The sequence below is a fragment of the Crocodylus siamensis genome, chromosome 5 (assembly GCF_052110815.1).
Source record: "Crocodylus siamensis isolate JL-2025a chromosome 5, ASM5211081v1, whole genome shotgun sequence".
Taxonomy (NCBI): domain Eukaryota; kingdom Metazoa; phylum Chordata; order Crocodylia; family Crocodylidae; genus Crocodylus; species Crocodylus siamensis.
The window spans coordinates 204195803-204267891 of NC_143399.1; the positions used below are offsets into that span (position 1 = coordinate 204195803).

The window sequence follows — 72089 nt, forward strand, 5'->3', positions numbered from 1 at the left end:
TCACTACAAAACAAACTAGCACTTTGTTGCTACAAACAGGCTATAAACTCTAGACTCTGGGACACGTTCCAATTCGGAGGATTTACATTCAGCTATCACTAACCCCCTTTATTGTTATATTTACCTATGAAATCTTTTTTATCTTCACTGTCATCTGTAATTCAAAACTGAAACTGTTCTGACTGCGTCCAACAGCTGTTATATTCCAAGCAAAGCTAACGGGAGCAAAAGAGTGGGGAAAAAAACATTTGCAGAGTGCTTGCAACATTTGTTGTGGTTTTCAAGGATATCCTGGAGGATTTCATGGCAAGCCAGCTTCTCCGATGCCCAGCACTCTTCCCTGCCCAGGCAGGGGGTCATACTCGATGAACTGTTGAGGTCCCTTCCGATCCTATGGATCTTTGTAACCAGGAATTGCAGGTCTAATCACTGATGTCATTTGTTTCATTATTAATAATGGATATCCAGGGTTTTGGAAGCTCCAGAAGAGTCCAGGTTGAGTTCTTTGGTGTGGACGTGAAAAATGTATGAGAAGTCCAAATCCCAAGAAGCAGAGAAGGACTGAAGGAAGAGAGTAGACTTGGAAGTGACAGAACACAATTATGGGACATCTTACACTTCAGAGGTTTGCCGCCAGGATTGCAGCCATGTTCTTATCATCAGGGATCCTGGTTTTCTCTGATAAAGAGAAAAAATCTGCAATTTCCAGTTTAAAAAAAGGAACCCAAAAACCACGTTTTTCCATGATTAAAATGAACCACCACTATATATATATTTATACATATGGGTATGTGTGTGATTATGTGTATGTATATGTGTGTGTGTGTGTATGTATATACGTACATACATACATATATACACACACACATACACACACGTGTATGAATATTAGTGTGGAATCATGAGAAAATGTGGATTTTAGATTCCTTTTTTTTTGGCCAAAACTTGGGGAATTTTTTTAATCAGAGAAAACCAGGTTCCCTGCTTATCTCCCATGCCAGTGCTCCCTCTCACTTGCCATGCAGTCAAGCCTAAACTTCAGGTAGCATAGGCATCTGTGCGTGGACCACAGAGGTGCGCTCAGGCTCTCCAGAAACAGAGAACCAAAGAGAGGCACCGGGCCCATACCCCGAACCCCTCAAAGCCATCTACTCTGACTAATTCCTGGCAGAAAGTGGCTGGGGTTTAATTTCCTGGCATGGGCAAGCCAGGAAATCAGTATTTTAGACAAGGTCCTTACAGCAGGCTTGTACGGATGTCGCTTGTCTTGCTTGGCTGACCAAAGCCCAAACCATAGGGACGCTTGTCTTGGCACAACTGGTAGACTTGGTGTTATCCAGGGGTGGGGTTGTGTGGCTTGGGTCCGTGGCTGGGCTGCATCCACATTAGGAGTGGCTGGTGGGTATAGCAGAGTTAGACCGACAGAGCTGTCTCAGTGCAGACCCAGCCTGATCCCTTTATGGGGATGAACTGAAGTCATGGAGGCGAGCCCAGCTATGCTGGAAAACCCTTTCAAATGTAAAAGAGAGCAAAGCAAAGCTCTTGACGGTGAGTTGTACTCGGCCTGCAGCATGGGTTTGCACGAGAGGCATGGGCAATGTCTGTGTGTGGCGTGTGGCCAGTCAGGGAGGGAGCAGGGAATGCAGCAGCAAAGGCAGGGAGCAGAAAGCAGAGCAGCAGATCAGGCAGGAGGAAGGGGATTAGAGCGGCACTCCAGTTCTTAGCTTTTGTGGCTCATCTGCCCCCACTATACTAGGCTATACTTGGCCCCCACTATACTAGGCTGTGAAATAGTCTACCAAGGAAACACCCATGGCTTGAGTCACCTGGAAACACTAAGAAATGTGCTGTGGGGAGCAGCTGAGGGCCCGTGCGGCCCGGATGAGATCTGATATTGGGAGAATGTATCATGCTTTGAACAGTCAGTATGGGGGGTGGGATTGGCAGCCAAAATGCAAGAGCAAAGGGCTTGCATGGCATGACTGGAGCTAAACAGTCCTCACTGGAGCTGGACTGTTCTCGGTGAGGGCGGATGACAGGACAAGGAGCAATGGGCTCAAGCTGCAGCAAGGGAAGTTGAGGCTGGATATTAGGAAAAACTTTTCTGATTACTATGACATAGGTGCCTCTGGATTCAGCCAGGCCAGTGGTGACCACCGATGTGGAAAGTCCTTCATTTTGGTGGGAATCCATGTCTGTGTAAGCATGTCACCCTGGGGAGCAGATGCTCATCTACTTGTTACAGCCAATGGTCAGACATGCTGCTGCTGGGACTTAATGCCAGAGGTTCCTGGCTGGAGGGTCTTGCCCCTCTGCTCAGGGTCAGACTGACACCATAGTTGGGGTCAGGAAGAAATTTGACCCCTTGGTCCGGGGGTGGTGCTTCCTTCTGTATTGGGGGGCATGGTGGTCTTCCTTGGCTCTTTTGAACATGTTTTACCAGCAGCCGGACATTGGATGTTCTTTACCTGTGGCAGATTTAGGGTGTTATGTCGTATGGTTGACTGTAATTTTGCAAAGAGGTCACACAATGGACCTGTATCGGATGGCTTGGATGGAGATGATCCTGCCTTGGGTGGGGGGTTGGACTCAATGACCTCCGGGGGTCACTTCCCACCCAACTTTTACGGCATAAGTGTCCCTGGTGCTAGTTCTGGCTTTGCCTCTTAACTGAGACAGCCAGGCCAGTGGTGACCACTGATGTCCCTTGCTTTAGTGGGACTCTGCCATGAGAATAGCGTAACTATTGGGTGGGCGAGCGGGGCACAGGCTGTGGGTGCAAAGGGGCGGGGAAGACTAGAAGCACAACAGGAGTCTCATTATCCACTTCGCCTCCTCCCTCCCTCCATGGAAGATGCTGCTGCTGTGGGTGAAGCCAGCAGCCAGGGGGTTAATGCTGCCAGGTGGAGGCACCCTCTTTATGTCCCAGCAGCCACTTTTGTGGCCACTGAATTAACCCTGTGTCTGCCGGCCACACAAACGCTTCTCTCCGTAGTGGTGCCTACTCCCGGTTGGTGTGCGATGGGAACTCGCCCAGTTCCTCCTCTGACCGTGGGGCGTGCAGGCGTGGATCGGAGAGGGGCTGACTCGCAGGTGAATTGTGGCTGCCCAGCCCCTCTCCAAACCCCAGTTCAGGCCCCAGCAATCAGCAGCCACCTCAGAAAATGTTGTCCGTGCCCTCCATAGCTCAGCATCCCGCTGTGCGAATCGGGAAGAGTGGCCATGCTCCCAGGAGGCCTCTGCAAATGGTTGGTACCGTGCAACCTGTCACCCGCCTGACCTCCCGCTGAGCCAGCAGCAATTCACACATACTTGCATGTCCTCAACCCCGTGGACCGTTCCTCCTTATTTAATTTTCAGGGAATCAAAAGAGCTGTGTCTGCGTGCAGCCCTGGTGCGGTCGCCTCGCCTCCTCCGCCCTCCCCGCAAGCCACGCGCCTGCCCGCAAGGCATCAGGTGAATCGAGCACTGCACTGGCCCAGGGTGCTTTCAATGCGTTCCCGAAATAGTGCATGGCTGGGAACAGGCCCTGCTGTCTAGTGCGAGCTCAGGGACCACCCTGTGCTTTCGGTGTGGGTAAACTTTCTCCTTGCACTGTGGTTACAGCCAGAAAAGCGGCACTCTCTCTCACAGCAGCAGCACAGAAAGGTGGATTAAAAAGGCTTTTTTTTTCCACCTGGCCAGGGGCTCTGGATCCAAGCAGAGCGGTCTCAGGGCAAACTGGGCATTGTGGCTGTCTGGATAGGGGGATTTCTGTGGTTCTTCTCATGCTGTATCGGTGCTGATGCGGTGTGCTGCACTCTCCTTTTCTAGCTTACGCTGTGTCTCCACTAGCATTGCCCGTGCTGTATTACTAGCTCTGATTCAAGGCTGCTGGAAGGGGTTGAAGCAGCATCTGGTGCAACTTAAGACGGTTCTTTTTAAGGGATGTTAGCTCCCGTGCTCAGTGGGTCGGCTATACAGGGCTGCCAGAGGAGGTCCAATGCAGCGCCTGCAGTGCGTGCCTTCTGCTCCGGTCCCTTCCCAGCTATTTAAGACTCCTGGCTGCCACTGGAGAGATGTGCAGAGGCTGGAGCCAAAAGGAAGGGGAGTTATTGGGTAGGACTGGCATGGTCATAAGATGTCCATGGGAACCAGAGGCTGGGAGCGTGCTGGATTTGCTTCCCAGTGTCAACCTCCAGCACCACACTGCTGAAGAACATCATCAGCTCAAGCAGGGACTTCCCCATTCGCAGTGGACTCATCGGTATCCCAGAATGCACTCCAACTTACCACATCCTGGGATTCTCTCTTACGTGCACATATGCATGCATGTGCACATACATATGCATATATGCACACACACATGCACGTGCACATACATATGCACACAGGAATGCATGAATGCACACACAAATGCATGTGCACGTACACACACACACTCCATTCAGTCCTGGGTGGGCTGGGGGATGGTTGCACATTGCTGGAAGGATCCCGCTTTTACTTTTGCTCTTGGCTTCATTGTTGGGGGGTGACAAGTTTGACGTGCTTGGAGCTACACCCAGTGGATGTAGAGCCCATGGGGAGCAGGGAATAAGGGGTATGGTGCTATGATGATGTGACAACTACCAGATTTTCCCCTCCTGCTGCTGGTCTTTTGCACAGCCATACCAGCCTGCATAGCATGGTGGGACTCAGCCCCAAGAAGTCTTGGCCCACCAGAAGGAGATCTTCCTACCCACTGCCAGTTGCCCATCTTTGTCTTTGTCCTCCTGCCTGGGGTCTTCTGCATGCAACCAGAAGGACTGCCTATCTCCCCTTGAGCAGCATTACATGTAGCCAGCCATAGACTTAATAGTTATGAAGGGGCATAGTCCCTCCAGCCTAGGCTGCATGGAGGCTCCAGAGATGGTGAAATCAGGGACAACCCCAGTGGAGGAAGAAAAAGCGGAGGTTCATTCAGCAAAGACCTTGTGCCATCATCAGCAAATGCAACTCGCTGCTACCAAGCATCAGTGAGGTACATGCCTGAGCAGGATTTTCAATAAAAGCACTGGGTATTTATTTACCTGGTTTGCAAGAACCATGAAGAGGAGAAGCCTTGTGCTTCAGGGCAGAAGCCAACCCAGGAGATGAGAGCTAGCTGAGGACTTTCTTCATGGAGCTGTTGGACTACCCCGGGGGGCTGTGCCCTCCTTTGCTGCTCTCTGAGGTGTGGCACTGAGCTCAAGGCACACCTGATTTATTCTGCACTGGCAATTCCTGGTGTTCATTTGTGATCAGACCTTAATAGGTGGGGGACAGTGGACAAGAAGCAGTGCGCCCTTGGTGCCAAGAAGGCAACCGGCATCCTGGGTGCATCGGCAGGAGCGTCGCCAGCAGATCGAGGGCAGTGATTTTGCCCCTCTATTAGCACAGGTGAGGCCACATCTGGAGTCCTGTGTCCAGCTGTTGGCCCCCATGACAGAAAGGCTGTGGACACATTGGAGAGAGTCCAGTGGAGGGCAGTGGAGATGATTGGGGGCTGGGGGCAGGACTGGTGAGGAGAGGCTGAGGGAACTGGGCTGATTGAGTCTGCAGAAGAGAAGACCGAGGGGGATTGAATAGCAGCCGTCACCTCCCTGCAGGGGGGCTGCAAAGAGGATGGCGCTGGGCTGGTCTCAGTGGGGGCAGGTGACAGAACAAGGAGCAACGGGCTCAAGCTGCAGCAAGGGAAGTTGAGGTTGGATATTAGAAAAAATCTTTCTCACGAGGAGGGTGGTGAAGCCCTGGGACAGGCTCCCTGGAGAGACGGTGGAGTCTCCATCCTCGGAGGTCTTTAATACCTCGGGTAGACAAAGCCTTGGCTGGGATGAGGTATTTGGGGCTGGTCCTGCTTGGAGCAGGGGGTTGGACTAGATGTGACCTCCTGACATCCCTTCAACCCTCATTTTGTCCCACAGAAAAAGGGCTGAGGGAAACCTGAAGACCAGAAGAACTGTAATGTCCTGACCCAGGCCACCAAGGCCATCACCCCCGTGCAAACAACCTTCAGTGTGGAGCGGGCCAAGAAGCATTTGTAGCTCATCTGTTCCTGCTGCATCTCATCTTCAGTCGCTGCGTCTCCACAAAGCCCCGATACTGCACCTGCACAACTCGCCCCGAGTCCCGCAGGCTGCAGGAGACGAGTTAAAAGCAGAGCGTGCAATTGGGCTTCTGCACAGCTGGATTCCCGGCAGCATCTACATGCCATGCGGTGGCTTTCAAAAATAACCCTTGCTTGACTAAACAAACCCGTGGGCTGCTGACAGCTGCCGGTCTGTTTTAGCTTGGGCGACCTGAAAAACTTAATAAACACCTCAGACATGAAACGAAAACACAGGGAGCACAATGAGGGCAGGAAAAAAAGAGCCCGTTGACTGCCGTCTGAAACAGATCCGCGTGGAACCGAGCGGCCAGCCCGAGCATATTGCACATGAATGCACAGCCTCTCCTGTGTGATCGTCCAGAGGAGCAGGCAGAGGGGCTGTGGTGTCACCTGGGCATCCATCCCCTTGCACAGCCCGTCATGCCTGTGCTCTGCTCGGGGGCGGGCAGCATCCAAAGGATAATGCCACAGCGGAGCGCTCCAGGCCAAATAAAAAAGGACTAATTTTTTTTTTTGAAATTTTTGTTTCTGCATGCATTGGAGCTTGCCAACTCCTTCCATTGCAGTTGTTCATCGAGAGAGGGTTTCATAATGCTCGGGCTCAAAACAGCCAGAATGCACCCACGGGCCACACCGCCATGGCGCTCCAACAGCCGTCTTCTCTGTGAAATCTCAACCCTCGTGAGAACGAAGCGCACCGAGCTGCTCTTGTGTGCGAAAGCAGCTCTTGATACTCAACCGCCTTTTTTTTTTGCCTGTAAGACACCGCAAGGAGGCTGGTTTGCAATAAGGGCTGAGCATTTATTTTTAGACAATCTGGTGCCTTTTTGAAGTCCCCTGTTGGTTTCCCCGAAAACCCAAGGTGTCCAAAATCAGGCATGGCGTTTGCAAAATTCGGCGTTGCAAAGAAAGCATCAGACGTGTGAACCTAGTGCAGTCGAAGCGAGGATCAGTAACAGCCAGAAGGAACATGAGTTGCCTAATTCATCCCAGGGAGGTATTAACTGAGAGGCTATGATGATACTAAGACGGCAGCATTGCTAACGATGTCCTTCCTCATGTGAGGAAGAAGAAAGAGGTCACCCTCCTTTCCATGAGGCATTTGGATCATTTTAGTGATCCAAGTGGGGGGCACTGGGGAGAGAGAGGTGACTTGCTTTCTTCCCCTATTCAAGAACAAGTTCAACTCCAGGGTGGCAGAGGAGCTCTCGGAGAACGCGCGCCGTTGCGGGTTGAGCATCCGTACGATGCCCATAGTAAGCGGCGGGTCTCATGGGTAGGGCTTACCTTATATTTGGAGGAGTATGGGTACCTATTTCCCTCCATGTTAACCCTTTTCTGGGGCCTGCTAGGAGCCAGTTTGTTTAGAAGTGTTCAACACCCAGCTCCTCTCTTAACGCTTAAATAGATAGGAAGAGCCCAGCATGGCAGGCTTATGCCTAATGTTACACATCTGGCCAGATGGGGTTGAGTCAAGTGACCCGTGAGGCCCTTGGCTTTGTGGTTACATCCATGTCACACCAAGCACTAAGCATTTTGGACAATGTGGTCCCACCTGTAATCGCTGAGCTCATAAAAACCCAGCCCCATGCAGGTTCGGCCCAGGGGAGCTGCCTGAGCTGTGCGCCAAGTGTCCGTGCTGGGGACTGTGGGTTGCAGCTGGGGATTTAAGACACAAAAGAAGTTGGGAATCCACCTTTTTTTTTCCCTAGGCATCCCTGTCAAACCAGCTACAGAGGGGACCTCCTTCCACCTAAGACCAGTCTCCTCCGTCACGCCGAGAAACTTCCTGGCTGTCGCATTACTTGGAAATTGCACCGAGCGCCTCTTCAAGGTGCAGTTCCCCACATGGGCTGCTGCAGCAACTCACGGTGCCTGGCAGCTCTATACCGGACACGCCTGGGCCAGGGTGAGCAGAAGGCCGGTTGCATCCACTCGACAGAGCCCTGCCCCTGCTTGCTGCAACGGGGAGCGCAAGTGATGGGGTGGAGCGGTGCAGAGAAGCGACTGGCTCTGGGTGCTGCCGTGCCATCCCACGGGCTAGATCAGGGGCCAGTGCATGTTGTCTTATGCTGTCCTTCCACTTTCTGAACTGCAGTTTAGTGCTAACACTGTCCCCGCTTCCTGGGATGCCCAGTTCAGGAACCGGCTTGTCTCCCTGTGCCAGGGGTCCTGGGCAAGAGGGGAACTATTAACACTCAAAGTCCCAGTGTCCGGTATTATTTCCTAAGGGTCATGCGGAAGCAGCAGGACCAGCCACCCGAGGACAAAACACCTGAGGAAATTCTCCAGTGACCCCATCTGGTCACTGTGTGCAACATCACCGATAAATAGAGCATGCATCTGGGAACCGGGCAGGTCCTTTGGATAAATGTGATTTTTTTTTTATTAGACCGACTAAATAGTGGGGAAAAAATTCTCCTTTGCAGGCTTTCAGGCACAAACGCCCATCTTCAGGTATGGGCAAGGCACGCGGCTCCGACGGTGGGATGGGGCAGTGCAGATGGGAAAAGAGAGTTGTCCCTTCAGTGCTGTGTCAGAAACGTCTCCTCTGGCCAGGTGTTTCCATGAGCCGTCACCACCGTGGTATCTGCCGGGTGTTTGCACATCAGTCAGAAAGTGTTCGTAGCCCTGTCCTGGCTGTGAGACCCGGAGAGCCAAGGAAATGAAGAGGCTCCCCTGAAGTCCCACAGGCTGTTGGGAAATTGCACTTGGGGGACCGAGTCCCAGTCCAGCTTCTCCTTCTGGCTCATGTAATGTCATTTTCTCTCATCAGCATGCCGGCTCATTAATGACCCTGCTCGCTCTTCGTGTGACCAGGGGCAGATCCAGACGGGGTACAATGGTGTGGCTGCACCCCACTTTTGGGCTGGACTGCACCACAGGAGCCTCCAGGGGCTTTTTCAAGTCCCCAAAGCAGGTAAACCCCTTCCCCTTCCAGCTCAGAGGCACATTGCTCCTCTCCTCTTCCCCGACCTGCTGCTGCTGCTTTCCCACTGTCCCCAGGGCAGGGGAAGCACCAGAGCTGTTCCCATCCTCGGGGGGTTTGGGCTCACCTGGGGAGGGGGCAGGGGTGGTGAGGATGGGGGGGGGTCCCCTTCACCATGCCTGCTCCCAGGGATCAGACAGGGTAGGGGGACCTACACTGCTGCCACTAACCCAGACAGGGAAGTTTGGGCAGGGGAGGGGGGTATATGGGAAGGGGGATTTTCACCCACTTTAGGGACTTTAAGAAGCCCTCCTGCAGCATGGCATGCCCACACTGGTGGGGACAGAAGAGCCTGGTGGCAGGGGATGCAGCCACCCCACACCCTGCTTTGGGCAATCCTGGATCCACCCCGAACCACAGCAATCATAGAAAATTAGGGTGAATGCTACATCCAGTCTGAAACGGCTAGGGGTTTCTTCTGCCACGGTTCATAAGAGCCCTACAGCCTCCCACCCAGCTTCTAGGCCAAATGTGGGAACAAAATCATGCCCATAAAGGTGTGTATATATATATATATATATTTTTTTTTTTTTTTCCCCTCCCAAAGCAACGTTTTGCTGCTCAAATCAGTGGAGAAAAGGGGAAGGCAGTGAGGGGCATTAGCTAGAGCAGGGCTGTCCCATTTCTGAACATCACACAGGCCCCCCCATGTCCCCTGGGTCTTGAGAGCTAGGGGGTCCCCAGTCCCTCCAAGCTGTGCCGGGGATGGAGGTGGCGAGGGGAGGAAGGGGAAGCAGTGGGAGAGTGTGGGACCCTGGGGGCTGAGTTCATCCTTCACAGGCCTGTGGGTTGCCAGCTGGAAAGCCCTGGGCTGGGGCCTGCGCTCTCAGTGCAGCATTGCAGCCGAACGGGGCATATAACAACAAGGCTTCAATCCAGAAGCAGGGAAGAGCTTGTGCCTCTGTGCACAGCATTTTGTAAGACCACTCGTGTAGCAGTTCTTAAGGCTACACTACAGGAGGGATGTGGAAATGCTGGAGAGAGGGCAGAGGAGGGCCACAATCATGATTCAGAGGCAGAAAAAATGAGCTTTACAATGTAAGGCTTAAGGAGCTCCACCCATTCTGCTCAAGGGTGATGCTGGGGGCTGACTTGATCACCGTGCATGAGAATTTATGCATAGGAAAGATATCTTAATGGAGGCTGGGGGACCTTTCACTCTCACAGACAGAGGCATGACAAGATCCAACGCCTGGGAGATATAACTAGGCAAATTCAAATGTGAGGTGGTGATAGCACTGTGCTTCAAGATGATAGGACCTTGGGTGGAGTACTGCAGGCAGTTCTGGGCCTTGTATTTAAGTCATAGACCCATAGGAAAAGAGGGCTGGAAGGGACTTCCAGAGGTCATCTAATCCAACCCCGTGCCCATGTCAGGATCGACCATGTTTCAACCATCTTTGTCAAGCATTTGTCTTGCCCGTTCTTAAAAAAACACTTCCAAGGAATGAGATTCTGCAGTTTCTCTAGGTCCTCTGTCCCAGTGCTCAACCACCCCCATCATGAGAGCATTAGTCCTAATCTCCAAGCTAAATTTCCCTCCCTGCAATTGAAGACCATTGTTCCTTGTCTTGTCCCGTGCAGCTGTAAAGCGGGGGCGGGGGGGGCGCAACCTTTTTGGCAGGTGTAACAAAAATTAGCCATGCGCCCTCCCCACGTGGCACTTTGATCCCCTCTCAGTTCTGCTGCTTTGCTTTCTTCTTCCTGCCCTGTGTTCCCCACCTGGCTTTCTTCCCTGCTCCCTGCCGTGTGGCACGTGTGCTGCGAGTCGGCCGCCATTGCCATACAGAAGTCTGCTATCCTCTTCATAAGCACCCTTCGGGTATTTTCAGACTGCTGCCAAATCCACTCCCCATCTCTCCTCTTCTCCACACTAAATAATCCCAGTTCTTCCAAGGATTAGACTAACTGGAGGGGAGCCAGAAATGTGTGACAAAGATGATACCGGGTGTGAATAGCTATATACAAGGAATGGCTGAGGGTATTAGAAGAAAACCAAATGTCTGGATACAGAGTAGGACATGATTGGCTGGTCAGCAGCATGGCTGAGAAATATCAGAGTGTACGGGCACAGTATTGTCTCAAAATGAGCGAGCAATGGGATTCAAATGTCTGTAGAAAAGGAGATGAAGCGGGGAAGCTGTTACCTGGATTGCAGGTAAGTTTGCAAGCTGGCTACTGATAAGAGTAGCTAGGCAAGGCCTTAAATGCCTATATACCAATGCTCGTAGTATGGGGAAGAAGCAGGAGGAACTCGCCCTCAGAATAGCCAGTTCAGCCCCAGACATAACAGGGCTTACAGAAACGTGGTGGGCTTCATCCCACAACTGGGCAGTCAGCATTAGGGGCTATCGGCTTTACAGGCGGGACAGAGAAGGAAGGAAAGGCGGGGGTGGGCGCTCTGTGGCAAGGAGCAAGACACGTCCTCTGCCAGCAGAACGGGGTCAGAGGGGCACGCGGAAGTGCTCTGGGTCAAGACACAAGGAGGACGTGGGGAGAGGGATCTAACAGTGGGGGTCTACTACAGATCCCCCCACCAAGAGGAGGGACTGCGGCACTGACAAATGCACGGTCACATGGGTGGCAAACTGGCTCCAGGGGCACAGCCAGGTCACAAAAGCATTAGATGCAGGTGTCACCGTGGACGTCATCTTTCTGGACTTCAGCAAGGCCTCTGACACTGTCTCCCACCCCATCCTCATTAAAAAACTAGGCGACTGTGGCACTGATGCCTGCACAGTCAGATGGGCTGCAGATTGGCTGGAGGGTCGCACTCAGAGGGCGGTAGTGGACGGGTCATATTTGACCTGGGGGAAGTGGGCAGTGGAGTCCCCCAGGGCTCGGTCCTTGTTCAATCTCTTTATCAGCAATTTGGACGACGGGGTGAAAAGCACCCTGTTTAAATTTGCTGATGATACCAAAATTTGGGGTGAGGTGAGCACACTAGTAGTGAGGGAAAGACTGCAGCAAGACCTGGACAGGTTGCAGGGGTGGGCTAACAAAAACAGGATGCACTTCAGTACTGACAAGTGCAGGGTGCTGCACGTGGGCAGTAGTAACCAGCAGCACACTTATGAGATGGGAAATTCCCTTCTTAGGAGCACGGAGGCAGAAAGGGATCTTGGAGTCATTATTGACTCCAAGATGAACACAGGCCGACAATGCGAGGTCACGGTTGGCAGGGCTAACCGCACCTTGTCCTGCATCCACAGGTGCATCTCGAGCAGGTCCAAGGAGGGGATCCTCCCCCTCTATGTGGCACCGGTCAGGCCGCAGCTGGAGTACTGCATCTAGTTCTGGGCGGCGCACTTCAGGAGGGATGTGGATAAAATTGAAAGGGTCCAGAGGAGGCCACCTGTATGATCCGGGGACAACAGGGCAGACCCTACAATGAGAGACTGCGGGACCTGAACCTGTTCAGCCTTCACAAGAGAAGGCTGAGGGGGGACCTGGTGACCATCTATAAACTCACTAGGGGGGACCAGAAGGGTTTGGGAGAGACCTTGTTTCCCCAGCGCCCCCCGGCATAACAAGGAATAACGGCCACAAGTTGTTGGAGAGGTGGTTTAGATCAGACATCCACAAGAACGACTTCACGGTCAGGGTGGCTAGGAGCTGGAACCAACTTCCAAGGGAAGTGGTGCTGGCTCCTACCCTGGGGGCCTTTAAGAGGAGGCTTGATGACTACCTGGCTAGAGTCATTTGAGCCCAGTTTTTCTCCTGCCCAAGCAGGGGGTCGGACTTGAAGATCTACAATGTCCCTTCGACCTGACTTCTATGATTCAATGAAGAGATAGGTCTACAGTCCAAACTTTAATTGCTTGCATGCCAAAATAGAAAAGCAAACACTTATCCATAGTTTCATAGTTGGTTGGGTCAGAAGGGCCTGAGCAGATCATCAAGTCCGACCCCCTGCCATGGTCAGGAGAGAAAACTGAGCCCAGCTAGGTAATTGTCCAGCCTCCTCTTAAAGCCCCCCAGGGCAGGAGCCAGCACCACTTCCCTTGGAAGTTGGTTCCAGATCCTAGCCGCCCTGAACGTGAAGTAGCGCCTCCTGATGTCTAGTCTGAATCTGCTCTCAGTCAACTTATGCCGTTATTCCTTGTTACTCCCAGTGGTGCTCGGGGGAACAAGGACTCTCCCAGTGCCTGCTGGCCCCCCTTGGTCAGTTTGTAGTCAGCCATCAGATCCCCCTCAGCCTTCTCCTGTGGAGGCTGAACAGGTTCAGGTCCCATTGCCTCTCCTCGTAGGGCCTGCCCTGCTGCCCCCTGACCATGCGAGTGGCCTCCTCGGGACCCTCTCCATGCTGTCCACGTCCCTCCTGCAGTGCGGCGCCCAGAACTGGACGCAGTACTCCAGCTGCGGCCTGACCAGTGCCGCACAGAGGGGGAGGATCACCTCCTTGAACCTGCTCCAGATGCATCTGTGGATGCATGCCAAGGTGCGGTTGGCCTTCCTGACCGCGTCCCCACACTGACGGCCCATGTTCATCCTGGCATTAATGATGACTCCCAGATCCTTTTCCACCTCTGCCCTGATGAGCGGGGAGTTCCCCAGCCTGTAGGTATGGTGCTGGTTCTTCCTCCCCAGGTGCAGCACCTTGCACTTGTCGGTGTTGAATCCCATCCTGTTCTCATCCGCCCACCCCTGTAACCTGTCTAGGTCCAATTGCAGCCTATTCCTGCCTTCTAGCATGCCCACGTCCCCCCACATCTTAGTGTCATCAGCAAATTTGAGCAAGGTGCTTTTTACCCCCTCATCCAAGTCGCTGATGAAGATGTTGAACAGTGCGGGCCCGAGGACTGAGCCCTGGGGGGTCCCACAGCTCACATCCCTCCAGGTCGAAGAAGACCCGTCCACAACCACTGTCTGGGTGCGGCCCTCCAGCCAATTTGTGACCCATCTGACTGTGTAGGCATCGACACCACAGTCGCCTAATTTTTTCATGAGAACGGGGTAAGAGACAGTGTCGAAGGCCTTCCTAAAGTCCAGAAAGACTATGTCCACCATGATGCCTGGATCTAAGGATTTTGTAACCTGGTCATAGAAGGCCACCAGGTTGGTCTGACAGGACCTGCCTTGAATGAACCCGTGTTGGTTGCCCCAAAGCATTAGTCCATAAGTGCATAGTCTATCCAGCTTTCCATGACAGCATACACTCTGGCCTATACTGACTAGAGGGGGCAGGAGATTGGCAGCAGGTCCTGACTGTGCTGAGTTCTCCAAATTTCCCCCCAGACTATACCCTAGAATTAAGGATGACTTATTCTAATAAATGTCCTCTGGTTGCTTTTATTTAAATGTCCTTGCTTCACTGAAACTTTTGGAACTGGACTGAACAGTGCGGGATGCAAGGGGGCTGAACCAGGCACCAGACCCATATTTCATCTACAGACCTCCCAGCTAGTGGTCAGGCTCTCAACACACTTGCTGTACAATACGGTCTATGAGATTGATGATGAGACTGTCCTCTTGCCCATTCGTAATGAAGGGGCTGTACTGTACCTGCTCTGATAACTCGTGTTAACTGTGTCACCTTCCTCAGGAATACAGAGCCACAACACAGGGGACATGGTAGATTCATCATTGCTTGCTGTGTGTGGACCAAGATTTGGGATCTTTCTGAAAGATGAGCTGAAAGGACAGCTTCTGAGAGAAACTCCACAACCTGAGTATCAGAAAGTTAGACGTGTTAATCCAAGTTTCCCCTTGGAGACTTTGGGTCTACAAATCTATGGCCCAAGTGGCTTTGGTTCCATTCAGGGCTTTGTCACTGATATCTTTGGCAAGTCTCTTTACAGCCCTATATGTGTTTCCTCTCTGATATTGTCTCTTTAAACAAACTGTTTGTGACACAGCCTGTGTTGTATCATGGCTCTATAGCAGTTAGCACCCTGGGACTGGGACTTGGAGTGGGGCTGCTGCATACTCTTGCAATCAAAGGAATCCATTCATCATGTGTCTCCCACCTAATGCAAAGTTGGTGTTGATGATGTTCAAGGAGCACCATCACCAGATGCCTTATGCCAACTCCAGTTGACTGCTTACCAGTCCTCTCAGGCATCCCCCCTGTTCCTAACATCCAAAAACAAGCTGCTTCCCTGACCCTAGACCTCAAAGCGCAAGGTCTGGACCATTCTTTACACTTCAGCCTAGTAGCTGCAGGGCAGACAACCAACAGCAATGGGAACCCATTCTCCATGCAGGCCAATAAACTCATCAAATCTGCATATGGCATGTCATCCACAGCACGGACCTCCCATATCAGTGGGGCAGGCAATACGCTGCACAAGAACTGCGAATAAAGAAGTTCATCCATGACACCAGCTTCCACCACTCAGGGTGGCAACTGCCTCAAAAAGCCTTGGCTGCTCATAACCATCTCAGAATGGGTGTTGCATGGTTTAAGGCAAGCATGCACTCTTGGGGCCTCTCCACAACTGCTGGCTGTAGCTGTTGTGTTCAAGCTCAGATGGCCAACCACATCACCTACAAATGCCCTTATGGCCCTCCTTCAGGCACCCAAGTCCTATAGACATTGACCATTCTACCCATGGCTGGCCACCATGCTTCCAACATATGAGTGTGGAGCCACTTGCTTCATCATCAGGGAATCAAAGAGTCCAAATAACCTGCTAGAGACCATGATGAGCAGGTGTTCTACATGGATTTCACAGAGATCAACTGAGTGACTAGTTCAAGGTCTCACAGGGTGTCAATGCCAGGGCAGAGAATGGATCATGGGTTTCCCCATTCAACTCTAGCACTGGTCCATCCTTCTTCTGCATATGAGTAATAATATCTATTTGTATAGTAGCTTCAGAAGATGCCCCTTCCAGCCCATGTTCCTATACCAAGTTAGGATGCTCATGGTGTTTAGGGCAATACACCTTATAATCAGGGATCCTCGTTTTCTCTGATTGAAAAAAAAATCACCACTTTTTGGTTTTAAAAAATGTAACACAAAATGCCCATTTTTCCATGATTAAAATGAAACACCACCATATATATATGTGTGTATTAATTTTAATCATGGAAAAATGGGTATTTGGGTTTACATTTTTGAAACTGAAAATTGGGGGTTTTATTTTATCAAAGAAAACCAGGATCCCTACTTAAAATTGTGCAACAGGATTGAGTCTGTAGCTTTAGAAACAAGGACTTGTGTGGAGTAGTTTGGATAGGGATGATCATGCCTGGAGCAGAGGGTTGGACTGGATGACCTTCAGAGATCTCTTCAGGCACTACTTCTCTGTGGGTGAAGTTATACATTACACACAGACCAAAGCTGTGCAATGTTATACAATGTTAAAGTTGGAACATGCTGTAAGCAAATACGCATTCAGTTAATACCATCTCTTGCCTGCACATCTCTGACTTGCTAGTAGAGGCTGGGAAATATGGGCAGGGCCAGGAGCCAGGACACCTGAACTCTATCCCTGCTTGGGGGCGGAGGGGAAGAGCTAGGAAAAGTGCACTCTGGGATGCTGGAGGACTAAAAATTGCTCACTTTTTCTCCATGGAGCAGACTGAAGTTACCCTAACATGAGCTAGCTGGCACAACCCAGCATTAACCCTTGCTTAAAGTGGTGCAACTTTGAGACACGGAGAGGGCATTTAGCACAAGTTAACAAACTTTAACAAACAGATGCTCACATTTTAAGTGCTTCTACTATGGTATAGTAGAATATGTAACTTTACTCTATGGTTTTATGAAGATACCAGGCTGACTTGTCTACTACCCCAGAAATGGTTGGAAAATGGCCGATGTTGAACAGCCTTCAGAAACACTCAGCAGTCATTTAGGACAGGGTAGGAATCACAATCCTGAGTCTATTAGATGCTGCAGGAGGAATTTCAGTGGGCAGAATTCAACAATTGGAGGGGAAACAGGGCTAGAAGAAGGGATTTCTATGAAAATTGCCAAGGGAAGTTTTCTGCCTAGTGCAGAGGGCTGGACCCAATGATCTTCCGAGGTCCCTTCCAGCCTTCCAGCCTATGAATCTATGGAAATGGCACAACCATAGATCACAGGATCACTGTTTTTTGAGCATAACACAAAATAACCTCCCATTGCACTGTGCCTCCTACCTCCATTCTGGTACCTGAGTTTTGTGTGTTTTGGAGGGGAAAAAAAGACACTTGCCTTTCTTGGGTGGTGAAACAGTAACATATTTATTTGTTTGGTAGGAGAAATAAAGGAGAAGAGCTGCATCTGGCTTTGTGCTGGAAGTTGAGAGATGGTGAGGTCATTGAGGTGCTTACGTGGGAGTCCCCAGCTGACACAGCTGTTAATGAACCATTCAGCTGAGCAGTACATCATCTCCACACCATGCTCCGCAGAGGCTGTGTGAGAACACCTATTAACCAGCCCTGAGTAACTGAGTGATTGTGCTTTTGTCCCCTCACTGTATTTCCATTCCCGGTTGCTTATTTCTGTTAATAAAGTTAATGAGGTTTTATTTCCATTTTCCTCTTTCATCCACAACATGGAAGGCCACGTTCCAAAAGGATAATCCGTTTTATACATTAAACTAACAGTTTCTATAAATAATTCTCTGGAATGTGGCCTGGGACTGCTCTCTCCCTTAGGTCTGCAGGTCAAATCCATTGAATTGCTTCAAACGTCTGTTGAACGTCCTCTCTTCCTGCCAAGGAGATGTGCATTTATGGCTTAAAGGGCTGCAGTCCAAAAAGCCAAATGGGAAGAAGCAGTGGATCATCTATAGTCTGCTTGGATGTTTCACAAATCTAAACACAGAGCTGCTTCTCGCTGCATTGTCTGGGGTCCTGTGTGTAACTGAGTGTGCACATATGAGACTTAAACATCGCAGAGTAAACTCAGCAGAGTAAACGTGGACTGGACACCCAATGTGTCAGTCACTCCATAAAACATTCAACTTACCCTCTCAGGAAGTGAGGAGAGCCTATAAGTAGGTGTTCATTGCAAGGATATGCCAGTCGTAACCTCATTCTTCTAGCCCATTTCATCCCACTATAGCTATTTGCTCTATGAAAACTGATTCCCAGAGTACTCAAGAGAACAACCTTTCTCCCTTGCTGAAAACAGCACAATATGTGGCAATGGGTATAAATGGCAGCAATGAGATTTAGGTAAAACGTCAGGGAAAAGATTCCTGACAGGCAGAGCATCAGGGCTGTGGAACAAGTTGCTCAGTGAAGCTTTGAAGTTTCTTTGTCAGAAGTTCACAAGGAGAGCTTGGAAGGGTGTCCGTCTGGGATGGCTTAGGAACAGTGCTTCCTGCATTGATGCAGAGCATTAGACTAGACCAGGGGTGCTCAGCCTCTGTTTCATCAGCCAGCTCCAGCCCATGGTAACGTCATCTGGCCTGCAGAGCTCTCCATGGGCCTATAAACTTGACAGCAGTGTGGCAAGCCAGTAGGGGGCACTCCTGCACTGAGCCACCCACCTCACGGTGCCCGACCACATACTAAGCTCCCCAGGGGCACCTCACGTCCGGCCAACCCCCTTCCCAGAGCACATCCACAAGCCTGGGTGTATTGATGCCACCACCCAGGGGTTCTGGTCTGTCTTTGGCCCTGTGCTCCCTGGGGTACACAGACCTTGAAGACCTTAAGGGTGCTTGACCCACTGTGAGACCTTGGGGTGCTTCCTTTAGCCTGATGCACAAAAAGTAGCCTCCCAAAGGCATGCCCCTATCCCTCTCCCAGCCAGACCACCATGCTTGGTATAGTGGGGATCTTTATTGGTTACAGAGGGTAGGCTTGGGGAAGTATACAGGATAGAGAAGTATCACAGAATAACCTTAGAGCAAATACAATGGCTAGGTGGGTAGTCTTTTGTCATGCTTCTATGCTGCAGTATGCTATATTTCAAGGTAAGTTTCTGGTACATTACTCACAGGTATCATCCAGAGGCTGACTGAGCTTTCCTCTGGAGGCAAGCAGTTCATGATGTGTCCATGAGTTTCAAGAGAGATCCCCACCTCTCTGCCTGGTCCATTACTCACATGATCCCCAATATGGCTCTCTTTCCCCTTCCTCATGGGCTGATGCCCAGTGCTTCCTCAGGAAATCACCTTTCCAGGTGATGGAACTAGTCATGTGACCTGCAGTGGTGGGAACCTTGAGACAAAGGGAGCAGAGCCCGCCTCCCTCTGGCATGTCTCCAGCCCAGGTCACCTAACTGACCAACCAGTACTATGAAGAAACCCAGGACATACGAGGGTCACCTGGTTTGTCCCAAGTGGGAGGCAGAGAGAAAGGGATTCCTCCACAAGCAGTACCATTGCTCACTTGTTCCCAAATCTCTAGACCCACGGGGATCCCTGAGACTTGCACGCTGGATGGGGTGTCCAGTATCAGCATGCAAGGCTGGAAGTAGTTGGTGCCAGTCCCCTGAGACCGAATCCCAGCACACAGAGGTCATAAGAGGTTGGCACAAGGCACCCAGCACCCAATCCTAGCATGCAGGTCAGGGCGGAGGCAGAGCTAGGCTATGGCCCAATCTGGCCCATGGATGGGCTCAATGCCATTCATCTGACCTACACGGCCAAAAGTTGAACATGACTGGGCTAGACCACCTCTGCGATCCCTTCCAAGGCTATGACTGTGATTGTAATGGTCAGGAGCTGAGATACCCTTTCTGTAGAGAGCTGCCTTGGGAGAACTGCATGTCCTCTTCCCAATGCGGAGCACATTTACTGTAGGGTGAAACCTGGGGTGTCACTGCATAGGAATTATGTTAGGTATTTGTAACTGGAGACTTTCAGGCCTCCGTTTTGTGAAGCACCTTAATGTTAACATATGTTAGGGGACTGGGGCACATGACCTGTGAGGAGAAGCTGAGGGAACCGGGCCTAATTAATCTGGAAAGAGAAGACTGAGGTGGGATTTAATTGTAGCCTTCAAGTACGTGAAGGGAGGTCCAAAGAGGATGGAGCTGGACTGTTCCCAGTGGGGGCAGATGACAGGACAAGGAGCAATGGGCTCAAGTTGCAGCACAGGAAGTTGAAGTTGGAAATTAGGAAAAACTTTCTCACTAAGAGGGTGGTGAAGCACTGGAACAGGTTACCCAGAGAGGTGATGTAATCTTCATCCTTGGAGGTTTATTAAGGCCTGGCTAGACAAAGCCCTGGCTGGGATGATCTAGTTGGGGCTGGTCCTGCTTTGAGCAGGGATTTGAACTAAACGTGACCTCCTGAGGTCCCTCCCAGCCCTCACTTCCTATGATTCTATTATCTATATGCTCCACTGTAAGTAAGTGAACAAAGTAAAGCACTTAGGCATATCTGACTCCTCACTATGCCTTTGTTTCCTTTCCCCTCTGTTGACTGTTCTGTGCTCATAGATTTTTAACTATTTTTTGCAGTGGGACCATCGTCTCAGTTGAGTGTCTTTGTAAGCTGAAGCTAGGCAGTTCCTTAGGACACCGTTGACCAACACATGGCATGCCTGCCTTTCGTAGCACACAGAGCCTCTGTGCATGGCACACAGCAGATTGCAGAGGGGTCAGGGAGCATAAATCAGAGCAACAGATCAGGCAGGAGAGGAGGATCAGAGTGGCACTTGGGAAGGTCATGGAGCTTAATTTGTGGCATGCCTGCCAAAAAAGGTTGGCCCTCACTGCCCTAGAAACAGAGACACGCTCAGGCCATAAGAATGCAAGAAGTGTCATACTGAGCCAGGCCAATGGTCCATCCTGCCTGTAGCAATGGCAGGGATCATATGCCTTAGGAGAAGGGTATATGAATGTAGCATGTTTTGAATGATCCATCCCTGTCCTACTCTTGGTGGCATCAGACCTTCTAAAAGCTCAGCCAGTGCTCTGTTCACTAGACCTGGCTGCCTTTCTTTCCTGTGAGGCAGGCTGGAAGACCAAAAGGCTGAAGATGGCAATTCTCCTATGTAAAATAAAAGACAATTCAGGGATATCCCTGCAGAACTTCTCTGTGCCTCAGATAGACCAGTCCAGGAGCTCCAAGGTATTTCTCTGGCGATTGTTTTCAGCACAATCAGATGTAGTGATATCACATTTTTTGGAACAAACTTCACCCTGGGCAATAACAGAGAAGTATAAAAGCCATCCAACAATTCAAAAACTAGAGTTTATTACCCTCAGTGAGGAAGTGCACATCTGGAAAAGCTCTGCAGCTAAGCAGGTGTGTGGGCTGCCTAGGTCATCGGCGTCTCGAACAATACAAATGCAGCTCAAAGCATGGCTGTGCGAGAGATGGCCTCCAGAAACCACTTGCAATAAAACAAATAGCCGCAGCTCTTCTTTCCATTCATGCTCATGGCCCAGACATTACCCAATTCAAAGCGGAAGCCTGGGCCAGTTCAGAAAAGGCCAATCATCAGCGCTGCATGGAAAAAGATTTGAACATGATTGCTCGACAATCTGGGATTGAGAGGCTTTGAACTTGCTCCGGGAAAACAGCAGGAGTGGGTTTCTGTATTGGAAACCTTTCTGCTTGGATGCCTCGGTGTCCAAATATTTTGCTACCAAATCATAGTTAAATATTTCTCTGCCAGAAACACGTATGTGAGCATGAATGGCCGATGAGTAACCCAAACACCATGCTCTAATGATTAAGCCCTTGGACAGGGACTCAACAAATGTGGATTCAGCTCCCAGTTCTGTCCCAGCCTCCATGGGTGGTCACGGAGACATTGCTCACTTCCTCTACATGTTCGTCTTCCACCTGTAAAATGGGGCTGTGGGAGTGGTGTTGGGTGCGGGGGAGCTCCTCCAGTCATAGTTCCCACAGTGCGTGAACAAGAACAAGGTGGATGCAGCGTCCACCACCTCTCTGAGTAACCCGTTCCAGTGCTTTAATGGCCATTCTCATAAGAAATTTCTTCCCAATATCTAACCTAACCTTCCCTTCCTGCAACTTGAGACCATTGCTCCTTGTTCTGCTCCAGGTTAGACTTAGACCATGATAACAGCACTTAAAAGGCAAGTGTCCACATGTTAACTCATGCCAAGTACTCTCTGAGAGTCTCAAAGTTATGCCGTTCCAGGTGAGGGTTAACTCTGGGCTGTGCTACCTAGCTCACATTAGGGTAACATCAGCTTGCTGCATGGAGATAAAGCAAGCAATTCACAGTCCTCCAACATCCTAGGGTGCACTGGTCCCCTCCCCCTGCCTCCCACTCAAGCATCCTGACCCCGTTTGTTTCTCATTTCTCTCGGGTAGGTTATAAGAACAAGCTAGTCAGTTTCCCATTGGTTCCTAGTCAATTTCTGGCAGTTCATTTCACTTCCTGGTTCTCATACATTGCACCCATACCTCCCTATTTGGGCTCAAAGTGTTCAAAAGGAGTGTTTACATTTTTCTTAATTTCTTTTTCACTGGATGTTAAATATATAGATAGCTATAGATCAGCAGTTCTCAATCTTGTGGGGGGCTCAAGGCACCCCTCCATGACTTTTGTGAATTGTGGGGTACCCAGTTTCTAAAACTATTATATAATACAGTGCTTACGTCCTGGCAGAGGGGCTGTCCAATTTTGTTGGGGGACTGGCCAGGCAGAGACAAGCTAGATTTTTATCTGCTTATCTCCTCCAACTCTTCAGCACCCTTCAAAGGATCTGGTGTCACCCCTGGGCAGTGCAGCACCCTGGTTGAGAATCACTGATATACATATAGATATAGAGCTTAATGTTTGAAATTTTTCAAAAGCTTATTTGTATTAAGCTTAGGGGTGTCCCTTGACAATGGCATCCAGGTTGTAGCCATCTTGGTCTATAGAAAAAGCAATCAGGGCTTGTGGTACAGTGATGTTTTTTATTAGACCAAGAAGATTTTCCTTGATAATAATGTCGCAGATGGGCAGAACATCATTGGCACTGGGGCAGGGGGGGAGGCAAAGGGGTTGCATGTCCCTGCTGAGATGGACAGGGATCATCTTTTATGTGCTGGTACACCAAGCCCTGGTTTAAAACTCTTGAATCTTTGGGATATAAATAATTATCAATGTTATTGTTCGTTCCTTCTCAGATGAAAAGCATCCATCCCTACATGCGCCTTCACATAGCTTAGTTTTGCTCCAAGTAGAAATGGGCAAGCTTCTTCAAAAGCAGACCGCCTGTTCCAGCATTTGATCTCAAACTTCCTCAAAGCTCCATTCATGTCTATATTTTTATCAGCTGGAAAAATGTGTGCAACTCCACAAGGCCAAGAGATCCCTTATGGCTGCTATATTTTGCTCTCCTTGGCAGATAGTCGGAATTCATTGGAATGACATTTTCTTTCTTTTCACCAGCCCTCTCTGTGAATAAGCTTAAAGTTTGTTGGGTGTTTTTGCTGTCTGCACCTGGGCTCCTGTCTGGAAGCCGCTGAAGATCCCATTCTCAACTTCCTGCTCACAAAAAAGGACCGTGCCTTCACACCAAAGGGTGATGTGGTTTTAAAGAGCCCTGCACAAATTGTGTCAATCACCATCAAGTGCTCCAAGCAAATGGTGATTTGTCTGTCTTATATTTTTATTTTTTGGCAGGTAAAATCAGGAACAGACAACCCAAAGCTGGAAATTGTTACCTGCCATGTTATGAGACTTGGAACAAACAGTTTAATCTCCTACAAGAGGTTTCCCAACTGCAAAAGCAAATGCTCTAGGTCAGTTGGCTGTCCAGCCTGCCTGTCTGCCTTTCAACCAACAAGGAGAGTCTCCTAACAGCACTCAAATAATAATTTGAGGGAAATGCTCCTCAAATAAGCCATGGCCCCATTTGCTAGCACAGGAGCTTCTCAAACTAGGACAGTCCCAAAAGATAAGTGGATTTCCCTGCAACCTCACTTCCCTTCCAAAATTTTGCCAGTGATTTTGCATATTGTGTGAAAAACATCTAGGCACCATTTCCCTCATCATCTCCAGGTAACCCTTTCCATGACTTGTCGCACTTGACCTTCTTAGCCTGTTAACACTTAGCTTTTGAATTAGTCACCCTTTCTCTTTTAATACGAAAGCAATAGGAACGGCTGGAGACTGGACCCTTGTCGGCCTCTTTATGTGGGTGCCTAGGTAGAAGCTGAAGGGTGTTTTTTTTTTTTAACATCTGGCTAGACAGGGCAGATTTTTAAAGGTATTTATGCATCTAAACCATCCAGGGCCTGGAGATGCAGTGCATATTGATTTCAGCAAGAGTTGGGCCCCAAGGCATATTTGAAAATCCCCCTGGGTGATTAATTGCATCTGATCCCTAGGAGCCAGATTCTGTTCCACTGATTATGTGCAGAAGTGAACTCATGAACCTAAGATTTGATTCAACTCTGCTGAAAGACACAGAGAAAAAAAGGTCTCTTCAGATCCCCTGCTTCAGGGACGTTGCCATATTAATCACCACCCCATTAGGGCCAATAATAGGCTGCAGAGAAGGAGCCCCATTTTTCACTTCATTGCACCAACCGGCAGGGCACTCAAACTGGCCAAACTGCAGCTGGTTTAAATTGTGGAGTCACAGAGATGTAGGACTGGAAGGCACCTCCAGAGGTTATCTAGGCCAACCCCCTGCCTGAGGCAGGATCATCCCTGTCCAAACCATCTCAGACAAATCCGTAATCTAAACTCTTAGCAAAACGATGTAGTCAATCCTGAGACAGCCACAAGATGTTACACCTGAATCTGCCACAGGTAAAACAGGGAGACCACAGCGGGAAATATTCTGCTGCTGCAAGGGTTGTTCATATTGCTCAAGAGACCGCGATGCTTTCTGCTACAGAGGAAGACAAAACCCCCCATAACCTGTACCAATCTGTCCATGGGGTAGGTAAAATTCCTTCCTGACCCCAAATATAGTGATCAGTCTGACCCTGAGCAGAGGAGCAAGACCCTCTATAGCCAGGAACCTCTAACTTTATGTCCAGCCCAGTCAAAATCCCCAAACTTGCCGGCAGCCAACATCCAATGCCTCTGAGGAAGGCTTAAAAAACCCTGATACATGGCAGTATGGGTGTGGGGAGAGATAAGGAGGGGAGAAATTCCCTCCAAGCCCTGTATTGCAACCAGCAATGCCCAGACGCATGGGAGCTAGCCATACCAGAGCACAGACATAGCTACACCTAGATCATCCCAACCGGTGACTGTCCAACCTCATCAACACCAGGCATGGCTGTGCCTCATTACCAGGACCTTCAATCACTTATGGGAGTTGGGGAGTGTTGAAGTGATGTTGTTCTGGGAAATAAGTGAGAGTCAAGGGTTTTTGTGGGTGAGATCTTTTATTACATCAACTGCATAGTTGCAACAGTCAAGCTTTCAGTACCGTTTCTCAGGATTTGGCCCTAAGAAGAGCCAAAGAGAAACACCTTGCCTTTGCTTTCTAAAGCAGTTCTTTCCTGCAAAAGGAACCACAAGGAAAAACCATGAGTGACATATCCCAGGTCCTCCATCTGAACCACATGCAGGTCACTGATACCCACACATTGTCACCATGTGCTAGCTGTTTGGTGAGCCAGTGAAAGGAGTTAATGGTTTCCAGTCTGGTTCTCAGTGGATGGCAATGATGATACTCAATGATACAGGCTATGCAGGGATGCCAAGAAGGGAATGGGCCATGGAGATAGGCCAGGAGGAGGTATATCAGCAAATAAAACAAGGGGGACCTTGCACTGGCTCTATCTAAACTGCAGTGGATCTGTGGGAAAATGGAAAAGTTTTGCCTCAGGGGATGTTCATCTGGCATTTCTCCTTGATCTGCTTCAAAGTACATCAAATCTAACGGGTAATAAATGGAATGGCACATCCAGTTCCAGCTTGGGATATCCAGAGAGGCTAACGCCGTCCTTGGCTGCGTGAACAGCAGCATATTGAGTAAGAACAGAGGTCGTATTACTGCCGCGTTTGACACTGGGAGGACGGCAGCTGGAATAGTGTCCAGAACTGATGTTTGCAGTGCAAGGAGGATATGGAGCTGCCGGGAGAAAGGGAGGAGATAAAAGCCCTGAGAATAATGAAAGGGCTGGAAAACATGTCTCATAGAAGAAGGCACCAGCAACTCAATCAATTTATTGTATCAAAGAGACGGTTCAAAGGGTGACTCGATCTCTGACTCCCGACATGGGAAAAGAAATTGGATACTAGGAGGATTTTTTCTTCCTGTGTAGCAGATAACGGGAGCAATGGCTGGAAGCTGAACCCACAAATTCAGATGACACACAGGGCACGGGTTTTAACCAGCAAGGGTAATTAACTATGGGAACAACCAGCCATGAGTTACGGGGGATTTTCCAGTCCTGAGAGTTTTAAAATAAAGTTTCAAAAAAACAATGCTCTAGTGCAATTAGGAATTAAACCAGGCAAGTCCTATTGCTTTTGTTATGCAGGAGCTGAGACCTCATAATCACGGTGGTGCTTCTACCCTCATAATCTAGGCATCTAGGAATCGACCCATAGTAGAAATAAAAACATCTCACAAGCAGATCCAAAGGGCTGTATCAGTGGAGGTAAACAGGCAAAATCTCTACTGAAGTCAATGGAGCTCCACCTCCCATTTATCTCCCTGCTCCCCCCACCACCGCCACCCTGTTTATGACTATACGTGCCAATGTTTAGCCCTTTTGCTGAGACCTGAACTCCCTGCTGACAATCTGCACTGCCACCTGCTGTGAACTGCGCTTTGTTTGTCCTTTTTGTCAACCCCTTCGCCCTCGCTCAGACTGGATGTCTCTCCCCGGCGCCGACACAGGACTGACCTCTTTGTGTTATTCCCAGTTGTGCTCTTTGGAGACTTCCTGATGGTCATCATGGCCCCATCGCTTGGCCAAGCTGCATGCAGCTAGGCACTGATCTCCAGCCGCTCCCAGCCCCTGTGCAGAACACCACAGAAACCGAAGCCTGGAGCTTGCAGGGTGGGAATCTCAGTTCTTCCCTCTTTCCTTCTAAGTCAGCCTCCCCCTCCCTAAAATTGTTAATTATACACCTCTCTGATCTCCCCTGGGTTCGCTTACACCCAGGGTGTCAAATATATGTCCCACGCATCAGGTTTGGCCCATGGACCCAGTGCATCCAGCCTGCTGGTACTTTGGCAGGCTACCAAAAGTTGTGGGGCATGGCCTGGCACAGAATTTAGGGTCACTCGACCCTGAGGGATATAGCCATTGGTAGCAGGCCCCTAGTCCTATGCTGCCACTTGACCGCAGACCTGTGCTGCTGCCCAAACACAGTCCCCACTGCAGTAGCTTCAGGCCCTGCAGTCCCTGGGAGGAGCCCCTACCCTGATCCATATTGGGGCCAGGATGAGCTTGACACTTCTGGACTACTTCATTCTCCTGTTCGGATGTTGCATGAACATACAGCAGTCTAGGTTCAGTCTCAACTCAGGGATATTTTGTTGGGGCAGACTATTATCTCCTGGGTTATGCAGAAATCCTTGCACAGGGATGAAGGTACCCAGGAAGGAGAAGAGACCCTTCTGTGGGGCTAGGTAAAGACAGTCAAAAGCCCGAGGCTGAATCAATTCAATCTTCACAGGTTAGTTTAAGCTGTGGAGATTGAACTGATAAGTAAGTGAACAGACATTCACTTTTGATTCTGGAAATGCAGCCACATGCCTGCAGTGGCCCAGGCCAGAAGCCGGGAGGTGCTAGAGCACACTTCCCTGCTCAGCTGGAGCAGACAGCCTGGGCCAAGGGCAGCCTACCCCCCTGCGAGGTGGGGTTTGTGGGAGAGATGCAAAGCATCCTGGGAGGCTGGGGGACTGTGAGTTAACTTGCATCTGGAGGGAATCTGAGACAGAAGTTCAATAAACCAATTTAACCTAAATCAGTTAAGTCTGATATTATGTCCAGATTTATCCTAAACCGGTTTTGACCGTTTATATGCACTGAACTTCTGTTGTGTTGCAGATTTGAACTGGTTCCCAATCGCTTATACCAGTGTATGTGTAACTTCTGTCCCTAGCGTGGGTGCTGCTGATGGTAGAAGGCACTACGTCACAGGTACTCAGCTGTGTTAGTCTGGACTCAGGCAGAAGGTGGAGTGGAGCTACATCATACAGTTTTACAAGACAGCCTCCTCCTGCACCCCCCGAGCTCGAACGGCATCTTTCCAGTAGCAGACTACCTACCTCCTATTCTCAACAGGGCACCAAACCTTGCTCTAAACCTGGATGCCAGCTGTGCCCCCTTATCAACATAGCCCACATCACCATTGCACCCATAACACATTATTATAACATATGAGGTGCATTCATCCGCTCCTCTGATAACGTCATATATGCCATCACCTATGTACAGTGCCCCTCTGCTGTCTACATGGGTAAGGCCACACTGACTTGACACCATTTCCAGAAAGACACACAAACCGGTGGCCAAGCACTGTAACCTCCCTGGCCACCCTGCCGCCGACCTCAGAGCAGGTTCTGTTCTGTTCCAGTTCTGTTCTTAAGCAACAAAACTTTAGAAACAAACTGGAACGTGAAACTGCAGAACAAGAAATCATCCACGGTCTGGACTGTGTTAACTACAGTCTAAACTGATGACAGATTCTTATCCCCTTTCCTGGATTAGATTTTATAAACCCTCCGTGGATTAACTGCTTTGTTTTTTCCTCTTTCCTGGACACCTTGCCTCTCTCAGCTGTGTTCCCTCTTTTTTCCCTTCCCTACCCTTTGTATGCTACTCAGTGCTTTCTGTTGCTTCCTGCAGTCCCTTCATAGCATCTGATGAAGCAAGCGAATGCTTAGAGAAGTTGATACCTCTCTGATTTGGTTGGTGTATAACAGTGGTTTTCAAACTTTTTGAGTTAAGCCCTCCCTTTGGGTTACAATTTTGTTTGCGCCTCCCCACTATCCCAACCCAGACAAAAACAGACATGCAAAATATGAACTTTCATTTCTACCCAGGAGAAAGGATCTTTTCTCCAATGCCTGGTGTGTTTGTGTCCAAAAGCTTGCAATTAAAGACTTTTTTTTTTGCAAAAATCCTGTTGGTCTAATAAAAGATATCACCTCTACCGTGAGTCCTGATTGCTTTGGACATGCAAAATATGCTTCCATAATCTTAACAGAGACTCGTGCAACTTAAATGATGTCATTCAATTACCTACTTCTGTTTCAAATTCACAGATACCTACCCATTAATGTGAAGCGTGCACCTGCTTGTCCGCAAGCAGTTTATCAATCTGGGGAGAGATCAGAACAGTATCTTTTGGCAATAAGCACTGATCCATTCGCACCTTGTCATAGTCTGAAAAACAGCGAACTCCCCAGCAGGAAAAGCTGTGCTGCACAAATGCTCGTTGCACATTTTTTGGGTTGTAAGAGTAGATTTGATAGGCGTACTAGACCGGAAGGTGGCAAGGTAGTTGTTACTATGGAAATGATCGCTGGCTTCATTAAATGCATTGTTACACCTGTGAAATCAGGTGCAAAAGGTTCACTCGTACTATTCCAATGTGCGATGTTGTTAAATAACACATTCTTGTTATATAATAATACATATTAGGAAGTAAAATATGCCTTGCATGTGGCACCCCTCCCACAATGTTCCTTCAAGCCCCGACAGGATGGTTTGAAAACTGCTGGTCTATAAGGTGCAAATCTACCCTGCCCTCTGCACCTCAAGTGTCAAATGAGCAGGCATTTTCGATCTTCACATGGAGACAACCAGCTCCCTCCCTCACAATACTATGGGCTAGATCATTAGCTGACATTCATCGGCGCAGCTCCATTACTGATTTTCCCTAGCTGAGGATCTGCCTGTGCATATTCATAGTTTCAGGCCCAGAAGAGACCCTTATTTTTTTTAGTGTGATCATCTATTTCATTATATTAAATTCCACCCATTACCATGTAACGAGGCCAGTAATCTGGGGTGAGAAAATGTGTAGATAACCTCCTGAGATCCCTTTCAACCCTAATTTTCTATGATCCTGTGATTTCAACTAAACTTTGTACACAATAGGAGCAGGGGAGTTTGATGCACCACCAGTATCTGAGCCTCCATCACTGAGAGAAAATAATTTAGGGGAGGCGCAAGAAAATGACCCAAGGAGATGATCACAGATGGCAACTTCTCAAATGGGGCCCCTACCCCTTCATAAAGATGCACATTGTTTGTGTGTGTTGCATAGTCCAAACCTGTACGAGAAATACGTTTGCTTGGTGGGTTTTTTTTTCCCTACAGGAGATTGAAAACCAGGCTGTATACAACTCTAGCAAGTGTAAAACAGAGTGCAATTCTGCATGGGCACGGAGAAATATTCAGTGGGACCTATTAGCTCTTTCCCATCTCCGGCCCTCTAGGATTTGACACTGGTAAGCTTCCTTTGCTGATTCCAGACACTCTGCCCATTACCGGTTGCATCTCATCTTCAGCTCATGTTCCCTCCTTTGTCTGTTCCCCTCTGAGAGAAAAGTTTAAAACCCACAATAAAACAAAGCAGCCGCAGCTCAGTTTATATCGTGGCTCCTTTTTCTTTCACTGACATGGAAATAAATCCAGGGCTTGCTTTGCAGACGAGCTGGTGAAGACAGACAAATTGCTAAGGGGAATTACCAAGCTATTACAGCTGACTGTCACGATGAAATTGTGCCCTTGCACTTCGAAACCTGAAGCTTTCCTTGCGCATATCTTAAGCTCGATGTCATCTGTTAGCTGAGTGTCTGGGTTGCTCTTCTGTATGCAAAGGTGCACTGGTTGACCTGAAAGGTGTGGTTATAGTCTACTCCATATCAGCTGCCCTACTACCGTCCCAGTATCTGAGCACTCTCCAGTCATGCACTGACATGACTAATATGAGTCAGTCCGTCTCCAGGGGGTCGAAAATTGTTCATGTAGAAGAACTTCTTGTTTGGGTAGGGTTGGGTTTTGCTCCGTCAAATAAACACGTTGTGCCAGAGATGGCAGGTCAAAGAAGTGCGCCTGGGGAGGTTTGTGATGGGAGTGGGCTCCCACATCATGGAGCAAGACCTGGGGCAGGCGTAACACAGGGGCATGGTATAGACATGGGACAGGCCATGTCTACACCACCTCCTCTGGGAGGGCTGCCCACCCCGTGAATGTCAGATCTGAGAAAAGAGGCAATGCAGCCACCTTACAGCAGTGCTGAGCCTCCGTCTCTGGCACATACACTGGCACTTGGTGCTGGTCTAATAGCCGCCCTGTTTCCAGGCTTTGTTGGGCATGGTGTGGGAGGAAGAAAATAGGAGGTGTATCACAGTAGTCCTTCCAGACGTGACACAGAGGCAATATAAACCTGTCCATAGCCCCTGAGGAAGTCCTGTCTCCCCTGCAGACAACCTTTCCCCCTGTGGTAGATCATTCCCTCAAGCTAGAGGAACTCATGGGTCACCCACGGTCCCCATCCCAAAGCAATGGCTGTACAATAGGCTACATAGAGAAGCTGTGGGATCTCATGAAATCAGAGACAATGAGGGTTGGAAGGGACCTCAGGGAGTCACATCTAGTCCAACCCCTTGCTTAAAACAGGACCAGCCCCAACTAGACCCCAGCCAAAGCTTTGTCTAGCTGGGTCTTAAAAACCTCCAAGGATGGTGATGGGGAACCTGTCCCAGTGCTTCACCACCCTCCTAGTGAGACATTTTTTCCTACTATCCAACCTCAACTTCCCTTGCTGCAATTTGAGCCTATTGCTCTTTGTTGTGAACATCCATGGAAGTTAAGAGCAAGTTAGATGAACACTTGGCTGGGATGGTTTAGACACATATATCCCTGTCTTGAGTAGATAACCCACTTGAAGGCCCTGCCAATACAATCTTCTACATCAGCTGAGCCAGGCCATTGAGGGCTTAGAAAATATAGTCTTTAATGCTTTTATTAACTTATTTACTCAAACCCAGATAAGTTTTTTTCCCCCATTCAATATGGGAGGGGAGAAAAACCAAACAATCCTTGTCTTGGACTCAAGCATGCTCCAGGGAAGGCCCCAGGGAGACTGTGCCGTGCAAAGTGGGGTGTGCAGGAGACCTCATGGTGCATGGGGGAGACTGCAGCAGCAGCAGGGGAATTGTTGCCACCCCTGCTGCCTGGCCAGGGCCAGGGCCAGAGCCATGTGTGCCCTGTGCCCCTAGCCACAGCTGCCACATAGAGTAAGCCGTGCAAGGGAAAACAGGGGGCAGGCAGCAGGGAAGGCAAGTGGATGGTGGGGGGCAGGATGTCAGAGGGTAGGCACTGGGGAAGGCAAGTAGCAGGGGCAGCAGGTGGCAGGAGGGGTACATGGGGGAACAAGGGGTAGGGGTCCATCTTCTTAGCTGTCCGCCACCTTCCCCCTGATGCTGATGCCCCTGCTGTGGTCGTGCGGGAGATCAATTTAAGACGACCCAGCAATAATTGGATTCTAGGCATGGACAAATATAACAACTTTATATATTTCCCATGTATAGAATCTAATTGTTGATGGGGGGCATCTTAAATTCAAAGTCATCTTCGATGCAGGTCGATATAATATTTAACAATTGCTGACTGTAAGCTGGGGGAGAACATGGGGTAGATGCTCTCGCACCAGCTTCAACCCGACTGAGCTCGACCCAGGATGCACTGAAGCGGCCAAAGTTTGCCTTTGGCCTCATTGAGACGATCCATGCTGTGATGTTCAACTGAATTAAGCTAATAGAGGTTGTTGCCACGACTCCTCCTTGGCATTGTGGAATCCCCTTTGTTGGAGGTTTTCAAGAGAAAGCCAGATAAGCATTGGAGAGGGTGGATGGACTCTATACTGTATTTTGCATTGCATTGCAAGAGAGTCTACACTGTATTTTGCATTGCATCTTTAAACGTCGGCAAGGTCTGAGGGTCTTCATCTGATGCACAAACCCTCTTCTCAATGCTACCCATGTCTACTGGAATTCCCCTGTAGTTTGCTCTTTGGCTGCAGCTCACTCTGAAGCTCACCTGGATGGGCACTTGGTTCCTGCTGTCGAGCCAAACCCACCTGTCCAGTGATGCTTATGAGCAAGGCATGGCTTATTTTTGGTGTGTCTGTTCATTATGGGAGGGGAAAAGGTAACTTTAACATAGCAATGTCTGTCTCAGAACCCATGTTCAACATATCACGGCAGAGCATGACTGTGGGTCACATTCATAGCTCCACTGACTGCACCAGTACAGAACTGGTGTGGCCCAGCACCAGCCCAATCCCCTTTGCATGCAGAGCAGATAGAAAGTTCATCCAGGATCCAAGCTGTCCTCCCTTCTAATGGCCACTTTGCAAGTAGAGATGACAACTTGAGGGATTATCTCTATGACTTGAGGGTCAAAGCAGTGGGCTCCCAGACCTGAGATTGCTTTAATTGCTGATGCCTTCTCCCCCAACCACTTCATTTATGCCAATGTGAAGCTAGAATGACACCACTGACCTCAGTAACATAACACACCTTGCAGATAGCATTGAACATTCACCCCAGCTCATACCAAATGACCTCTGCACCTTTGGGATGCCATTGCGAAACAGCGTCCCGCCAGCAATAGGTAAGGCAATCAGCCAGTTTACACAAGACGTGATAGGACCTGGTGGTCTGCGTTATCAGGACACAGAAGTCCCCTCTGGTCCTGTGTTCCTGTGTAGCCCGTGGACTTGTGCCATGTGAACTGGAGTAACTGAAGCAACTATGAGACCGGGAATGATGTTTTGCACAGTGTCATTTGTGCTTGCCATGTTATACAAACAAATACTATTTTTTGAGAGCTGTCCAAGATCTCTGAGAGGGAGGTCTTGGATGAAATGAAAAGGATACTTTCTAACACAGCTTACCATGCTGATGCCATGTCCTTAATTCACCTGATTCTGCTGGACCCAACGAAAGAAAACATCTCCAAGATTATCAGCAAAAGTACATCCTGCCTTGACATTTCAAGGCCATGGTAATGTGAAATAGGTCGGGTCAAAAAAAAAAAGGGGGAAAGAAAAGAGAAAGTTGATTTCCGAACTAGGATTTGCTTCTTTTGAAAAGACAACAAATAAACAGCTACACGAGAGAGATGCTGGGAAACGCTGGAGCCTTGCTGGTAACAGTCATGAAGTCCCTCTCCTATAACTCAAATGCTCTGCACCTGCTTGTTATCCCATGTTGTCCTCTTTTGCATTTCAGATGGATCATAACAACTAGCCTTCCCCACGGGAGACAGCAAAAAGGGCCTGGACTGCTATGTGACTGTAGTTTGGAGGCTGTTCACAGTCCTCCTTCCTTGTTTTGCAACTTGTAGTGAAGCCCACTCAGCTCCTGTGAAAACAAAATATGGTTTCTTCCTAAAGAACGAATGGGATTTGAAGGCTAATGGAATATTTTACCATATTTGCTCACATACAACACACCCATCCAGGAGCATTGCCAGCAGATCGAGGGCAGTGATTCTTCCCTCTATTCAGCACATTTGGAGTCCCGTGTCCAGTTTTGGGCCCCCCATGGCAGAAAGGATGTGGACAAATGGGAGACAGTCCAGCGGAGGGCAATGAAAATGGTTTAGGGGCTGGGGGACAGGACTGGTGAGGAGAGGCTGAAGGAACTGGGCTGATTTTTGTCTGGAGAAGAGAAGACCAAGAGGGATTGAATAGCACCTCCCTGCAGGGGGGGCTGCAAAGAGGATGGAGCTGGGCTGGTCTCAGTGGGGGCAGATGCCAGAACAAGGAGCAATGGGCTCAAGATGCAGCAAGGGAAGTTGAGGTTGGATATTAGGAAAAACTTTCTTGCGAGGAGGGTAATAAAGCACTGGAAGGTTACCCAGAGAGGTAGTTGAATCTCCATCCTTGGAGGTTTTGAAGACCCAAGTAGACCAAGCCTTGGCTGGGATGATGTAGTTGGGGCTGGTCCTGCTTGGAGCAGGGGGTTGGACTAGATGTGACCTGCTGAGGTCCTTTCAACCCTCATTGTCTATGAGTTTGTGATACCATGCATGAGATATGGACCTCATTTTTGAAAGGCAGATGAAGAAAAAATGATCTATCTTGAATACACTGGTAAGCAGGTACAGGTAACTGAGTAGAGGTTTCTGCAACAGAAGCCTCTGCTGGTGGATAGAAAAAGCATCTGCAGCCAGCAGCTAGGGAGCCCTGTGTTCTCAGTGTGTTACCCCCAACACTATGTTTTGTGCTTTCCCTGGCAGAGGAAGAACTACTATTATCATATTTCCTTGCTATAACCTTCAACCTGATTGCCAGCACCTGAATTTTAGGGAAAAGTGTAAAAATATGGCATTTTTGATTAACTGTATGGACAAATGGACAGTCAGGGAACAACATGTAAAGCATTAACATTGTGGGGTTCCCCCCCCCATGCTTTGCTCAACTTGAAGTTGTTCACTGAATGATAAAAAAGTATTTCTAGTTGCAGCAGAAACACAGGTTAATGCAATGTGGAGCTGATACAGGCAGGCCTCAGGGCATTTAAAAGATAAAAGGGGGGTATTTTTAGTTATACAAGACCCTCCTCCTAACACTCTGGCAGTGTAAAGAGCCCTTCAGATTGACTCTGATCAAGTTTCTATCTCCAGGCTGCCCCTTTGAGGCCTGGCCTGAATGCGAATTGGGTCTGTGAATACACTGGGAGCTGGACCACCTTCTCCTGAAGATATATATGAATAATTCTAAAGGAAGAAAAGCTATCACAGATGGTTTTTACAGCTCTTGTGGCACCACCCAGGTGCAATAACGGTTCAGTGCAAGACCAGACAATGATGAGAGAAATATGTTTTTGGGGAAAAGGCCTGGAATAATAGCAACGATTTGATATCGTCATTAATCTCTTTCTCTTGGGGTCTGAGTATTCATGGATATTCTGCTGGCTGCGGCATTGAAAGAAAGTTTGCCAATGCTGCTACCTTCATGCATTTTAGTATCATCTGCAAATTTGTTCTGCAATATCTATCATTTGTCTTATGCTATTCTCCTATTGCAGATTCGCAGTTGTCCAGGGTTTGGAACAAAACCCATGTGTTTTTAGTGCCCAGGCACAACTTACTGGTGTGATCATGGGCGCGACCAATCCTCAAACTACTTGCAGGTGGAAAGAAGTATCCATGTAAAAGATGGGATGCCACACCTACGGGCCTAGCAGTGCACGTGCATTTCCTGCCCTAAAAGCTTGCAATCTATAGTGATGACGTGAAGCTTGGGAGAGGACGAAGGTCCTAGAGAAGCCAAGTGACTCCCCTAACGTTACCACGGACCTCGGTGACAGAATCCAATCCTATTCTTCCTATGCACAGGACACTCACTCAGCTTCCTCATCGAAGTCGGGCAGTTCTCAGTTCAGGTTCCCAGTCAGTTTATTTGTACATGTGCAACCTTGTCCCCGCAGCAAACAAGTAGAATAAGCCAAGTAACAAATAAATGCAAAGCCCATGGTCTTGCTCCAGACCTAGAGAGGGGCCACCCAGATTGTGCTTCTCTCAGCACAGGGCCCTCCTCTCTCTCCCCTTTGCACTCTGCTCCTGGAGTTTTTTAATGCTCTTTGGAGCCTTACCCCTATTTACTAGTCATCATTTGCAGCTGGCTCCCAGCCCTCCAGATAAGCAGACCATTAGGTGCTAACTACCTGCAGATGGGTTTAGCCCTTCAGGGCTAAGGACCTGTTTACACTCCCCTGAAATGACACCTTGGCTTTGTCCTCACAGTATCAACAGGCTCAGGTGACTTTCAACTGATTTCAGTGGGGTTGGGATCAGACCCCTAGCATTTAGTGGTAGCTGGGTGTAACCCGGGTACACCCAAGGGTGTGCCCCGTCCTCAATTGGATGGGATAGGTGGAAAGGCGGCAGTGCTGTGAGAGGGATGCTGTGACTCGGGTACAGATCCCCCTATTCTCTATAGAGCCACACCACACAAAGGGGTCTTAACTATATACAGGATTTATTTAACATATAAAGAATTATATTCAACTATGTATGCAGCTATATACAAATATATATACAACTATATACAACTATATAGTTTATATAATTCTTTATATGTTAAATAAATTCTGTATATAGTTAAGACCCCTTTGTGTGGTGTGGCTCTATAGAGAATATATATATACCTATATATATATATATATATATATATATCCCAAAGCAATAGATCATTTTAGAGCAAATGAACCACTATATACCCGTATGCATACACATACTTATAACTATATTCGGAAATGCTGCTGCGCAGGGTATTGCTGGAGAGCGGCCCCCTTATCCAGGACCCCGAGATCCTTAAGATAAGCCACTAGACCCACAGAGTGATCCCGTGCGGGCCTCCAGCAGGTACGTACCAGATTCCCAATATAATTCTCAACAAATTAAAAAGCAAGGCTCCAATAGACAATAACAACCGTAAAATTATCTACTAGCTAAAATAAACCATAACTCACACACTACAACCCGTTTTCAAAATAGTAGGCACAGCTCCCCATTTTGTAGGGCACACTCGCACCCACTTTTCTGAAAGGGGGGTTGCTTTTCTCCGGCCCCTCCCCTGCAAAGCCTCTATTCCCTGATCTCACGGTTGTCCCAAGCGGGGATGCAGTAGGCTTGTTTCCCCCCCTGTGTGGACCCGGACGCTGCTCTGACGTGCTGCAAGGGGTCCTTCTTCATAGGCCAGGGTCTGGCCCTGGGCACCTCCAAAGCCGGCAAGCTGCATGCAAGCCGTGGCTGGCGTGCCCGCTAGATAGGCACTGAAACTATGAAACTGTGCATTGTCTTGACCTTCTGCATGGAGATGCATTTCTCCCACCGTTTCCAGATCATGAACGGTGGCATATACAATCAAGACTCATTATCTTATGTCATATCCTTTAAATATCAATATAAATACTTAGTTGTTTGCATGCCTTTCAATGTATGATCACAGTCAGGTGGCACAGCGGGAAACCTGCATTGCATTCGCTCATCCCTAGCTGCCTGGATGCTCTCGACTCTAATGCCTTCTACTTCCCTCATTAATCCAGCACGAGTCATGCTCCATTACATATTAGTCCTCAAGGATAAATTATAATAGACTGCAGAGGTGGGGCACAGTTCTATATTGAGGACACGATATTTTGTCATTAAAGGGATGAGGAGAAAGCCTGGGATTTTTATGTGTAGCTTCTCTTCGCCATTACTGAAAAAGCTACGAGCAGCAGAGTCACTTAGAAACCAATGGTGTTGGGCCCATTAATGCCAGCTGTTTAGATGATAAAGAGGCCACTTGGTTTGGGGCAGACAGCTCCAGTGATGCCTGTCCTCTTGAGGTATGTGATGTATGGACTTGTCTTGTTTGTCCCTAGGTTATAGGAGGGTGTTTAGTATTTCCCAGACTTCTGGACTTTGCTAGTTTCCCCATGAGGTTGAGAAGGATTTTTTTTCTCATGTTGCTGCAGGTATCAAGGTTTCTTTTTTTGCCTTCCTCATTGCAGCCTGGGCTGGGTACTGTTTAGCTGGAGCATGCAGTAAAGCCCAGAGTTTCCTACTTAGAAGGTCTTGCCCCTCCACTCAGGATCGAAGTAATCACCGCATTTGAGATCAGGAAGGAACTGTACCCCCACGTTCACGGATTTGCTTTTCTCTGCAGTGTAGGGCACGGTTCTCTTTCTTGGATATCTTGAGTTCATTGAACAAATTACTTCTGTCCTTGCAGTGGCAGGGCCTGGGCAGTGCCATCCTCCTCCTGTTTTGCCTTATGGCAGTTTTGGCTGTTTTGGGACAAAAGTGCTCAGTAGTTGTTAGAAAGGTGTATTTGTGCAATTTTAAGAGTGAGTCAGCCAAACACTTGTTTGAGACAGTTTAGATGGAAATTATCTTGCTTCGAGCAGGGAGTTGGATGAGATGTGACCTCCTGGGGTCCTTTCTGGCCCTACTTTCCTACGATTTATTGATTACATGGAACAGGGACATATTCTTACCTTGTTTTAATTGGCGTAGCTGACTTCACGTTGGCTTTTGCCTTTAAGTTGGCAAGGGGAATTTAAAGGATTAGAGACATATGAGGGGAAGGAGTCTACTTAAGCCCTGCGATTTTGTTTTATTAGGGTGTCTTTAACCACAAAGCATTTGTTATGCTGCGAATGGACTTTGAAGTGAGGCAACAATGATCCTCAGCTGAGTGCTTTCCTGAAAGCCAAGAGCATCCTTCCCATGAGTAATGGTGTGCGCCACTTGTGATCCAGGCACTTCTGAGAAGCACTTTTGAGAGGAATTAGTAGTTTCAGTCTGGGTTTCGGGCAGAAGCCAGGGCAGGGTGACACCTTAGAGGCTAACTTGTTCAGAAAGGGATGAGTTTTTATAGGCGACTGCCACCTATGAAAGCTGCCAACTTTCTGAGCACGTTAGCCTTTCAGGTGCCACCCTGTCCTGCCTTCTGCTTGATTTCAGAGTAATGCAGCTGCTGCCTCAAATTCCCATGTGCCCCATGATCTGCCATTGCCCAGGATGATAACTGTCAGCAGTGATGACTATGGAGACTTCTGCCTCCATCCAGCCATGCTCCCTGTCTTCTCCTCCAGCCTGCCCTTCCCTCTCCTCCACTTGCGTCACACCCAGTAGACTCAGGTGCCTCTCCAACGATAGTCCATGGGGTTCACTCTCATAGTCTGGCTGAATTGTCCTTGTTGGCCTCGTCAACGCAAAGTCTCTGAGCCCAGGTCCATACATTAGGCTTGGAGCAGCTCCCTCACCCATGTTCATTAAGCACCTTCACCCTCCCCATTCAGAGACAAGCACCCAACCTGTCCAGGGGAACCTGTACTTGAGTCCGGGGTGATATTAGGCTGAAGGTATAGTTTGAGTCTGAGGAAGAATCAGGCCCTGAATCATGTAATTGCCAAAGTGAAGCCAGGAACAAAAGAGCATCTCAGTGAGAAGAATCCTGTAACGTTATCTTTCCCAGAAAAAAAATGTGGTCCTCCTCTGCACTGGTACTAAAACAGGCCCCTTCTCGTCTAGGATCCCATCCAACATCTGTTGGGAGGGTTTATCTCTGGAAATCAAGAGCTTTCCACTTCATGTCAGGATCCCTGAGCTTCACATGGAGATTGGGTCAATATTTTCATGTCTTTTTTGACCACTTCTGCTGTAGGCCGTGACCACATCTCTGCTACCTGTCTTGGCCATTTGGGCTCCAGTGTTGGGCCGTTAATTCTACAGGAGCTCCATGAGACCTTGTTTTACCACGCCATGGTGTTATGGAAATGATGGTGAGAAACATGCTTCTTGACCTCATGTTGGTTTATTGTGTTTGCTTTCAAGAGTTTAAATACCGTATTTACTTGTGTCATAGCCACATTTTCCCCTGAAAACGTTGCCACCAAAAATGAGTGTATGATCATTGCACACTCCCCAAAATGACCAAGGAAGCTGTAACTCTTTTTTTTGAGCATCCATCTGTAGTTCCCCATCTTATACAATCATACAGACTAAACACAAAGGGGAACTAATGGACCATAGAAAAGCTAACTGCCACATCATAGAGAAGTAAGGCTACAAGGGACCTGAAGAGCTCATCTAGTCCAAAGGTTCCCAAACTTTTTCTTATTGCATACCTCCTTCCAGATTTACCACCTGCCTGCCTATCCCTACCACCATACTTAATGACTTAAGGTGTTTATACATGTGCTCCAGGAGTGGGGGAGGGACACTTTAATTATAGTGGCTCTAAGAGCTGCTCTAATTAAAGCTCCCAGAGTGTCTTGTGTACCAGCGTCCCTGTGCTTTAAAATGGCAGTGGGGGCTCTTTATCTAAATCTCATTGAACAAGCTTTAAATTAAGCACCCCCACCACCATTTTGAAGCTTGGGGACACTGATACATGAGACGCTGGAGGTTGCTGGAGTGCAGTAATTACCACACCCCAGCAGGCTCAATTAATCAAGTGCTCCGATGCACTGTAATTACAGCGAGTAAATACCAATTATTATTATAATGAAAATTAAATCCACCATTATACAATTTCTCCCATGTACCCCCCAGAAATGTCTTGTGTACCCCCAGGGGCACGTGTGCCACAGTTTGGGAGCCCCTGATCTAGTCCAACCAAGGATCAAACCTACAGCCATGGTGTTAATAGCATCATGTAGGGTCGGTCTCCCACTTGGGTGCTTTCCATTCCTTAACACATCATGTTTTCTAAGCAAGACATTTTTTTTAATCTGCTTCTTTAGAAACTTGTGTGCAGCCATTTACACAAATTATTTGTTTTTTAAAATGTTGAGGTACTACTCAGGGGTACAGCTATTACATGAGCTTGGCTATTACGTGACTAAATATGGTTGCTGTTAGATATGAGGATGATAGTAATGATTATAATTATTATGATTGCTTTTTATCTGTGCCGACAGGGCTAGGGAGCTCTCCGTTAAGGGACCAGGGCCCCATTGTTTTAAGCAATGCATAAACACAAACAAAAAGGATAGTCCCCTAGACTGCAGGGCTTGCAATCTCAGTACCAGACAATGGGCAACAGATGCATACAGACAGACGGGGGGAACACATGGAAGCAATGAGGCAGTGTTGGTCAGTGGGAGAGGCAGTGGTTGACCCACCCTTGATCTCATCATCCTCATGAACTTCCTTCCATGTTCTGCTTTGCATATATTGGACTCTGGACAGAAGGAAAGGCACGGAGGGTTTCTGAGAATCATTAACAGTTGCACAGAGGTCATAAAAGATTAGATCTGAGAAACGTGTCTACTTTGTTCTTACCCATTCATACGATTCTGCACCTATTAGAGTTTTCTTTAACCAGAGATCATCTGTTCTCTTTAAAGGGAATGCAGACCAGAGTCCCCAGTTAAAGATAAAAGGTGGGTGGGGAGGAGTCAGGTACGGTACAAACAATCCCGGAGGAAACCTGCATTTTTAATCTCACTCAGGATATTTCAGTGGATGCAATGCAATGCTGTAGAAATGGGGTTGTGCCAGGGATAGCACAGCAGCCCCTTTTGGGATGACTTCTCCTGTTTTTTTGGGTGTAGGGAGGGCAAATCTGGTGAATATAGCTCTTATGCAAACCCATATAATGTTGTGCGCATGCCTCCCCAACAGCTCTGTTTTGCTAAAGGTGAGCGAGGTTGCCATTAGATACAGGTGGGAAACATTTTTCCCATCCCAGAAAGCTTTGAGCTTTCAAAAAAGTTTCCAGTCTACATCCAAATAAATTGGACACACTTTTGGGTTTTTTGCCAAAAACTACAGGAGATAGAGAAAGGCCCATCCCTGGAGAGCAAAGAGCCCATCCAGGAACTTCTCAGGGGTAAGGTATACTCAGATTCATCTCTATGCTCTAATGACTGCTTAATTCATTGTTTAAAGTGCAACAGGTCCAACAGGAAAAACTCAGCACAGAATAGCCCATAATTGCATGGTTATGGCACTCACCCAGGCTGTGAGAGGGCAGCAGAGAAGAGCTTTGAACCTCCTTCTCCTCCATCCAGGTGAGTGCTTGAACTACCTGTCTCTTGGCTCCTTCAGGATCTTGCTGCCTAGTTTTGACCAGAAGTTCCAGCCTGTGCTAAAAATGCTTTTCCCAAGTGGTACTTGAACAATTCAAGGCTTTGAATCAGCATTATCCAATGACCAGAGGTGGGTCGGGTCATTTTAGAACCATAAAGCAGGTCTAATAATGTAATTATTAATGTGCCTGAATTTTCTGCCCAGAAAATTTAGGCACATTAAATTGGGCCCCCACATACATCTGCAAGCGTGCCTGTCAGGAGCAAATTTGCTCCCGAGAAGAGCAGTTCAGTTTAGGGCTGCCCCTGCCCTGCTCTGCCCATTTTCAGCAGCCAAGGGGAGATCCAGGCTCCCCCAGATGCCAGCCTTAGGCTGGCAGGGGGAACAGGACCTATCCTGATCCTCACGTGGCTTGGAGGCAGCATCCCGCCGAGCTGGGACAGCCACTCCCTGTGGCCCCCTGCTGCCTAGGTTAACCAGAAGCAATTTGCTCCCAGTCAGCATCTACATGTGAACGGTCTAATGCGCTAATTTTTAGTACCTGCATCTACAGGTACTAGAAAACAGCACATTAGACTAATCTGCTGTGCATTAATTCCTGTGCACATGTAGATGCTTATGGTTTACTGTGCATTAGATTAGTCTAATGCACAGTTAAGCATCTCATGTAGACAGACCCATAGAGTCAGAGAAAATGAGGGTTGCAAGAGACTTTAGGAGGTCACATCTAGTCCAATCCCCTGTTCAAAGTAGGACCAGCCCCAACTATCTAACCCCAGCCAAGTGACACCTATACAGATGTAGTTTCTATTCCCACCTTTGATGGAACAGATTTAAGCACGGCCACCCAAGTGGAAACAGAATCTAAGCTCCATCTAAATGCCAAAAACAGTAGCTACATACACACCGCTTTAGTGTGTGAAGACAAAACAGGATTTGGCCCTGAGTGACCTCTATAACCACCCCTAAATAGGTTTCTATGGGCATTCATACACATGCTCTGGGAGTGGGAGAGAGCGCTTTAATTAAAGTGACTCTGAGAGCCACTCTAATTAAAGCACCTGGAGCAATATGTGTATCAGCCTCCCCATGCTGAAAAATGGAGACAGGGGCACTTTAACTATAGCTAGTCGAATGTGCTTTAGTGAAAGCACCCCGCCACTATTTTTCAGTGCAGGGACTCTGATACACATGACATTGGTAATTACCACACTCCAACAGGCTTAACTAATTGAGTCCGCTCCATCGCACTGTAATTACAGTGCATTGGAGCAGCCTCACTGCACATGTGTAGGTGCCCTATCATTCCTGCTGATGCTAAGAATAAAGCACATAGGTGGTTACCTATGAAGCCAGCTGGTGGAAACATTCAAGTGATCACCTTTTTGGCATAAATATCCTCAGCCCCAAGGATGCTTGAGCATTCCTGGATGCTGGGTTTGAAATTCCCCTGAGGGTTCACGCTGGAAACATTTGCACAGTCCTGCCACGAGAAGAACAGAAGCAAGATGCTGAGATTTATGTATCCGCCAGAACTCAGCAGCACGAGTCGAATTTCGCCCATTTGCAACCCATCTGCTAGGTGCAAATGGGAATGACAAGTGCATTTGCAGAAACTGTGACCTTCTCCTTGGATATTTTCTGAGGGTATTAAAAAAAAAGAAAAGGGCAGCAGTTAATTTGTCCAAGGTGACTTGAGATTTTTGCTCCAAGCCCACTGTTGAGTCCAAGGCTGAGACAGCTGGAAGGGGCCTGCCTTTCAGAGGACGGGTTCTCCGAGTGCTGTGGAAGTGTCTCAGGTTAGAGACCCAGCCACTGGTCTGCATTCACTGCTCCAGACCCTCAGCAGATATGAAAGCATCTCACTCTGCTGCAGTTTAGGGGAGAAGAGCACTTACCACCGGCTCCGTGCCTGGCCTGCTGAGTACTGAATTCATGTGCTGTTCCAGTGCCCACGATGACTTATACTGGCATTGACTCGGCTTTTCTGCTTTGCAACGTCAGCACAGCCTCTCGCTGCCCATTGCCTGACCTTTCTGATCCACAGTGCTTTACACTGTGGCTGTTGGCTACATGATTTAGGTAAGTGGTTCCCGCTGCTAATCACTCTCTGCAGAAAACAAGGCACCGGCAAACTCTGCAAACACAGTGTTGTGTTCCCACAGCGTCCCCGCATAAACATTTCTGCGCTGTCAGCGGCGCTGAGCCTGGGATGCCGATAGAGGAGATAAGCTCACAGCTGGGCCAATTCTCCAGAGCTGAAGCAGCTGGTTCTGTGTGTGTATGTGCATCAATTTGGACAAGCAAATAAAGGAATATGGGAGAGAGGTGGCTTTTGTGACCAGCTAATGCAAGTCCCATTACTGACTATTAAGCTCTTCCCAGCAGCTGTCAACTTGGGGGGGGAAGGGGGGACAGATTCTCTTGTAAATCTGAGATCAGCTCAATAATTCAATGTCCTTTAAAAGGACGTGATCATGCTCAAAACTCCTAGGTCAAGTACTCTTCTCAGGCAGCCCAGCAGGACACAGAAGGGCCGGTACTCAGGGGACAGGAAGGAGAAATTATCCCTGTGTATTAAATTATTGTAATTACAACAGATGCTGGAAAGACTTTTAAACATCCTGCTTTGGAGCTTAAGGCAAGAAGCCCACAGCATGGCACAGCCAGCAGGGTCCCTGTGCCAGGGTAGAGCCCCCTTGAAATTTTTCCCTACCTCTACAAAACCCTATTTGTGCCTCTACTTAAAGAGGAGGGGGGAACTAAGTGTGAAGTCTGTGTATGCAATTCAGGAATCATATAGCATCCATTGAAGCATCTTTGGACATGAGCCATATGATGGGGGGGATATACACATGCATACACCTGTACATACGTATACACAAAGATGCAAGTTATATGTACGTATCTGTAAAATGTATATGCATGTATATGTGCATGTGTATATCCCCTCCATCATATGGCTTATGCCCAAACACCATATAGTGCAGTAATCCAGACACCCTTCTCCAACAAAGTCCATATATATATTACAAAGAGGAGGGAGCTGGGCTGGTCTCAGTGGGGGCAGACGACAGGAGAAGAAGCAATGGGCTCAAGCTCCAGCAAGGGAAGTTGAGGTTGGATATTTGGAAAAACTTTCTCACAAGGAGGGTGGTGAAGCACTGGGACACCGGAAGCACTGTTACCTGGAAAGGTGGTGTAATCTTCACCCTTGGAGGTTTTTAAGACCCGGGTAGACAAAGCCTTGGCTGGGATGATGTAGTTGGGGCTGGTCCTTCTTGGAGCAGGGGTTTGGACTGGATGTGACCTCCTGAGGTCCCTTCCAGCCCTCATTTTCTATGATTCTCTATCTAGCTATCTATCTTTCTATCTATCTATCTCCAATTTATATATTATATATCAAATAATATAACATTATATATAATATATGGGATATTATATTTAATGTGTGTATATATGCACACATATACTGGAACAAGGCCCCTGGGTGTGATCCATGTACATGCACATTTATGTCATCATCATCATTGTGCAACAAGGGCAGCAGCAGTAGGGTAGCAGGCGTGCCATTAAGGTGCCGTGGGTGCTTAAGGCCGTGTGTAGACAACGTGGTGGGATCTGACAACCTGATATCTTGAAGGCATAATTTTGGGAAAGGAATAAAGTCACTGAAAACCCCATAGCAAACAATCTCTAATTTGGCATTGGGTCAACTGGACAGTGTAGGATGACTGATAAGTATGACCACATGACTGTGGCTGACTTCAAAGAGGTGATGAAAGAGATAGGCCTTCCAGTGAGGAAGGAGCAAAAGAGAGAAAACCTGATTAAGATCCTGCGTGATAATGACCAGGCCGCAAGATCACCTCCACGGGTCCATCCTGAACTCACTGGGAGCCCCGAGGGGCCATCCTCTGTGTGGGACTTCTGGAAATACCAGCTGCAGCTAGAAGCTGAGGAGTGCAAGCTCAAGCATGAGCTACAGCTGAAGAGGATGGAGCTGGAGGCCCAGCGCCAGCATGAGCATGAAGCCGAAGAGGCCAGGCTCAAGCACAAACACAATCTCTTAGTAGTCAAGATGAAGTCCAGCGCTGGAGCCGCAGGCGCTCAGCCAGCACCAACTGCACCTCCAGCCCCCCGACTGAACACCCCAGCCTTCTCTCACTGCAAAGACGGAGATCTTCCAGAAGTGTTCCTATGTAACTTTGAAAACCAAGCACGCCGATGGAAGCTGGGGAAGGATGAGTTCATGAGACATAGCTCAGTGAATGAGAAGGCCCATATGCAACCTCTACCCATCTTGTACATCTTGCATCATGCACTTTTCCAGTTTGCTAGCATGTCATGAAGCATGTGTGCATAATACATTAAAGTGGGCTAAATGCTTTTGCACCGCTTTAATGGTGTCGGTGTTTGCACGCCTCGGCTGTGTATTACACATTAATTCCAGCCGCATCAATAGGAAATTCGGTGGTGTAATGCACCTTAAATGACTTGGGGTGCAGCAAACTCCTTTGAGGAGTTTTAGTTTGCTGCCCTTACAGCTGCGGAGCGAAGCATCGGGGTCTGTGCAGCTCTGCGGCTCTGTAGGAAGCCCTGCAGGCAGCCTGGCAGCAGCCCGGGAAAGCAGGATCTGCCTAAGAAAAGCAGCAAGCCTGATCTTCCCCTGCCCTCCCCCCCTGGAGCCTGCCTGCCTGCCTGAGCTGCACAGGGGCCTGGTGCTTCCCTCCATGCCTGCAGTGCCTCCCGGGACCACCCGAGCCAGGTGCCTGGGGGCAGGTGCCATCTGGTTGGGGGGCAATGGTGCCACAGAGGGAAACACCACCCCCTCTCCTCCCTGCAGCCCAGGGTCTGCTCCACCTGCCGGCAACTCAATGTCTCCTCCCCGCTGGGGAGGCAGGTAAGTCAGCAGGGTGTGTGCACAACACAGGGGTTTAATCAGCCCTAAATTGAAGCAGTGTTTTTTAAAACTCACGGCTTCAATTTATGGCCCCCAGTTCATCTACACACGCCCATTGCCGTTCAAAATGTGTCACAAATGTCTTTTACCTCGGTGCACCACTGGAGCCAGCCAACAGCTAAATTCCCAACAGTCTGCTGGTATGTTGCGTTATGCCAGGGGTCACTTAATAGCATCCTCAAAATACTCCCTAAGCCTTGCTTCCTTCTGCCAAGCTGCAGTTCCTGAGGCAGCATTTGCATCTCATCCAGCCAGCCAGCCTATCCAGACTAGATGAGCTGTGCCCTCACAAGTAGCCCTTCTATACTCCTGCAATAAGTCTGCTGCAAAACGTCTGATGTTATCATTTTATCAGGCCCATTACCCGGATGCAAGGTAAGGAGAGATCTCTAGTGCAGTCTCTCCAGCTCCTGGATGTGTCTTCTGTATACAGTCCACATCTCACATCCATCCAGCAGAGTTATCAGTAGCAATGTCCTGTACATGTTCAGCTTAGTAGGTAGCTTGATCCCCTAAAGATCCCATATGCACTCCGTGATCCTTCCAGGGAACACCGTAGCTTTCCAGATACAAGTTGGAACTGGTACCGTTCCCCAGTACCAACGGAATCGGCTGCAATTCTTCCAAGATAGGTCAATTCACAAATGATGCATGTGTACGCATGCACACACACCCCCCCATATGCATATACTTACCTGCCGACATATATTTCCCTTGTCTATCATATGAGTGACTCCATTTAGGTGGTATAGGAGAAACAGGAGGACAAAAAAAGAAGGATGTCCAAATTTGCCCTTTGCCATTAGAAGATGCATGAAGCTGCAAAGAATGTTAAAGCCGAAGCCATTTGCACCATTTCTGTTATTCTCTTTCTGCATTTTTTTACCCCGACAGCAAAAATAGATCTGCTACCAAATTGTTTCTAGGTAGTTTTAACTTAAAGCTTGTCATGCCCTGGCAAGGTATGGTAATGTTTGGTTGCAAGTACTACACAAAGGGATGGATGGATGGATGGATGGATATTCTTAATAAAGATACTGTTCCATTGGACTTAAAAAATGGAAAGAAGATAAAGAAAGCATTTCCACTGGGTTTTGGAATATATACTCAACTGACATAAATGAGCATAGTTCAGCTGCTTGAAATGAAGCTATCATGGTTTCTACCAGCTGAATGGTGTGGTCTTTAATTTCACCAAACCGAAGTGTGACCCTGCTGAACCACACCTCCGTCGCTCCAGCCCATACCTGGCATTTCTTTTACCAGACTTGAGGTTTCTGTTCTCTCGTAGTGCACTGTTCTCATAGATGGTTCTCTTGGGTTTTGCACCTATGCGCCATGCAAAAATGAGTGAACAATTCCCTGGCTGTACCATTCTTTTGTTTTCAAATATATTGGACCACGTTTTAAGTTCAGGAGGCCACGTACCCATTTTTTTATTACTTCTGATTAGCTGGTAAAGTGCAGTAGATATATATATATTTTTTTTAAATAAATGTAACTCAGTGAATAATGTTGTGAGGATGACTTCTAAAGGCTTAGGACTTTGATCTCAATTATGCAAGTATTGAAACCCAGAGGGATGCTGTAGAGGCAGTGTGCCAATGATGAGATCCCAATGGTGAGTTTAAGCCATCGTTTCCCATCTCTGCCAGGGTCCTGCTACATGACACTGAGCAAGTTGCTTCATGTCTCTGTTTCCCTTCCCACTCATTGTCTGCTCTAGTGTGCACTCATGGGAGAAGGAGCAGGCTCCATTTGGAGTTGTATGTGGAAGAAGAGTTATGCAATGCCTAACCCTTAGGACATCAAGAAGCTGGGAGACTACTGGACATCCTGAATTCATGGGAATATGAATATTTACATTTAGGTGGATTCACTACTAGATTAACCCATCTAGACCCAATAGCAAGACCAGTGCCTTTCTGTGGGTGCGTCTACATGAGACCGTAACCACACAGTAGCCTAATAACACTGCACAGTAGCGTGCCGGGCAAAACCCACACTAATGCATTACTGTGCAGTAGTATTAGGCTAGTGTGCAGTTAATGTTGGAGGAAAAAACCAATGTGCTGGCACTACTGGACAGTAGCACAAGTTTCATAGTTTCATACTTTCATAGCAGGGTGGGAAGGGACCTGAGCAGATCATCAAGTCCGACCCCCTGCCATGGCAGGAAAGAGTATTGGAGTCAAACATTCCCAGCAAGGTGATTGTCAAGCCTTGTCTTAAAGACCCCCAGGGTAGGAGCCAGCACCACTTCTCTTGGAAGTTGGTTCCAGATCCTAGCCGCCCTAACTGTGAAGTCACGCCTCCTGATGTCTAGTCTGAATCTCCCCTCCACCAGCTTGTGACCATTATTCCTGGTCACTCCTGGCAGTGCTCGGGGGAACAGGGACTCCCCCAGTGCCTGCTGGTCCCCCCTGACTAGTTTGTTACAGGCCACTAGATCCCCCTCAGCCGTCTCTTGTGGAGGCTGAACAGGTTCAGGTCCTGTCGCCTCTCCTCGTAGGGCCTGCCCTGCTGCCCCCTGACCATGCGAGTGGCCTCCTCTGGACCCTCTCCATGCTGTCCATATCCCTCCTGAAGTGCGGCGCCCAGAACTGGACGCAGTCCTCCAGCTGCGGCCTGACCAGTGCCGCACAGAGGGGGAGGATCACCTCCCTGGCCCTGCTCGAGATGCATCTGTGGATGCATGACAAGGTGCGGTTGGCCTTCCTGACCGCGTCCCCACACTGCCGGCCCACGTTCATCTTGGAGTCAATGATGACTCCAAGATCCTTTTCTGCCTCTGCCCTGATGAGAAGGGAGCTCCCCAGCCTGTAGGTATGGCGCTGGTTCTTCCTTCCCAGGTGCAGCACCTTGCACTTGTCGGTGTTGAATAACATCCTGTTCTCATCCGTCCACCCCGTAACCTGTCTAGGTCCAATTGCAGCCTATTCCTTCCTTCTAGCGTGCCCACCTCCCCCCACATCTTAGTGTCATCAGCAAATTTGAACAGGTGCTTTTTACCCCCTCGTCCAAGTCACTGATGAAGATGTTGAACAGTGCGGGCCCGAGGACCGAGCCCTGGGGGACCCCACTGCCCACATCCCTCCGGGTCGAATATGACCCGTCCACCACCGCTCTCTGGGTGCGGCCCTCCCGCCAGTTGGCGACACATCTGACTGTGCGGGGGCGACACCACAGCCCCCAGTTTCTTAATAAGAACGGGGTGAGAGACAGTGTCGAAGGCCTCCCGAAAGTCCAGGAAGACGATGTCCACTGCTCCCCCTGCGTCTAAGGATTTGGTGACCTGGTCGTAGAAGGCCACAGGTTGGTCTGACAGGACCTGCCGCTGATGAACCCGTGTTGGTTGCCCCTAAGCATGACCTCCCCCCTGGCCCCTCGTGGTCATGCACTAGGATAACTCTCTCAAAAAGCTTGCCCAGGATCGAGGTGAGACTAACTGGCCTGTAGTTTCCCGGGTCCTCCTTCCTTCCTTTTTGAAGATGGGAACCACATTGGCCTCTTCCAGTCCTCTGGCCCCACACCAGAGCACCATGAGTGCTCGTACAGCCATGCCAGGGGTCCCGCAATGACCGCAGCCAATTCCCTCAGCACTCGGGGGTGGAGATCGTCCGGACTGGCTGATTTAAATACATCCAGTCCCTCCAAATGCTCCCTGACTAGATCCTCCCTGACCCTTGGCCTGGGTGCGCCTCCCCTGGAGCCTGAGAGGGGCCTGGTGGTGGGGGTGATCTGGTCCCTGCTCAGGAAAATGGACGCAAAGAAGTCGTTAAATAGGTTAGCTTTGTTGTCTGGTGTGACAACCAGTTTTCTAGCATGTCCTGCAGGGGCCCCACCTTACCCCGTACCTTCTTTTTGCCCCCTATTGTTTAAAAAAGGACTTCTTGTTGTCCTTGATCCGGGAAGCTAGTCCCAGTCCCATCTCTGCCTTGGCCTCCCTGACCCCCCCGCAGCCCCGAGCAAACACAGTGTAGTCCTCCCTGGGGATGGCCCCTCCCTGCCGTTGGGTGTGTGCCTCCCTTTTAGCTAGGAGACATTCCCGGATGCTTTTGGTGAGCCATGGGGGCTTTTGCGCCCTCCTGCCCCCTTTGATCCATGTTGGGATTCCCTCCCTTTGGGCTTGGAGGATCATCTCCCTAGGGAGCGACCACTCTCCTTGGACACCCGGCTCCCCTCCCCTCCGGGACCTCAGCGCTTCCCCAACTATTCTCCTTAGCTCATTGAAGTTTGCCCTCCTGAAATCTAGAGCTGCTGCCTTGCTGCAGCCTTTGCCACCTTGCGCTGGATGGTGACTCCCAGCAGGCGATGATCGCTGTCGCCCAGGGGGTCGAGCACCCGCAGCCCCCGCACCAGGTCGTCGCCCGTGGCCAGCACCAGGTCCAACAAGGTGTCTCCCTGGTGGGGCTGTGCACCTCCTGGGTTAGACAGAGGTCCTGCATTAGGGCTAGGGACCTACGTAAGCGATCAGACCTGGCTGACTGCTCTTCCCAGAAGATGTCTGGAAAGTTCAGGTCCCCCATGGTGACCACATCCTTTGACTTCACTACCTCCATGAGCTGACTTAAGAATTCCTGGTCTAGCTCTTCCCCTTGGTTGGGTGGTCTGTAGTAGACCCCCACCGTTAAGTCTCTGTGCATCGAACCAAGCTCTAAACTTAATGAGCAATAACTATGGTGCATTAATGAACATGTAGATGGACCCTATATACCAGTATAAGCACATGGTAGTGCTCTCCAAGAGCTAAAGGAACTGCTGGTTGAAGGAGTACAAAGATATCCTCTATGTGAACCAGACTGTAGAGGTGGGATGTGATATACATTTTGGCTCCAGAAATGAAATCCTTGAAGTCAGGTTAGGGACCTAAAGTTCCCGTTGGGGAGACACAGACAGCTCAAACTGGAATTCACAGTGTTCGTTATGTTGGGTGCTGGGAGGGCTGTACCAAGCAACTGGAAGCATGGAAGTGGAGCCATGTCTGACATTCCTGCAGCCAGTCTTGTTTGCATTGTCACATAAAAGCTGTTTCAATCCATTTCTATTGAAGAATCTTGTTTGGTGGCATATTGGGATGTTCATTATATGGCTTGTTTTTGCAAAGGATGTTCGTTTTCTGCATTCCATCTTGACTTCTAATTGGAAAACCAAAGCTCTGAAAAATAAAAAGTACTGACGATACACCAAAAGAGCTGGACTCCAATATCACAGAGTCATAAAAGCATACAAAATGAGGGTTGAAGGGACCTCAGGAGCTCACATCTAATCCAACCCCCTGCTCAAAGCAGGACCGAGCCTGACTATCTCATCCCAACCAAGTCTCTGTCCATCCGATGTTCAAAGATACGTCCAGCAGATGTTTCATGTTCCAGTATATCTGCATGATTATATCTTCCATGACACAATTGCTTTCTCTCCCTGCAAGAAACCGTCGTGCATCATGGGATGTGTAGTGTAATGAGGGGATTTGGCTTGCAGATGGAGTGAGGAATACATGACATCAGGCGTGCAATACCCATGAGGCACCTCAGTAGCTATCTCAGACTCAGCCTTGCAGGTGTTCAGCCACCATATCATAGCCATTTACATTTTTGCTTATAAATAAGTTTGAGGAGACATTTAGGTGCTTTTGATGTTCATGTTTTCCACTTAAAATGACTATTCCCTGACCTGTTCCAACAGGGCATTTGTTAAACCCCCAGGGACCTGTCCGAAGTAGGACTCCCACCGGTGCTATTACCAGTTCAGCTACCTAATTCCTCCTAGCGCGGGCCTTAACGAATAAGCTCTGGGCTGGTACAAACCAGCAGCCCTCTTTTCCTTGCCACCTGAATTCAAGCTGTGTTCATGCAGCATGCCAAGCCATTTTGCCTGGGTCACATAGAACTAATAAAGAACAAATGCAAATAATAGGCTGAAGCCCTCCTTCTGCCCCACAAAGTTTCCTGCCCCATGGGGTAAAACTATACCACGGCTCCCAAATTAGAAATGATAGGCCAAAGAAACAAGAAACAAGGGATAAGGAAAGCAGGGAGAGCAAATTCCTCTGAGCTTCTGCAGTGTGTTTACCCAGGAAAAGAATATAAGACTTTCTAAGGAAACCAGAGGACAGTTTAAAAAAAAAAAAAAAACCCAAAAAAACACCAAACCTCCAGCATTTTCACTTAATTACAGAGAAGGAGCTGGTGAGGGCACAGCATGGGCTCTTTTTTATGCTGCCGGCTGCATTTTTTTCTTGTTGTTGTTGTTCAGTGTTAATTTTCTTTTGGGTCACGGGCTATTTTGGAAAGGTTTCACAGGAACCCTATCCTTCTGCTTTGGGTCGGCTTGAGGATCCCGGTCAAATTGTGTGGAGAGACTTCATTGTCTGAGCACTTCCTGGAGACCACAGGGTGTACAGCTTGGCAGGCCTGAAGTGCAAAGACGTGTGTGTGTGTGTGTGTGTGTGTGTGTGTGCGCGCGTGTGTCGGGTGATGAGCTGAAGCATCTCATTGTGGGGTCCACATGGAAGGGGGGATCCAGTTGGTTTTCCACTCAATGGGGAGGTGCTGTCAGCTTCCCTCTGCCTCTTCTTCTCTGGACACGGGCATATTTCCTCCTTCCTCGGGTCTTTCTCGCATGCAGGCTCTCTAGGGAAAGCTCGTCTGCTCTGCCACCTACACAAGGCACAAAGGGTGATATGACCCCTCCTCCCCAAAGTGGGATCAAAGGGTGCTAGGAAAGTAGGCTTGGAAGAGATCTCAAGAGGTCATCTAGTCCAGCCCCGCGCGCAAGGTAGGATCATCTTCGACCAAACCATCCCTATCCAACCTGATTTTGAAGATTTCCAGGGTGGGGATCTCCACAACTTCTCCAGACAGCCTGCTCCGATGCTTGAGCAGCCCCATGGTCATAAAGTTCCTCCTCGTCTCCGACCTAAATTTCCTCTGGTGCAGCTTGAGACCAGTGCTTCTGACCCTGTTCCCTGCTATCACAGAGGCAAGGCTATCGCCATCCTTTGACCCTGGGATCCTTTGACCCCAGCTGACTTCCTGCCCTGGGGCAGGGGGCTGGACTCGATGATCTTCCGAGGTCCCTTCCTGCCCTAGTATCTATGAAATCTATGAAATCAAGGATGCAAAAGCTGTTATCAAATTCTCCCCACTTCTAAAGATGAAATAACCCTAGTTCTTTCAGGTTTTTCTCGTAAGTATTGCTTCCCAGGCATCTAATCTTTTTTTTTTCCCCCATTCTCTACTGGACAGCTTTCCAAATAGTCCACATCCTTACTGAAGTGTGGGCCCCAAAGCTGGGCACGGTACTCCAGTGCTGAATAGAGCAGAGGGGGTCAGGTCCTGGAAGAGTAGGTCCGCATGTGGCCATGCCAACTCCGCAGGTCCCTGCCGAGGAACCCATAGCACACGGGGCAAAGTGGACACCCCTTAGGCTTCGACTGGCTTTGCTCGGGATCTGTGAGACCCAGTGGCAGCCAGGAGAAAACGTAAGAAAGACTTTATGGTGTCAGTGTAGGGTCCGCAGGATGAGGGAGGGGAGAAGCTTTGCACAACGCAAAGCAATCAGGCCTGGAGTAATGGAGACTGCCCTCCCTTAGCCAAGGCTGCTTGCTCGACTTTTCCTTTTCTCCAAATTTTTTCTGGTTCTGTCTCCCTGTCTCCCCTTCTCTGCCCAGCTCGAGAGCAGCCAATGACAACAAAAACACAGAGATCTAGTCTTTTAATGAGCCAGCCAAGAAAGAAGGGGAAAAAAGAAAAAAAAAACCCTTTTCCCAGGTCTTTTCCTAGTTCTTTGCAGACATACGTTTCACCCAGTGTCACCGAACTGGCTGAGTCCCATCCCAGCAGATCCTGTAACCTAATATTTCAAATATTTTCTTGTTGAAGAACATAAAAATATCAGGGCTGCTTCCATGCCCCCTGGCTGCAAATCCCTCCTGCGAGGGGTCACGATTGCAATGGGGCTTCAGCCTATTATTTGCATTTGTTCTTTATTAGAAAAGAGAGAGAGAGAGAGAGAGAGAGAGAGAAGCACTCCGATGGCTTTCCACACACATCAGATGTTTTCGTTAAACATGTGGGTATTTGAAACGTCTTAATGACACGTCTGTGTTTTGAATTCTTGGGGTCTTAAGGAAACTACCTAGCTAAGTGGAAATGTAAATAAAGGCCATTTGCAGCTAACGAGATGGATAATGGCATTTTGTATTAGCAGGCAATCCCAGATAGCTGGGCAGAATTATCCCCAGTGCCGTCGCCAGACCACAGAGCGCGGTGCCCGCCAAGAGCCATTCCAGCGACTCCGGTTACAATAACCTCCTCACGATGATCTTAGCCGACGGTTTATTCCAAGCAGCAGATCAGCGCTCTGGTGACAGAGCGTGCCCGGGTGGATTTGGGGATGAGCGTGCACGGTTGTTACAGGAGCTGACACCCTGTCGCACCTCTGACCCCTCCAGCTGTTCTCCCTCTGCCTTATTGCTGGTTTTCCATGCCTAGTGATGGGGTTGGAGAGGGCGGGTGGCATCCTAATGCTACTTTTTCCCCCCTCCGCTAAAGTTTGTTGCTTCCAGCAAGTCATAATCAGTCTGATCCTATTTTATACAGCGCCCCAGTCAGTCCCCACAGACCTTTCCGGGCATCTCAGAGCACAAAGCAGCCCTGTGATAAGCTGTACACGACGATAAACATAGCAAGGGCTGCAAAAGGATAGTATGGAGAGGTGCCCATCGAGATCATTATCTGGCAACACCCAGGCATATAATAGGGAGAAATTCCTGCCCTGCAGGCCTCACAATCTAAACAGGACAGGCAGAGGGGAAAGAAAGTCAAAATGTTTTAGCTGAGGTCACACTAAATTCAAGACAGGAATAGGACCCAGGTGTCCTGACCCCTAGGTCAGTGCCCTATACACTTGGCAAGACTGCCCAACTCACAGCAGACCCGGTGACCTTTTGCAGCAATCTGTAGCAGTACAGCGGACTCGCCTCCCGCCCCCAGGGACCTTGTAAATCATCCCTTGTAAATCAAAGGATGTGATGTCCATTGCGTGATTTCAAAGTTCATGAGCCATGGCGACATAACATCATCATGGGCCTTTGATATCAATGTTAACTACAAGAACCGACTTTGCATCACAGGATAACATTACACCCGACTCATTCCAGTGCTGTGGGAAGAGGCATTGGTTTTGCAGTTAGCTTCTGCTCTCCGGGGGCTGCCTGCCTGGTGGAGGTAGGACTGCACACATGAACAAGCATGCACATGTGGATGGACTGGATTGAGCCAACACACCCAAAAAGCAGAGGAAACAAAACAAAACAAAAGCTCTGGAAATGCAACAGGTCCGGTTTGGCTCTCCTAGATTTTTAGCGCCAGAACGCAACTGCAAACGAGCCCAGACACCCCTTGTTGTGGGTATAACCACCAGGTGCAGTGACTGCCAATTGCAGACATATCCCAGAGATTTGCAAGGCCGGGTAGATATTTCACTTCGTATCAGGCCATTTGCATGCTACAATTCAAATGCACAGCTACTTTGTAAGAATGTCCACAAAGTGATTTCTGATGCTGGGCTTCACTATCCCAAACCACCTCATAATGATTATTTTAGTGTGGCCCCAGAAACCCCCATGAGAAGGATGGCCTGCATTCACTGAAAGCCATTAAAACCCCATTGCTTGAGGATACAGAGGGACATGTTTTCTGCATTTCCAGGGAGTCTCAGGTCAGGTAGGCACGTGGGAGCTATCCCATTCCTCCACTCAGAGCATTGTCTTAGTCTCTTTTGTACTGTGTGTTGTTCAGGGATCACTCAGAGCCAAATCTATTTTGATCAGCCCCTGAGTTATAATCAACCAGCAAGGGATGAGTCTCATGCCTTGGTCTCAGATGGCTCATGCCAGGACCTCTCAAAGCAGGGTTGGCCAACCCACATGGGCAGCCTCCATGGCAGGTTGTGGAGGGAGCAGGGAAAACAGCAGTAGAGGAAACAGAAAGCAGAGCAGCAGATTGGGCAGGAAGCGGAAACCGGAGCAATGGATTGGATGGGGAAGGGGATCAGAGTGGCGCTCGGGGGGGTGCGGGGCTTACCTTGTGGCTCAGCTGCCAAAAAAAAGTCGACCCCTACCATCTTAAAGGCACCATTTCCTATGCAGGCCGGTCCTTTAAACCCCATCATTCCCATAGGATCATCCTTGCACTTTCCACTGGAGTCGTTTTCCCAGGCCTCAGGGTCCTGCGGTGGTTTACATATTACAAATCCCGTACGGGTTCAAACTGTGAGTGGTCACGCTCTCTCGTGGGTGTCTCCTTCTCCAGCTGTCTTTGATTAGGGAGAAGCGCAGACACAGTCAGCGCTCAGCATCTCGGCCAGCAATCCCCAGCTCCCCACTGCCATGGATGCCTCCACTCCTGGCTGCTCGCCGGCCTGCTGGCTTCTCGCAGGCAGCTGTGCTGAAGACTTTCCCTTCCGAATGGCACCGTCTCGTTGTGTATGTTGGCAAGCCGGCAGCTGCAGATCAAGAGGCGCGGCGGGAGCCTGGGTTTCCATCTCCCCCTGGAAGCCGTAGGGCCAGATACCCAGAGTCGGACCTCTCAGGTAGGGCTCAGGCATGCACGGTGCAAGGCACAGAGGTCGAAAAAGCTCACTCTGGGGATCCTCCCAGCCTACGGCAGCCTCTTGGAGGGAGTTGAATTAGAGCAGTTTGGAGGCTGCTCTGACTTCCTCGGTCTGCAAACAGCCCCTTCCTTCCAGCCATGCCCCTTTCCTGTGACCACTCCTCGCTCTCTGCAAGCCAGCAGGAGGAAGTGGAAAAATATATGCAACTCTCTACTCTTTCATCAGACTCATTCCTATTCGTTTTAAGCTACAGCAACATGCCTACCCAACCCCCACAGCCCAGGGCTTTCTCTCCCATTAAAAAAGGTCTTTTAATAATACCACTCGGCTGTCAAACCCACCGTCCTCACGCTGGCTAATTTCCTTATGACATAAGTAAGAGCAGGCCTCTGAAATGTGTCCAGAAATCTGCCTTCAGGTTCCTATCTATATTGTTGTAATGGATTGCTGAGTTTTTGATTTATTATTCCAAAACGTCTGGCCAATATAAATGTTTCCTTTCCTTAAAGCTCACAAAGATTTGCCATAGGCCTACAACGAATATTCCAATCTGACCACATCAATGAGATGGCCATAAATTACACGAGGACTCATAAAACCCAGTTGCCGGTATACGTTGCTGCTTCTACTTTCATATTGCCCATGTGACTCACAGTCCGGGCTTCATCGGGTTGCGAGCACCGCAGCTCAGAATCGCTGGTGAGAAATGTCAAAACCAGCAAGGCTTTTCTTGCCCTTTAAGACTAACGACAGCCGAATTTTTACCCCGTTGCACCAGTCTACCATCTCAGCTCTTGAATTCGAACCCTAGGAGGTTAGCTCATCGGATAGCAAATTATTGCCAACCCTGGGAATGGGGGGGCCTTCCCCAAGCACAGGAGATTCGTCCCTCTGAAAGGTCATCCCTTGGAGACTTGATTTCTCCAGTTGCTGAACATCATCCTAAGTATTTTCATGACAGTGGAAACTGTCCCCGTTTCATGGCTGCTTGGTGCACCTGGGTGGGATCAAACTAACAGCAGGCTCGTGCACACTTAATCCCACATACTTTCCATTTTGGGGAACAGGAAGGACTTTGCTAACGGATGAGCCAGGGTTGCCTGTCTGTGCCGGGGTGGATTTTACTCTTTACGAGCTTTGTGGCTACGTCTGGGGATGTTTGGTTTTCTGACAATCCTAGCATCTGAAATCGAGTGTTTTCCTTTGGATTCAAATTCATTTTCTAGCCCTCGTGGTTGCTGGAGAAAGCTTGGGAATGTGATGGTGGTACCACCTGGAAGGACTTGAAAGGAGCAGTGGCAAACCTTCTACGTAGGTCTCACTTCCTCCGTCTTTGTGATGTCTTGGGGTTGGAAGGGACCTCAGGGTTACCTGATCCAATCCCCCTGCACCAGTGCAGAGGGAGTCACAACCCTACTAAATGCAGGGGGTCGTGCTGAGTCTTCCAGGATAGTGCAATCAGAACTTATAATGTTAAAACAACATAGAAAAATAAAAGCATTGACTGCCCCATTGCAGCAGGAACTTCTCAGCCCCCCTGATGATATCACGGAAGCAGAACCAATAGGAAGAATGGCAAAAAAAACATTTTGATCCCCTCTACAGATCATCCTAGGGAAACGTCATGGGTTAGGAGCAAGCTATTTCACCAGTGAGCCCTTTTTTCTGTGCCACAGGTGGAAACAGTAGGTGTCCTGAAGCTGGCACGCTGTCATCCCACCCCCAGGACTGAAGGGAGAAGATTTCAGCTCCTATTTTTGTGGTTAAGGTCATAGAATCACAGACAAGGAGGGTTGAAGGGACCCCAGGAGGTCACATCTAGTCCAACCCCTTGCTCCAAACAGGACTAGCCCCAACTGCATCATCCCAGCCAAGGCTTTGTCTAGTTGGGTCTTCAATGGATGGAGATGCCACCCCCTCTCTGGGTAACTTGTTCCAGTGTTTTACTACCCTCCTTGTGAGAAAAATCTTCCTAATATCCACCCTCAACTTCCCTTGCTGCAACTGGAGATCATTGTTGCTTGTGCTGTCATCTGCCCCCACTGAGAACAGCCCAGCTCCGTCCTCTTTCAAGCTGCCCTTCAGGTAGTTGAAGGCTGCTATTCAACATGGGACTCTTCAACCGGGAGAGGAGAAGGCTCAGGGGGGGACTTGGTGGCTGCCTATAAGTACATAAGGGGGGTGCCCCAGGATCTGGGAGGACAGCTGTTCAGCAGGGCTCCCTGAGGGATAACTAGGTCTAACAGCCACAAACTTCTGGAAGGCCGATGTAGACTGGACGTAAGGAAAAACTTCTTTCCCGTCCAGATGTCCAGGGTCTGGAACAGTTTCTCCCCAGAAGTGGTGCAAGCACCTACTCTGGACTCATTCAAATGGCGTTTCAGTGCTTATTTTGCAGGGATCATTTGACCCCAGCAGATTTCCTTCCTATGGCAGCGGGGCTGGACTTGACGGTCTTGCAAGGTCCCTTCCAGCCCTAATGTCTATGAATCTCTATGAATCTATTAGTTCAGTGGCGGGAGGGGAGGTGATACTATATGCAAGGGCTGGTCCAGAAGGGACTTCCTTAGATTTACTTGACCATAAGAAGCAGATTTAGACTCGGAGTTGCTTTCCCATGCAGCTCAGCTGCTCAGAATAAGGACCCTTAGGAGCCCGTGGGGTCTACCCTGGCCTGGGGTCTATGCACACAACCCTCTCTAAATAAGGTGGTGAGGTATGGGCCTGGGGGAACAGAAAATAGGTTCATTTCCTTACTTGTTGACCAGTAAAAGCTAACCCAGCACATGGCTGGCAGAGCAATAATTTATTGCTGCTGGAGGATGTGTATGCCTTAAGTGCAATGAGCACTTCCTCACATGAGTCCCATTGAAGACAATCGAGGGGGACCATTCTCCCATGTGGCTAAAAAGATCTACACCCTGGCCACATGTTCCTACCACCATGGAAAAAGGAGAATCATAGAGAAATTGGGCTGGAAGGGACCCCCAGAGGCCACCTAGTCCAACCTCCTGCCTGAGGCAAGATCATCCCTATCCAAACCATCTTATCCAAGTTCATTGTCTGATCTACTAGTAGGTTGTAATGAAAGAAAACTGATTGTAAAGACTACCCACTTCCGATTCATTACAGTGGGGAGGTGAGCTGGGTTTCACAGTGTTTTCTCCTTGGGGGTTTTCATGGGGTCCCTTGTAGGAAGCACCCCTGGCTCTGGGCTCTTCCTAAAGGAACAGTCATACCCAGCAAGACCGGCGTTGGAGTGTCTTCTGGAAGAAACAAGTGTCTGCCCTGACTGCCTTGTCTCTTGTTTAGCACTGGTATCAAAGGTGGGTGAGTCATGAGCCCGTCCGATCCTTACAGAAAACAGATTTTTCCATGAAGAGAAATGACTCAGAGTCTCTGCCTCTCACTCAGGATGGTAAGCACTAAACGGGGAATGGGGACATCACCCCACAGGCACCCAAAAATGCAAATGGCATGTGAAGCCAAGCCAATCCTCCTGCCAAAATCAGCAGAAATTGCATGACCACATTATTGCATCAGCTATTCCAGTGGTATAACAGAGGCAAAGATCAATGCACTGGTTTTAAAGAGTGTATAGAGGCTGCTTTGGATGAGAAGGACAAGCCGCATTACTTCTCTGCGAAACACAAAAGAAGATGCTGATCATATTGTTCTGTTACTTGGTCTTCATTGCAGGTGAAGAACTTCAGAGCCAAATGCAATGCTGGATGGCTTGCTGGTCAACACTACCATAGATTCATAGATTCATAAATGTTAGGGTCTGGAAGGGACCTCTCAAGATCATCAGGTGCAGCCACCCCGCTCTTGGGGAGGAAAGACTGCTAGGGTCAAATGACCCCAGCAAGGTGAGCATCCAGATGTTTTTTGAAGATCTCCAGAGTAGGTGATTGCACCACCTTTGGGGGGAATCCATTCCAGACCCGGGACACTTGAGTTGTAAGAGCCAGACTTTTAAACTTGGGTGTCCAAGTTGGGTGTGTATGGGCCAGATTCCAGTCTTGGGCCTAGATTCTGCTCTGCTTTTGTGTGACGCAGCACCTTCCTCCACTAATATTTCCATTCATTTCAGTGGGGCGACCATCCTTTTGAAAACGCTTGTCAATATAAGGGTAATGGGATCTGTCCCTTAATATTCACATAGGTCTGTGCAGAGGAGGCTGGAGACAACACTGTATTACAGCAACATGAGGAGTGCTGCACTGCTCAGCTTCCCAAATGGAAAGGTGAGAGTGGTGTTTCCTAAAGAGAGTGACCAAAAGGGAGGTGAAACTACAGAGTGGTCTTGTGACTGCTCTCAAGCTGGAGACAGCCTTGCAATCCTGGAGGGCTGCTGCTTCTTCTTTTGTATGCCGGACTTGGAGCAACAATTGTAAGTCCAGTTTAAGGTTAGTTAACCCTAATGCTCTTGAGGGAAGGGAGTGCACCTCTGCAATGTCACCATCAAATTTGTAAAGTGGGCAGAGTATTGTTATGTGCTCCGTAGTCTGATCAGGATTGCCACAGTCACATTCTGCAAAATGATTAAAAATTCATCTGTGCATCGAGTGACCGCAGTGGCCATCCCCGGTTTGGATCCAATTTAATAGCTTCCATGTTTTTTGCAGAAGGTCAAAGCCAGGAGGCTCTATTGTTGGGTCAGAAAGTAGATATTTATTTCAAGCGGTGGTTTCGTTCCACATTTTCCTCCAAGCTGCTGCACTGTCGTGTCCTACAAGGGCTTGTACCCATGTCCACAAAGGCTCCCAGGAGACCAAGCAGTGAGCTGGGAGGTTCTTTAAATCTCTATGGATGGGGAGGTTTGGGTTGTCTTTCACGCAGACAATTTTTCTGTATGTAGCCTTGTCGTGGCAATGTTGGCCAGCGCTGGTAACCATTGAACTGGTGTAATTTTTGAGGTTCTGGTCACGGCACACATTGCAGAATGTAGCTGGACATTCATGCATTTGGTATGAGTGCTAGCAGCCCAGACAGGTGCACAGTACACAGCCATTGAGAAGACCAATGCTGTAGAAGAGGTACAAAATACTCCCGCGGTGGCACCCCAGCTCGTTCCGGCGAGTGTTCACACCACGCTCACCCAACTCATGGTCTCCACGGCTATTTTTCAGCCATGATTATAAAAAGCTAAGGTGAGGTCGAGTGTCACACCAAGGTAGGACAGGGTTGGATCGCGTTGCCATTTTTCCCGACAAAAGGCAGCGTTGAGATGAACATGTGCATTGTGGTTGTTGAGGCGAAACGCTGGAGGGCTAATAAGAGGCTGATAGCTGAGGCGACACAACAGTAGTGGACGGCTCAGAATTAACCCCTGACAACACAAATAGAGATGTCCAAGCAGTGGGATGCACCAGTATAGACAGGAGCTAATGGAGAACAGACCCTGTTCTGATGCTGCAGACGACGCCTTAGAGAAGCCAAACGCTCCAGGAAACGAGACCCGGTGCAGCGGGGCACACAGAGCTCAAAGGAGCACAAGCTGCAGCCAACACCATGAGCCAAAACGATGGCTGGCATTTGGAACAATGAGGGAAGAGATGCAATGGGCTGCCTCCCTTTGCAAGGGTGCTTAAGGTAGCTTTGCACCCTGATACTGTGTTGGTACCTAAGAGAAATCATGCGAGGTGTATAAGTAACCTGATTTTCAAGTGTGTCCTTATACTTAAATTATCCAGCGAGAGCCCAGACCTTCTGAGATGGAGGGAGAAGTCTGATTATTGCACCCATTTATGGTCCTCTTTTCCCCAAGTCATGGTGGGTGAGCTCCTCCATGACCATTGTCCCATTGCTTTCACCCAGAGATTTGTCTTGCACTGTTTCAATGGGGCACACGTAGTACATTGCTGGGCACAGGTCCTCGGCACAGGGGCACTTTTCACTCTCTGCGACTAGCATCCAATTGTTTTAAACCTAGTCACAAAGAAATCAGAGGATCCCCACGAGCTACAGGAGGAAGGAGAAGATGCCTCGTACTCTGGCTGTTTCAGGTGCAGACTCCTACAGGGCGTGCAGACCTCACGGCAGACGGGCATGGCTGCCCCAGCTCCGTCCTTTCCAGCATGTTGAAGTCCTATGAAGCACTTGTCCTACCCACCAGGAATCTGTGGGTTGATGTAATTTCTTTCCCTGCATCCCACAACCATTCCCAGAGCCCTCCTTGACCCCATTAAAAAAGAGAGAGAGAAGTGTGGGACCAGATCCATTTCCCAGAGTTTCCTCCAGCCCTTTCTCCTGCCCAGGAACTGACCTTGACTGAACGGTTGTTAACACCCAGCCGAAGCGTCTCCGATCCCTTTCCCTTCACTTCCCCTAGCTCTCTTCCATGTGCCCGGCCCCGTAATCTCAACTCCGGCCCTGAGGTTGTCTCCACCCCCAACAATTCACAAACAATATAGCAGGCCAGATCCTTAGCAGGCATCAGTTGACTTACCTCCACAGGCCTCGAAGGGCTGCTGATTTCTACCAGCTGTGGATTTACCCTCCTTGATTTCCATGGGATTAGGCTGATTTCCATGGGTTTGGGATCTGGTTTAGTACCTTGAAAGCCCCTGGCTTGTTTTGCAGTAGTGCACTCAGCCGCGTTCCTTGGCTCCCGTCACATCCCCGTCTTCTCTGGAATCTCTTCCTGCAACCTCAGCCAGCGGTGCTAGGGTCAGGAAAAAAGCAGGGTATAATCATGAAAACAACTAGTTTGGGGGCTGTGCTGTATATAGGAGCTTAATCCTCCTACTCAAAATTGCTTTCCAAGTCTTTTTCCCAGGGACTCTCGGATTTCTGCAGACGAGAGCTTCCGTTCCTTCGAAAACTCCTCTATATGCAGGAGGCTAATCCTCCTTCCCCTTTTACAATCCCTTCTCTTCATTTGGGCCCCAATCCAAAGCCCAGTGAAGTTAACGGGAGTCTTTCCATTGCCTTCCATAGGTTTTGCATTATGGCCTAAGTGTGCTATCTCTCCTCTGCCCTCCCTCGCTGAACCATAAATTTTTTCCCATTGCCTGGCATAATTAACCAGTGTTGACCTCTGCATTTTCATGAAATGGGGTCTCATATGGAGTTGAGAGGAAAATTAAAAAAGAAATAAAAAGAAAGCAATCAGCCTTCACAAGGCAGCTGAGAAGTGTGCTGGCTTTTATTTTTATTGCTGCTATATTTGTGTTGCAAGCTTGCATGGAAATCACTGTTTAGCCCAAGGTCATTTTTAGGACAATAGCTGTTTGCCAGGCTTGCCCTCCCCACTCCATGGGCTTCAGGTGGTTTTCTTCCAGATGTGTGAACTGTGTTCGGGTCATTTTCCCCTCCTGAGCTGAATCTCGTTGCGCTGTTTTCTCTCCATACAAGATGCTCCCTGATCTCTGGAGTGTTTTCCTTTTCCCCCCCCATCTTGCAGCACTTCCCACTCTGGGGTGATCTGTGCATGCGGTGACCTGACTTGCTTCTGATGGGTAACTAAGGTACTAAAGAAAATTAGAGGTAGCAGCAATCACTGTGGTCTGAATCCTGAACCAATTAGGCCCACATCGCGGTGCAGGTACTGTCTCACTAACCAGTATAAACCAGCCATGTGCAAATTTAGGCTGGAAATGAGAAGGTTTCTCACCATCAGGGATAGGGACAGAAATTGGGCATAAACTGGTATAAGTGATCAGAAACAGGAACCGGTTCAAATCTGTAACGCAGCATAAGTTCAGTGCACATAAACCGCTTTTGAAATGGCTGAAACTGGTTTAAGACAAACCTGGATAGATGGATATAGTATCAGACCTGATTTAGGCTAATTCAGTTTATTGAACTTCTGTTCCAGATCCCCTCTAGATTCAGGTTAACTCTCAGTCCCCCAGCATCCCAGAATGCTTTGCACCCCTGCTCATCAAACCCTCCGCCCTCGCAGGGTGGTGGGCTAGCCTTGGCCCAAGCTGTCTGCTCCAGCCAAGCAGGGAGGTGTGCTCTAGCACCCCCTGGCTTCTGGTCTGGGCCGCTGCAGGCACACAGATGCATTTCCAGAATCAAAAGTGAATGTCTGTTCACTCACTCATTGGTTCAATCTACGCAGTTTAGACTAACCTGTGGATATTGAATTGATTCAACCTCAGGCTTTTTGACTGTCTGTACTTAGCTCAGAAGAGCAAGGTTCAACAATAGTGAAATGGAGGCAAAAATCCTAAGTACCCTTGAGAGAGAGTTTGATAAGTTCATGACTATATTTATATGATGGGGTTGTCTGTCATAGCAGGGGAGTGAACTCAGTGACCCAGGAAGTTCCTCTTAAGTGCTATGTTCCTCCCACCCCTCCGAAGGAGGTGAAGACCTCTGTGAGTGTTGGTTGAAGTCGCTTCATTTTGAGGCAGGAAGAACTATTTCTGGCCAGTTCCCAATTTAGATCTGCAGCTGCCTACAAGTGTTTTCAGTTTGTATGGCATGGAAACTCTCCCTCATTTGCATTTTAATGGAGTAGCAAGCAGAGTGAAGGTAGTGCTCATAGAATGAGAGCCTGCTGCTCCTTTCCATTTGGGCCAGATTTGCCAGAGCCCTTCCCAATGGGTTGGTTGCTGTTGAAAACCACTCCCCCACCACTTTGCCCCCCCCAGGCAGGTCTGATATTTGGTTAATTGGGTGAAAATGAAGCTTAAAGAAAGGGGGAAACAAAGGGCTTGTCTAGGCTAAAATGAGATGCCTCAATATAAACCCTGACCTCTCACGCCCATAGCCATACCCCAACCTTAGAGGTACACCAGTGCCACTACTTCAGGGTTATTCCCTAGCAAGTTTTTCTGAGCAGGGACCAGGTCACCCCCCCCCCACCAGGACCCCCGTAGGCCCCAGAGGAGACGCATCCAGGCCTAGGGTCAGTGAGGACATAGTCAGGGAACTTCTGGAGGGACTGGATGTATTTAAATCAGCTGGTCCAGACGATCTCCACCCCCGAGTGCTGAGGGAATTAGCAGAGGTCATTGCAGGACCCCTGGCACTCAAGGTGCTCTGGCATGGTGCCAGAGGACTGGAAAAGGGCCAGTGTGTTCCCATTTTCAAAAACAGGAGGAAGGAGGACCCGGGGAACTATAGACCAGTTAATCTTTCCTCGATCCTGGGCAAGCTTTTTGAGACAATTATTCTGGCACATGTCCACAAGGGGCCAGCAGGGGAGATTATGCTTAGGGGCAACCCACACGGGTTCATTAGTGGCAGGTCCTGTCAGACTAACCTAGCGGCGTTCTACGACCAGGTCACCAAATCCTTAGATGCAGGGGTAGCAGTGGACATCGTCTTCCTGGACTTTTGGAAGGCCTTCGACACTGTCTCTCACCCTGTTCTCATTAAGAAACTGGGGGACTGTGGCGTCAACACCTACACAGTCAGATGTGTCGCCAACTGGCTGGAGGGCCACACCCAGAGAGCGGTGGTGGACTGGTCATTTTTGACCTGGAGGGACGTGGACAGTGGGGTCCCCCAGGGCTCGGTCCTCGGGCCCGCACTGTTTAACATCTTCATCAGTGACGTGGACGAGGAGGTAAAAAGCACCTGTTCAAATTTGCTGATGACACTAAGATGTGCGGGGATGAGGGCATGCTGGAAGGGAGGAATAGGCTGCAATTGGACCTGGACAGGTTACAGTGGTGGGTGGATGAGAATAGGATGGGATTCAACACTGACAAGTGCAAGGTGCTGCACCTGGGGAGGAAGAACCAGCACCATACCTACAGGCTGGAACTCCCTTCTCGTCAGTGCAGAGGCAGAAAAGGATCTTGGAGTTGTCATTGATGCCAAGATGAACATGGGCCGGCAGTGTGGGGACGCGGTCAGGAAGGCCAACCGCACCTTGTCCTGCATCCACAGATGCATCTCGAGCAGGGCCAGGGAGGCGATCCTCCCCCTCTATGTGGCACTGGTCAGGCCGCAGCTGGAGGACTGCGTCCAGTTCTGGGTGCCGCACTTCAGGAGGGATGTGGACAGCATGGAGAGGGTCCAGAGGAGGCCACTCGCATGGTCAGGGGCAGCAGGGCAGGCCCTACGAGGAGAGGCGACGGGACCTGAACCTGTTCAGCCTCCACAAGAGAAGGCTGAGGGGGGATCTAGTGGCCTGTTACGAGCTAGTCAGGGGGGACCAGCAGGCACTGGGGGAGCCCCTGCTCCACCGAGCACCACCAGGAGTGACCAGGAATAATGGTCACAAGCTGGCAGAGGGGAGATTTAGGCTAGACATCAGGAAGCACGACTTCACGGTCAGGGCGGCTAGGGTCTGGAACCAACTTCCAAGGGAAGTGGTGCAGGCTCCTACCCTGGGGGTCTGTAAGAAGAGGCTGGATGTACACCTTGCCGGTGTCATTTGACCCCAGTACTCTTTCCTGCCATGGCAGGGGATCAGACTTGATGATCTGCTCAGGTCCCTTCTGACCCGACCAATTATGAAACCATGAAATTAGGCTGGAGACCAAGGTCTCAAGAGCAGCCACAAATGGACATCCTGAAGCATCCTCCTAGGTGCATGTGTGAGTTTGAAGGAGACCTGTGGCCACAGCTGAGGGGGTGGGCAACATCCTACTTAGGCCTGCCCTTGAAGAACACAGATAACCAGCAGAGGCCAAGGCAGGGTTGCAAGTAAAGCACTGCCTCAGCATGCAGGAGGCTTGAGTGGGGTAAAGTCTAGGCTCCCTCTGTGACCAAGGTCCAGGCAAGAATAGCCTTCACCCCACAAAAGTGCTATTGATGGGGTCCCACATGTGCACAGGGCAAGACGGCAGAAGAGAAACTCTTTTTGCACAACTAAGTATGGCAAAGGGGGTCTTTAGAAAACGCCCATCTCTTAAGGCCCATCCCCATCAGCTTTGATCTGTACTGTCGATTGTCCTGTGTAAGGAAAGCTTGAGGCAGCCAACTTCTAGGAGTGACCTGCCAGGTCTCTCTTTGAGCAAGCAGTCCCATGCCGCGTCCTTCACTGCTTCTCACCCAGCAGCCTGTCTCCTGTCCCATGGAGTAAAACAACATCTCCCATCTCCAAGATCCATTCCACTTTGAAGGCCCTCTTGACCCACAACTCACTGAAGACAGACGCCAAGGAATAGATAAAAACCCAGCGGTATATCAAACGGGGGAGGGACGCATCCAGGAGGTAGCTGCAGAGTTTGATATGAGAACACAGGAAGGAAACAGTGAAGTTCATAAACAAGGCTTCATTGGGGTAAGTGAAGATGGTGATCTTGGCCCTTGGAAGATTATCCGCCGGGCCACTTAGCATTGCACTGCAGCAGGAGGGATAGGACCCAGATCTTCCTTTTCCAGCCAACACAACCTCCTGTGGTTTGAACTAAGGCAGCTCCCTTATGCAATGTTGAGTCTATAAGCCCTAAGGCCGACAGCAGAAGGCAATCGTGCATATGGATGCTTCCCTGGCCAGTACGCTACAAAGAACCTGGAGATGAAATTGCAAAGTGCGATTCAGCAAGGAAAAAAATGCAAATTGCACACGTGGGAAAGGGGGAAACAATTCAAAACACACTCATGAACAGAAGGGCTAAACCTGCAAAGCGGTGATGCTGGTGATAGGAGTCTACCAATCGCCTGGGCGGCCTTCATGTGAGGTGGCAGCAAAATAAAGTAATGCAACATGTGCCTGGCTAGGTGCTAGGTCCTTTTGTAGGATGCTCAGAAAAGACGAGATAAGGAACGAATCGTTCTGAACACAGGAACAGTTGTCAAGGGGTGATGAGCGTGGAGGAAAGAGAGATGATACGATTGCAAATGTTGCCTGGGGCCCAGAGATACCACAGAGCTGGATGCATTCGCTTCATGGGTGTGGATCCAAGCAGAAGTCCTAATCAATCCAGGCAAAGCCCAAGGCCTGTCTGTTGCAAATGGAATTCATTTAAACTCATTTAGGGCCAGATCCTGCTCTTGCTGAGACAAGCTCCTGATGGTTTCATGGAAAACAGGATGCATGTGGTCTCCATTTCAATAGTACTTGCAGCTTTCATCCATCCACAGTCCAGGAATAGACCTGCACTGTTAAGAATTTATGGCAGGCTACGAGGCTGTTCTCTTTCCCAGCTCTCCTCACCACATCAGTGGCGAAAGACTTGGGCGGAGGTTATTTTTCAGATGTCAGCTCCATGCAAACTCCTCATCTTGTGCGCCCAAATCAGCAGAGCGATAAATTAATTTGGACTCCATCTGCAGCTGGAGGGGAGGGAAGGAAATGGCATGAAAGAAAAATGATGCTTTGTATTTAAGATCATCCTTCAAGATTTTGATGCAGAAAGTTGGAATATGTAAATATTGCATATAAAAACAAAATCTCCACATACTTCAAAAAAAATACAAGGCAGTAGGGAATTTGTTTTCTCCTTAATTCATTTGTATACTCCCGTCATAGATTTCATAGACATTCGGGCTGGAAGGGACCTCGCAAGATCATCGATCCAGCCCCCGCCCAAGGGGCAGGAAGTCAGCTGGGGTCAAATGATCCCAGCACGATAAGCGTCCAAGAGTGTTTTAAAGGTGTCCAGATTAAATGCTTGCACCTCTACTGGGGGGAATCTATCCCAGACTCTGGGGACTCGGTTGATAAACACTTTTTTCTTATGTCCAGCCTAAAATGGTCTTCCTGGAGTTTGTGACCAGTAGACCTTGTCTTCCCTTGGGGTGCCCTGGTGAACAGACGTTCTCCCAGTTCCTGGTGCACCCCCTTAATATACTTCATGGAAAGGGGCACAAAATGCCAAGGGGGCTCTGTTAGAAAGGACAGTAGATGTTGACTTTTTGAGCATATGGAGACAGAGAAACAGAGGAAGGCGCCTTCCACTGTACAAACATAGTAGCAGCTACTTATGTAGCGGCACTACTTTTTAACTCAGTGACTATGAGCCAAAGCTCAGTTTCTTTGATGAAAAAAAAATACTCCCCTGAAGTAATTTCTGCATGACCAACTCTCAGGGGGTGCATGTGCATCGCCCATGAGCAGCGGCTTCCCACGATTCAGGAGCTGCTGTTGCTAAAAGGGAGTGATATTAAAACTGGTGGTTGGATTCAGGAAAATGGTTGGCATGCTGCTTCTTAATGATAGGATTTCAAATGGATGTTGATCCTTCAACATCACCAGTGCCTTCTGGGATTGACAGATAGACCAAAATACTTCAAACCATAAACAGGTTAAAAGCCAAAGGTGAAGGGGCAAAAGTGTGGGCATGGGAGGAGCAACAAATGACTGTTATTACCGGAGATTGGACTTCTGACCCCCACACCTTTGATGGGGTTACATATTTAGGACTGGCCAGCTATCTTCCACCATACAGAAGGCCCTCTCGGTGGCCTGGTGCAACACAAACTGATCCAAGTTGTTTTGGAAAGTGAAGTGTCCCAGACTGTGGGCCCTCCACTACAGAAAGGATGTGGACAAATTCAAGAGAGTCCAGCGAAGGGCAACAACAGGGGTTCGTGGGCTGGGGGACATAACTGAGGAAGGGCTGAGGGACCCGGGCTGAGGGACCCGGGCTGATTTAGTCTGGAGAAGAGAAGACCAAGGGAGATTGAAGCAAAGGTGGAGAGTGTCGTCCAGGCCAGCCTCTGTGAGCTGGTTCCTCTTCAGGGTCACTGTCTTGGCCTGGTCCCACAGGAGGTTGGCCAAGCAGATTACGCTGTCCCCAGCCACTCAGTATGGGTCATAGAAAAGGTACATGGTTTCAGAGACATATAGGCATATAGACAAATAGATAGATAGATAGATGGGGTATGTATGTGTATTATATATTACACAGATGGATGGATATTATATATTAAAGTAGTGGCTATATTATGTTAGTATATATTCTAATATTGTAGTAGCTAGATTAGTATATATTAAAATAGTATATATTAAAGTGATGCACCCAATTTAGACCAACTATTGAGCCAATTCACATATACACATGTGCACACGTGCACACGTGCAAAGTAGATAGACCCTGCCCTAAAGAGCTCGCGATTTACATAGAAGCAGCATGAGGCAATATTTTCAATTTCACTTTATAAACGGGGACCTTGAGGCTCTGAGAAATTCAAACTCCGTTGTTCCAGAGGTGCAGA

At 48.9% G+C, this 72089-nt stretch overlaps 2 long non-coding RNA genes across 3 annotated transcripts; both read left to right on the forward strand.

The window, feature by feature from the left end:
• The first annotated feature begins 4427 nt into the window (after positions 1-4427).
• LOC149865173 (uncharacterized) lies at positions 4428-18567 on the forward strand. 2 transcript variants are annotated; one of them, XR_016442733.1, is made up of 4 exons: positions 4428-7103; positions 7819-8015; positions 8883-9026; positions 17286-18567. It is a non-coding gene; the product is annotated as an uncharacterized LOC149865173 (long non-coding RNA). The 2 variants fall into 2 exon arrangements; XR_016442732.1 differs by having other exon boundaries at positions 4428-8015.
• Positions 18568-41828: 23261 nt separating this feature from the next.
• On the forward strand, positions 41829-46754 carry LOC149865174 (uncharacterized). The gene is made up of 3 exons (XR_016442734.1): positions 41829-42417; positions 44313-44518; positions 44602-46754. It is a non-coding gene; the product is annotated as an uncharacterized LOC149865174 (long non-coding RNA).
• Positions 46755-72089: the final 25335 nt, after the last annotated feature.